Genomic DNA, 72,089 nt, shown 5'->3' with positions numbered 1-72,089 from the left:
CTGCCAGTCCCCAGCACAGAGTCTCTGAACTACTGCAATAACTGGTGCTTGGAGTCACCTGTCTCAATCTCTTTTCCCTTTAATCCATCCACAAAAGGGTTTTTCTTCAAAGGAAGGTCTAATTATGTCTCTATTTTACTTCCTAAGTCTCAGTGGCTCCCTATTGATTCCACAACCACATACAAAGTATTCTGTTTGGCATTCCTCACCCATCCTCCCACTTTTTCATTCTCCTTACACTTTATATTTGTTCTTTTGTCCAGTGACATTGACCTCCTGGCCCTCAGTTTCTCAGCTCCAGACATCTTCTCTGACTGTCCCACACTCCTCGAATACCCTCCCTCTGTTCTACCCATTGGCCTCTTTTAATTCCCAATAAAAATCTCATCTTTTATTTAAAGGCTTCCCTACCACTCTTAAATCTAGTCTCTTACTTCTGTTAATTATTTCTACAACATTTACAAATGTTGTTTGATTTTACTAATAATCACATCTTCATTTTTGCACTGGCAGCTGGGAACATTTGCAACTAGGTGCAGTGGAAGAAAAAATAGGAGGGATGATGTATACAAGTTTATTATTAACATCATACTAGGATCTTTGTTGCTCTTCTTCACCCTATCACTGCAAAGAGATCCCATGCATTCACTGAATATTTTTACTGTTTCCCTTTAAAATTCAAGTTTTCTTTTATAATGATATCTCTAAAATATAATGCCAGTCCTTTGGATTGAGTCCCAGCAAGCAAAGTCAGTGATTCAACTTAGAAGTTAGAAAAGCTTCATGCTGGAATACCTGCAGCCATTATTGGTGGCAAGTTTGATATTAATGAAACAAAAAGGAAGAAAGTATTGGTAAAAGTCTTCATAAAAGAAGTCTTCATGTATTGCCCCCCAAAATGCTAAGGTAACCTCTCAGGTAAACAATCTCTAGCATAAGATTATAGTTTTTGATGGTGATGAGAAGCTAATCTATTGTCAACAGATTCAATATCAACATCAGCATCTCTTACTTTTGCACTATTTTCTACTAATAAAGAAGATTAACAGCAGTTTGCTTTCTATCAATTGTTTTCTGTTAGGTTCTTACTAAGTGCCCGAGAGATTTGAGTTGACACAGCAGTTCTCCTCCCAGAGAGTGATGGGCAGCTTCTGGAGACAACAGCACATTACAGTTTTCATGTTATTTCACTCATTACATAGTAAACTCCTTCAAGGCAGGACTGTTGTTTTGCCTCCTTCTGTATCTCCAATGCTTAACACAGTCTGGCACATTGTACTGCTTAATAAATAAATCACAATAACTAATTGAATTATGTTCACAATGCCATTTGGTTCCTGAGGAAACTCATACTCATATACCTAACTCCTGTTGTGATCCTGGATATCTTAGAATCAGCTGGAATCAGGATGAGCAAAAGTCTTTATTCTTGATCTTTTGGGGTGGCCAGGGGATTAGATCTAGCAATCTCCACACCTCCTTTCTCTCTCTCCACTGCCAAAGAATGATCCTGCTTCTACTCTGATCTCTCCTCCCCTTCCTTGTCCTCACCCACAAATCAAGCCAGCACAGAGTTGAGTAGGGTCATCCTCCAAGCATGTTAATAGAGAATTGGCCAATTGGTAATTAGCCTTCAGTGCTAGATTACCTTACCTTAAGTGCATTTGCTCAGTTCTAGCCCTTTACAACTCCAAATCTAGAACTCTATGCACAGCATTATTTATGAAATGTTAAAATGCATAGCATTCTCTCTCATGACTGTGTTAGTAGATGATTTTAGCAGTGTAGCCCTGTTGAAAGGTTCAGCATTACGGATTTTTTTTTTCCCCAATAAACTTTCTACAAGAATTTTAGCCACAAAAAAGTACTTCCTCCAGTAATACTTATATTTAGCATATTAGAATGAGGAAATAATAGTCCCACTGCAAAAAGGCAATGTGATTATGACATATATGACATTTTTACATATATCAAACTAGGATGTAAAAAAGCTAGGCATCTAACATGTCTTCTGACTCCAAATAGGTGAAAATAGAATTAAAAAATGCCCTTAAAAATCCAGTAAATAACCAATGGCCCTTTTCTTTCTTGCTGCTAAATTCAAGAATAATAAGGATACATAAATTTTAAACTATTTTCATTCCCTCTTCACATGGGAGCTAATAGAAACAATAGCATCTAAGAGGAGATTATACATGCTCAGGAAGAGTTTTGTTCCCCAGTATTGCATGATAATTTTTCATGAAGATATGGTTCTGGAAGTCCTCAATTGCTCATCTCCAAATTCAACATTTCATCTAGGACTTCTTTAAGTTGCAAAAATTAGACATGTAAATTCTGTGGGTTGACTATGTATATAAAATAAGTAGGAAATAATTAATATAAATAAGACAGCATCAGAGACTGGATTTCCTGCACATAGAACAGCAAACAATAAAGAAAAAGACCAAAATCCCATGCCCATTTCTGAAGGACAGATGTTAAGAGAGGAAGGAAAGTGAAGAAAGCATCTATTTCCTCATATCTCATGTTATGAGTGAACCAGTCATTTTTCACGTTTACGCTCAAATGTAGGAAAACCCACACAAATCTTTTTGAGATTATTTTAAAGACATCCATCATTCTGGCTATGTGGCCAATGGAAAAACAAATAAACAAAATAATAACAACAATAAAAATACTGTTCTCAACAAAGTAGTTGGCCAATGTTGAACGCCCACCTGTGTTCCAGTCGTCTTTTGTCTCTGAAGAAGACCTCTTAGCTCCAGTCGTCTTTTCTCTCTGAAGAAGACCACTTATCATTTTCCATGGGGTGAGATTATTTTATATTTCCTAGGTATGTGCTAAATACTCATTATACATTACAGACATACATACACATATCTATATCTATATCAATATTTATACATATATATATATACATATATAAAATTATAATTACTACTTTGTGAACAGAATGAAAACTATTGGAATAATATTGTCATTTTTATCTTTGTTACCCTAGGACCTAGCATAGGTATTACACATGGTAGGTTTATAACAAACTTGTATTTTGGAAATTAGATTGTTGCATAAAGAAGATCCAACTCACTTCCGGTTGATCAATGATGGACAGAAATAACTACACCCAGAGAAGGAACACTGGGAAGCGAATGTAAATTGTTAGCACTACTGTCTATCTACCCAGGTTACTTATACCTTCGGAATCTAATACTTAATGTGCAACAAGACAATGGTATTTACACACATATATTGTATCTAGCTTATACTATAACACATGTAAAATGTATGGGATTGTCTGTCATCAAGGGGAGGGAGTAGAGGGAGGGAGGGGATAATTTGGAAAAATGAATACAAGGGATAATGTTATAAAAAATTACTCATGCATATATACTGTGAAAAAAAATTATAAAAAAAGAAAAAATATAGGAAATTTGATATTGGTTAAATGCATTGTCATGTGGAAACATTTCCATATGAGTCACAGTTGTGGGGGAAAAAACAGATAAAAAGAAAAAAAAATCACAAAAAAAGAATAAAATAAATGAGAAATATTACCTTTAAAAAAATAAAAGAAATTAGATTGTTGCATTGATCCAGGGAAAAGAAGGAAACAGATAGGGGAATCAGAGACTGGATGCAGAGGGTCAAAGAAGGTTTTATTCTTGGTCTTTGTGAAGATCCCTGTTTATCACAGAAGAGGACGGAAACTTTAGGTAGTTCATTTCTGGAGACGGCTCAGTTTGAGTGTGCTTCAGGGAATGAGACTGGTGCAGGGGCAGGCATCTTCTGATGCAGCCTGCTTAGCTCCCAGCCCACAGCTTTACAGAGAGTTTCATTGCCAGAAATGTCAATTTTGCATCTTAAGTTCCTCCAAAAGGCAGCCAGAGCTATTCTTGAAATAAGAAACAGCTGGAGGACATCGAGCTTAAAATGTAGTCAGAAAAAAGACTATGGAAACCATTAATTCTACATTCCACCTAGGCCAGTGTCAAATAAGATACGAAAATGTAAAATTATTCTTTCTCATTTTCTTAGACTTTTCTCCTGTACTACAATGGAGAAAAATATCAGAAAATTTGGCTTCTAAATTCTATGAAGTTTACTAGCTGGATGTCTGAAGGAAAGTAACATAACCTTTTCAAACATCCTTATCTGTGTTACAGTAAGAGTTCCCTTTTCAATTACTTTAATGTTGAAAAAGAAAGACAGTGATGTAGTGAATGATATGTTAGAGCTGAAATCCTGACAACTTAATTGGGAATCTTACTACTTATAAACTGAATGACTGTGGAAAAAAATCAGTTAACCTCTTTGAGCCTAATTTTTCTTAGCTATATTATAAATAATGGTATAATATACAATATAATATTATAAATAATAAGCACATTTGTATGTAAATATTTAAGTGTCTTAGTGGATAAATCACTGGATTTGGAGTCAAGAAGATCAACATTTTAATTTTTCCCCTGACTCTTACCAACTCTATGGCCCTAAATAAGTCACTTAATCTGTCTTAAATTCCATTTCCTTTTCTATAAAATGGATATGATAATGGAACCTACCTCACAAGGTTGTGATGAGAACAGAATAAGATTACCTGGATAAAGAAATTGTTTTGCAAAACCTAATGCGCTATATAAATTTTAGGAATAGATCCAATAGAGCAATAATGAACTGAACCAGCTACACGCACTAAAAGAACTCTGGGAGATGACTATGAACCACTACATTACATTCCCAATCCCTCTATTTTTTGTCCACCTGCATTTTGGATTTCCTTCACAGGTTAATTGTACACTATTTCAAAGTCCAATTCTTTTTGTACAGCAAAATAACTGTTTGGACATGTAAACATATATTGTATTTACTTTATACTTTAACATATGTAACATGTTTCAGTCAACCTTCCATCTAGGGAAGGGGAGGAAGGAGGGGAAAAATTAGAACAAAAGATTTGGCAATTGTCAATGATGTAAAATTACCCATGCATATATCTGCTAAATAAAAACTATTAAAAATTTTAGGAATAGAGATGGACCCATGATTCCATTCTGAAAGGAAACTGCTCCTACTAATATAGAACAGCACCTTTTATGTTCTAGTCTTAGAGAACTGAAAGGCCAGCCAAAGACACACTGTCAACATGTACTAGAGCGTTGATCACAGCTCTTCCTGACTCTGACAATAGCTCACTGTTCAATATTCTGTGCTACCTTCTACTTAAGTATATTATTATTATCCTATTAATAATATATTTATAATATAATAATATACTTTACTTCAAAAATCTAATGCATTATTAGTGCATATATCTTTTTTTCCCATTTTGCAAAGGAGCAGAGTCTCCCCAAAATGTAGCATCTTGCCTTTTGTCACACAGCTAGTGAGTTCCTTAAGTTTAAAAGAGCTTGAATCTAGAACTGAAACCTTAGAAGCTATGTACTGTAACCCTCTAATTTCACAGGGGATGGAGCTTCAAGAAATTTAGGAGAGATTCAAACACAGGTCTTCAACATGAAGTCCAGCATACACACGGATTCTAATGCACATCTTCACCAGTGCTAGACCATGCTGTTTCTCTGCAGTGGGGAAGAGGATGACAGATTTTTCCTATCTGCTTCTCAGGAATTTAGGGAAGAAAACTATTTGGTAAAACTATAAGCAGACCTTTAGTAACATGAGAGCATGAGTTACAGTTATTCTGGGTTGATCAAGATGATGCTTTTTTGTGTTGTTCTTGTCAATTGCAGCATGTAATGATTTACCTGGATTAGCCTGGCTGCTGAGCATCTACCGCCTATTAGTTTCATCTGAGACTTGTGCCGTTCAGGCAACATCCTAAAATAATGGGGATTAATTATAAGACCAACCACTTGTTCCCCTTGATGCAGTGCTAGTTGATTGGACGGCTTGTGAACCATTGACATCCCTTCCATGAGAAACTGGTCAGAGCAGAGGTTCACATAAAACTGTTTTAACTAATATGACAAATTCATATTCTTCTCTGCAGTTATCTGCCAAATAGCAGGAAAGTTCCAAAGTAGCTTTTTTCCTCATTAAACTCATGTCTGAATCAGGAGTGGGATGAAGAGATGGCAATGCAGCCCACAGGCTTCCTCTTCTGTCCCCGAGGCAGCCACACAAGCTGCCAGGGACTGACAGTAAGAAATTGTTCAGGATGTGGTCAACTTTGGGTCCGTGGGCATACCTGCACTATAAAAAGGTACATTGTTATTTAAATGACACTAACTGGCTCTGAAGCCAGAGGACTTGGGTTAAAATCCCATTTCAAATTCTTAATATCTATGTGACTTTAGGCATATCATGAAATGTCCCCCATGGTCAACTTTCTCAATTGAAAAGTGAAGATAATTAACTAGTTTCCACTGTTATATGAATGATTCTAAATACCAAAGGAGATATTTGGATTAATAAATTGGTTTCCTCTTCTGTAAAAAAAAAAAAAAAAAAAAAAAAAAAAAAAAAGGATGGGGGAAGAGTTGGCTAAATGAATTCTAAATAGTCTTCCCCTTCTAAATATATGACTAGAGGGGTGGCTAGGTGGTGCAAGGGATAGAGCACCAGACTTGAAGTCAGAAGGACCTGAGTTCAAATATGGCCTCAGACACTAGCTGTGTGACCCTGGGCAAGTCACTTAACCCCAACTGCCTCAGCAAAAAAAAAAAAAAAAAAAAAAAAAAAAAAAAAAAAAAGGCTATATGACTAGATATTTCAAGGGCATATATGAAAGTCCATCAGTCCTCAGAAAAGTCTCTTCTCCCTGGGTTTAGAAGATCAATATGAATTAATTTGATTAAAAATCCCATTCACCTTGTTCCCAACATTCTGATGATAAGACTTTCCCAGAATTTGCCAAAGTAGTCCCCACATATCAGATATGGAGTCTCTCCTTAATTCTTATCCCAAATCTGTCTTCCTAGTTTGCTGACATCTGCCAAAACTGGAATTCTACTGCAGGATTTTAGAGTGCTCATAGACTAGAAGAGCTACTCAGTCAAGTTTTTGTTAAGCACTTGCAATGTTCCTGTCACTGGGCTTAGCACCTGAACGTTAATTCTTGAAGAATGTCCTATACATTTTTGGAAGGTGGGGGTAAATTCTGGCCACCATTCTAAATGATCATTACCTCCTTTCTCGTCCATTTCTGGACCCAAGCAATTTACCCAGCTCAAATGGAACCAGAGAATAGAGGTCCTACCTTCACCTCCTCCCTGGATTCTGTTTCTGCCAAGATTATAGAATATCAAGATCATGGGTACAGAGTTGGAAAATAGTAGAGGCTATTTAGTCCAAGTACGTCTGTTATATAAATAAACAAACTGAAGTCCTAAATGGTGAAATGACTCACTCCTCCAAATAAATTATTTTGAGTTTATTCTGTATCTTTCCCTTTTGTGCTTATGCTTCATCTGAATCCTCTGCTCCAGAAGTTCTTCTGAGGGTAGAACAGAGAGTTCTTCCCCCAAACCTCCATTTAGAGAGGATAATCAGATCATCTACCTCTTTATTTCCTACCCAACTGTACTCCTGCATCGTTTCTATGCTTCTCCCACTTTTTAACTTCCTTTTGTGTATTGTCTTTCCCTATTAAATCACAAGTTTTCTAAAATTTTACTAGGTTATTTTTTAAAATTTTTCTTTGTATTTTCAAAGGTTTACAGTTTACTAATATTTTCTGACTAACCTGTATACATATATACATGCATGCACTCTCTCCTGATTGACTGTAAGCTCCTTGAAGACAAGGATAAGGTTGTTGTTTTTGTTGTTGTTGTTGTTGTTGTTGTTGTTGTTTTTGCTTTTGTTTTTTGTTTTTGTTTTTTGTTTTGTCTTTTTATCTATTGCGTCTAACACAGTGTAAGTATTTAAAGAATTCTTGTCAATTGATTATTCTTCAGTGAGAGACTTCATGTCAAAAGGCAACTTAGAAACCATAAATGTTATAAAATTATAACTGGAAAGATCTCTTGGAGCTCACCTGACTGAATTCCCTTATTTCATGAATAAAGAAACTGAGACCCAGCAAGTTTAAGTAAATTTGCCAAAATCATGCATGAGGAAGTGACAGAAGCAAGATTTAACCATGGTTTCTTTCATTGCAATCCACTGAGTTTTCAAGTATATTATATTGTCACTTATTTAGTGCAACCATTCATAATGTCTTTCATGAGCTGTTTTTTCTCTCCTTTGTCTTGAAAGTTGTCAGTGTTCAAAAAAATTTTGGAAAGGTGTTTGGTCTGATAAAAGAGAAATGAGGGAGAAAAGGTTGTTCTGAATTCCTTAAAGTTTGTGTGTATGTGTGTGTGTGTGTGTGTGTGTGTGTGTGTGTGTGTGTGAGAGAGAGAGAGAGAGAGAGAGAGAGAGAGAGACAGAGAGAGAGAGAGAGAGAGAGACAGAGACAGAGACAGAGACAGAGACAGACAGAGAGAGACAGAGAGAGAGAAAGAGAGAGAGAGAGAGAAAGAGAGAGAAGAGAGAGAGCGAGAGAATAAAATATTAGGAAATAATAATAATAATTTTTATAGAGTACTTACTGAGTATCAGGCAATGTCCTAAGCATATTTCAAATATAATCCCATTTTATCCTCACAATAATTCTGTGAGATACATACTATTATTATCTCGATTTCACAGAAAAACATTTACTGGTGTATACAAAGAGACAACATACCATAAAACATAGAGCCAACCTCAAAATCAGGAAATCCTGTGTTCAGTTCATCCTTCTGATATATTAGATATGTGAGTCTTAAAACGTCCCTATGCCTTTTAGAACTCAAAGAATCAATTGAATTACCAGATGCAAAGCAGGTGGCAAAATCTATCAGTAGAAAGAACTGGAAATTGGCAAACTGGCATTGTCTCTGCCAATGTAGTCACAGAACTGGTCCAAAACAAACCAAAAATAAGATAGAGGAATCTTGACTTCTTTTATTTCATTGATACATTCATTGGTCATTTACTCATAGATTTACTTGTTCTCAGTGAAATTAAAGTCTTGAGTGTGTTTGGTCATGTATATGTTCATTGTGCTCATGTGTGAATATATTCATGTACCTGCATAGATATGCATGTACACACATGTGTATAAACTTGTGAGTGTGTCTGTTTACAAGAAAGACTGGAGACTCTTCCAACATGATACTGCTTTAGGCATGAATTCAATACTCATAACTGGAGCTCTTGCCTTTGGAGATAAGCCCCCATTTAACACCATTCAGTTCCTTTACAAGTGAGATTCTCAGCTTTTCAGCTGGAAAAATTAAAACTTGAATAAATGAAGTGGAAGTGCTTATAATTAACAGAAATGGAAATGATTAACTCCTGGCCTACCATATCCATTGATTCTTTTCCAATACACAAAGGACAAATAAAGTGCCAGAAATTCCTGAAAATGAAGCCATCCATGAGTAGTTATTCCTAATGTAAAATGTCAGATTTTTAAAATGTTTTTCCTCCTGAGATCTCCATTTTTTCAAAAGCTTTTTTCGATTGAAACAGGGAGAAAATATCAATTCAATGCTAGTGGTCCTTAACGCCATAATAAGTACAAGCCAAAATCACTTTTTTATAAGAAGGATGTGTTCTGGGATCGCAGTCATTTTGCAGCCCCAGAGACATGGAATTACACTGGGGAAAAAAGACAATGGGTATTGAAAAATACAAAAGTTGAGTCAGATGACATTTCACTACTGTTAAATAATGAAGATAAGGACCATTAAAATTATAATAGAGTGTTGTAGATAGAGATCTTATCTGGGAGTCAAGAACAAATGTTTTACATTATTTAAAGTACTTTTTTATGTTCAGGGCACTGTGCTAAGTGCTCAGATACATATATATGAACATATATGCACATATATATGTATATGTGTATGCAAATCATATAGTCATATGTATATACATATATATACATATATATGTATATATATATGTTATATGTGTACACATACATACACCCAGTATATGAAGGATACTTCTTGCCTTCAGTGAACTTAAATTTTAATAGAGAAAAACAACGTGTAGTGAGGTTATATCTAAGAAGGGTGATTTTGTCCTAGAGAATCCCAGGAATAGGGAATGGAGATATAGAACAATAAAAGAAGACCTTGGTTCCATTGTCATTTGTTTCCCACATGTTAACTTCTCAGAACTCCTACATATAAGGCAAAAAAAAAAAAAAGATCATAAATAGAGCAAGCATGGATTTGCATTGGGAGAGACTATCTCCTTACTAAGGATTTTTTGTAGCAAAGATTTCACAAAAAGATTGAGACCCCCCAACACACACACACACACACACACACACACACACACACACACACACACACACATACACACACACACAAAATTCAAAAATAAGTTTGATGAATTCAAAGATCAAAAGATTTCAGAACTTGTATCTATCATGTTCTCTGAAATTTCCTCCCCTATATCTACTCCTTCACTTCTTACAAAAGCAATCAGGTCACTTCTTCACCTCTTTATTTATTACATGAGTGATAGATAATTTAATTTCTTGCCACCTTAGAAGCTTTTCTAAGGATGAGAATCTGATGGGTGTCTTTGGGTGTCTTACACGATGGTTCTGAGTCCTTCAAATGCTGTGTGGAACAACCTAAGTTGTTCTCGTTAATTCTGGGGTTTATCATTTGACAAGATAATTAAACCGTGGGCTGTTTTTGCCGATGACATCCCAAGTGTTACCTGTCTGACTGCCATTAAACAGAAATTCTATTTTTACTATTGTTCTTCAAACCAACTCACATATATGTTCCCAGATGGACAGCTCTTCATAGAAGTTCCACATTTATAGAGCAGGGTTTAGAGCTTGCTCAATGGTAATAGTGTGTGTGAGTTTTTATGGAGTGGTATTTTTGAGTGACTAAAAGAATACTGATTACTTCTGAGTATGATGGATACTAGGTGTTGGATAATAGAGATAGCAAGAACAGCAGCGGCAGTACCAAAAGCAGGAGAAACAGCAAAACAAAATTACCATTTGTATAACACAACCAACTTTGGAAAGTGCTTTGTACATGGAAATTCAATAATATCTCCCAACAGCATTGTCGGGTAGGTACTATTGTGATTTCCCATTTTACATAAGAGGAAACTGAGACTCAGAGAGGGTAAATGCTTTGCTTAGAGAGACACTTCTGAGAAATTCTCTTAGGAAAAATTTAAACTCATCATCGTTGCACTTGAGTGATGGAATCAGAGGACCTGCCTCATTTCTTGCCAGGTGAAGGGGGCTGTATATTGATACAAAAATGGGGGGAAATCATCCCAGTTTTGATTATAGGAAGATCTGAAAGAAGCAGGAGGATCTGATGGAGACGAAGAGTAAGGGAACAATAGGAGCATCATTATCCAGGACCTGTATGTTGCAAGGGAGTGTTTTTCATGACCAAATAGCAGGAACTGATGATAGAGGGTGAGAGGCAACCTCTCCTAGAGTTAAAGAATTCGATTTTGTTCATAGCCTTATAAGAAGAAACTATATTTCTCACATGAACTGAGGTGGGGGAGCAAATTTAATCAAACTGTACTCATTAAAATGCATCTATAAACATTCCATCATTTTTCTCAACTTGAAATAGTTTCAAGAAACCTAAGTAAATGGAACTGCCCAAAGATCTACCTTGCTTCTGCTCTTTTCCCATCAGATTCCAAAGTATGATCTGATATCAGTTACAGGTATTGACTCCCTGCTACTTCTGTTTCTGCAATCCTAAAATATGGGTTTAAGTGCCTACTCTGTGCCATTATTCTGGCATATAATTTATATAAATCAAGCAAGCAAAAGCTATATAAATCATCTCCTATAGACTAGCTGTTGTGATAGGCTTTAAGTATATAAAGAAAAGAAAGAAACAGCCTTTATTTTCAAAGAACTTATATTCAAGGACACAGCAAATACACATACATACATACATATATATATATATATATATATATATATATACACCTGTATGTATGTAGATGTGTATTTACATATTTATATATTTCTGTATATATATATATATGCAAAATATATGGAAATATGATAAAAGTTAACCTGGGGAAGAGTGCATCAAGAGAAGGAAGCATGAGTAAGTAGGAGGAAAAGTAAAAGTAAAATGCAACAGATGGCACTTCAGCTGAGTCTTGAATGAAGCCATGGGTGCGAGAGAGAGAGAAAGAAAGAGAAAGAGAGAGAGAGAGAGAGAGAGAGAGAGAGAGAGAGAGAGAGAGGCTTCTAGGCCTATGGGCCAGCCAATTCAGAAGCACATATAGAAGAATTTGTCTGAGGAACATGAAGACAAGAATGATTAAATTATAGAGTATGTAAAAGGAAATAATGTTTAAGACTAAAGTGGCAGAATAGTTTTAGATTGTGTATGTGCCAAAAGAGAGATTTTATTTTTAAATCTAGCTTTGAAGATGGATCCTTACCATTTAATTTATTTATTTTTGTAAAGAAATATGACACAGTCAGAACTTTGCTCTTGGAAAATCATGTTGACTAAATATTATGATTAGTTTCCATGTCCTGATTTATAGCCTCATAGGATTCTGGGCTTTGTAGTTCTTTGTAGTAAAAGGATCTCAGGGATCCTCCAATCCATCTACTTCACTTTGAAGGTAAAGAATAGGGAGCAGATAACTTGCTTCAAGCTACAGGAAGTAGCCAGTGTATAAAGACAACACTTATGGCTTACTTGATATAAAGAAATATCAAGTGAGAAAAATCCTTCTAGCAAAGCAAATCAATTCCTTCTCTACATTATATATTCTTAGTTGCTTAGAACAGTAATAAGTTAAGTGACTGGCTCAGGATCCCATAGCTACTATGTGTCAGTGCTAAGACCTGAATTCATATCTTTGCCATAATTAAATCCTCACTCTGAATCTCATTAACTGCTGTTGTTGTTCATCTTCATTCTCTAAGTAGACCAATGACATCATGAGGATGATGTCTACACTTGCAAGTGAATTGTATTTAAGTGAGGTAGAGTTAGAAGCAGTCAGAAGTCTCACTTCTTTCTTTATAGTCATCAGAATCTAGTGCCAAGCCATAGGTCACATAGACTGGTGATGGACCCACTTATTAGCTGTATGCTCTTGAGCAAGTCAACTGACCTTTCTATCCTTAATGAATCTCCTAAGAAATTATTGGAAATGTGATAAATATAGTGTATTTTCCTTGGTGGAGTTTGTAACACTTGGGACTTCGCTTTGATGAAATTGTAAATACTTCAGAATATATACTCCTATACACACCCAAAAATGTGTTTGTACATACATATACATACATACTCATGTGTTCTCTGTCTCTGTCTTTCTTTCAAAATAGATGGAGAGATGGGATTAATTGTCTTGTTATTAATCATTGATTTCATGTTTCTTGGAAGAAATCACCAAGTCTTATATGTTTTATTACTTATCCAAGTGGCACTCAATATATATCAGATTAAGCAAAGTCCTCTGGGAAAACAATGCACAGTGCAAATTGTCTCAAAATATCATCTGACATCTGCTCTATCCCAAATGTAATTCAATTAATTAAACAGTGAACATCAAAGGTTTCTTTGTGAATCTTCAAGAGCATCAGTTAAGACCTATACTTGACATAATATAATAAAACAATATTGCTAGCAATCAATCAGTCTCTACTAAAAAGACGATCACTGACATTTGTTTCAATATGACCAAACTCATCTGGATTGGTCATCTTCAAATCATGGAATCTGAGTGTGAAAACTGTAGAAGTTCCTGACTTACAGTAGCTACTTCATAAATGTTTGATGAATGATTGTTTGGGGCTAAAAGGGACATATAATGCAATTTAAGCTCAAATAAGAATCCCCACTGCCAACATCACCAACAAGGAATTATCGAGCTTTTCTTCAAAGCTCTCAAAGGAAATAAACCTCATTATCTCTCAAGGTAAGTCATTTCCCTTTTCAATAGTTCCTCTGTAACATGGGGAAAGGTTTTTTTTTTTTTTCTTCCCCTTCTTTGTTTTTGTTTTGTTTTATTCTTTATTCTGCACCTTTTCTCAAGCTTAAATTTACCTCTTTTCAATTTTTCCCATTACAATATTCAAAGACTAGAAGGCAGAAGACAGAAGCTTCTGCCAATGGCAGTCTGAAAGATCACTGGCTGGTGCGTCCCAGCCTTGCAAGATAGAGTAGCTTAGCTTCAAACAATGGGACATGGCCAGAAAGCAGCAGAGGCAGCTGGTGAAAATACAGGCAATGAGCCAAGCGTCTCTGTGGACAAGTTGGAGACAGAGCTGTGAGCCATGACTGGGGATGGCAGCTGTAGCTATAAATCAAAGAATCATCTTTTATATGGGCTGTGTGAAAAGGACAGTTGGTTATACATCAGTCTTTTCAACCAAACCCTTATAGACCAACAGATATCACTGTTGACAGTGTCATCTTTGAAAATGAAGCCTCATGATATACACCTGAACTTTCTATTGCTGCCAACATAACTCCCGCTCTTTGTTTGGGACATATCAGATCCAACTTTTTGAAAAATTAAAATTATGTCAGGGTTGAATCAAAAAGGACTTAAAATTTATGATGAGACAGGATTTCTTTAATCCATGATTATCCTTCTGCCCCAGGACCTCAGCAGAGCAAGAATAAAAGCCTGAGTTTTATTAGAGTCTTCAAAACTCTTGGGAACTGAATTTTAAATGGATCCTATATCCATTTATGTCTTCTTCTGGGATTTTCTTTTTTTCTTCTTCAATTATCTCAAAATTATACTACCAGTCATTTCAAATAAGCATACGTTAGGAGATAAGGCCTTTTATTAGCATGTAATGTATTATTTTAGTGTAATACCCATAAATAAGTTATTGTCAAACATGAAGTTCAATTCATGAGAAGGTAAAAAAAAAAATCAAATTGGTGGAATTAATTCCAATTTTGCAATGGAATTCCTCCTTTACTCTAGAGTTTTTGAAACATTTTGCTCATAGTCCATCTTTAAACTTAACCATATATATGTTATCATTAATATATATCAATATATTATATATATATATCAATATAATATATATCAATAATATAATATCAATAATGTTAACACATTAAATTAAAGCATTAATTCAGATTCTATTTAGTGTAGCCAATAGTGTCTGGGATTTAGAGTTAGGAAGACAGGTTGTAATTCTGCCTCAGATACTTACCAACTATTTATGTCACCAAAAATATTCCATGCCTCAGTTTCCATGTATATATAAATAACAGGGTTGGATTATTTGGATTCTACAGTCCTAAAGTTGGGATCTATCGGTTGCACATCTCCCTCTGTGTTTAACACAGTTCGTCAAATCTAGGAAGTGCTGAGCAACGGCTGACTAAATTAAACAGAATCAAACTTTTTGTTTTTATTTTCTGTCACCAAAATACATTTTTACCCTTATAAGGAAATATATACCCCTATAAATATATATAAATATATATAATATATATAAATATATATGTAAACAATCTAAATATATATATATATAATATAAATATAAATAGATATAGATATAGATATAGATATAGATGATATAGATATAGATATATACCCTATAAGGAAATTTTAATGCCATGATGTAATCATGATCTGGAATGTGTAAGTACAAAGACAAGAAATGAATAATGAGTAGAAGATTGTTCTTAGAATCAGAAAGACTTGACTTCAAGGCAATCAATCAATATACAAGCATTTACCAAAGTTTACATGGTATCAGGAATTGGACTGTTAGGATACATTAAAAAATCATTTCAGTCAGAAGATATTCTTTGTGACCCCCTCTTTTGACAAAAATAATGGAATGGTTTGGTATTTCTTTCCAGGTCATTTAAGTTACTTACTCAGCTCCAAAAAGCCAATGGCAAAGAAAAGCAGGATGTGAATCCAGGTCTCCAACTGTTAGTTAGAAGCATAAAAAAGTCATATAGTCCCTGCCCTCAAGTTACTCCAGAGTGATGAAAGAAGTGTCAAGCAGTTATTAATTCTTACTATTTGTCAGGCACTGTACCACATATATGCATATAAACATGGGTATCCATGTCTGTCCACATCTATCTTTATGACTATGTATATCTCTCCATATATGTATGTGCATAGCTTGTTTGTTTAAAAAAGAGGAATAAGGATAGTGGCTCAACTGCTGGTTTCTTTGGAATTGGAGCATGCTGGATGAGAAATCTCTTTCAATGCAGATTGACATATCCTCTGCAATTTTAAAGGCTTTACAAATTGCTTAGGTCTTTAAGGACATATTTTAGTATGTCCAGGATAACATAGCCAGGTCACATAGGTGCAAGTGTGTTGTAGAAAACTGACTTCACTGGAAAAATCAAATTTAGAAGGGGCACAGAATAAGTTAGCCATGATTAAAAAATATTTGGGTGAGGAAAACTACAAGTAGATTGGAAGACCAAAATCTCTTCCCAGAAATGCAGAGAATGGTGTGAGTCTCAGAGAAGGTGAAGACATCTTTCCCAGATATTTAGAATGCAAAAGAAAGCTCAAATAGCTCTTAGAAATTACTTGGGCCAGTTCTGTCACCTCATTTCTCCCTTCATCCTTCCCTCCCTCCTTTCCTTCCTTATTTCCTTCCTTCATTCTTTTCGTCCTTCGTTCCTTCCTTTCTCCCTTCTTGCCTTTGTGCTTTTCTCCTCTCTTTTATCTCTCCATCCTTTCCTTCTTCTCTTCCTTTCTACCTCTGTCCCTTCTTCCCTCCCTCACTCTCTCCCTTCTTTCTTTCCTCTTTCCTTCTCTTTCCTCCCTCCCTCTCTTCCTTCCTGTACTTATCCTTTCCTCTCTTCATTCCTTCCTGTCCTTCCTTCCTTCCTTCCTTCCTTCCCTTCCTTCTTCCTTCTTTCCTTTCTTTCATCCTTCTCCTTCCTTCCCTCCCTTACTTCCTTTCTTCGTTCCTCTCTTCCTTCCTTCCTTCCTCCCTCTCTTCCTTCCTTCCTTCCTTTTCATTCTCCCTTCCTTCCTTTCTTTCTTGTATATTCATATTAAAATAATCTTTTGGTCTTCTTTCCTTCTTTCCTTTCTCTTTTTCTCCTTCTTTTCCCTTCTTTCCCTTTTTCTTCCCCTCCCTTCTTGCTTCATTTCTGTCTTCCTGCCTTTCCTTATTTCTTTTATTTCTTCTCTCACTGTTTTTTTTAGTTAAAAGAAGAAGATGAGATGTAGAAGCCAGGCCAATGTTTTCTTTTTAAATAAAGGAGCTCCTGATGAGAAAATTGCCTCTACCACTTCATAAAAGAATCTATTCTGCATCTTATTTTTTTAGGGATTTGACTGGGACAGTGAGAAATTAAATATCTTTGTTGTTTTGTTCAATCATTTCAGTCATATCATATTCTTTTGTAACCTCCTCTTTTGGCAAAGATAATGGATTGATTTGGTATTTCTTTCCAAATCATTTAAGTTACTTACTCAGCTCCAAATAGCCAATGGCAAAGAAAAGCAGGATGTGAATCCAGGTCTCCAACTGTTAAAAGCATAAACATAATAGACAAATTTAGGGAAAAGAAGACGATACATTGATTATTCTGAGACTCAGAATGTGCTCTTTTCTCTTCATTTTAGGTGATCTGATAAGTAAAAATAGTATCTTTGGGCTGGCACAGTTTCACCATTCAGATGATATTTGACATGGGTGGTTTTGGGGGGAACTGCATTACTTTGAAAGCTGAGCCCCAAAAGAAAATACCAGAGTCTGTGCTTCAGGAACATGACATCCTAAACAATTCCGTCTTGTCAGATTTTTGTTGATGCTTAGTGAAATGCAGCTGACCGTTCTTCTCACTCTGTTTGCCATGTTTTTCTTTTCTTTTATTCTTTTTTCTTTTTTTCTTCTTTCTTTCTTTCTTTCTTTCTTTCTTTCTTTCTTTCTTTCTTTCTTTCTTCTTTCTTTCTTTCCTTTCTTTCTTTCTTTCTTTCTTTCTTTCTTCCTTCCTTCCTTCCTTCCTTCCTTTGCTTTCTTTCTTTCTTTCTTTCTTTCTTTCTTTCTTTCTTTCTTTCTTTCTTTCTTTCTTTCTTTCTTTCTTCTTTCTTTCTTTCTTTCTTCGTTCCTTTCTTCCTTTCTTTCCTTTCTTTCTTTCTTTTCTTTCTTTCTTTCTTTCTTTCTTTCTCTTCTTTCTTTCTTTCTTTCTTTCTTTCTTTCTTCTCTTCCTTTCCTTCCTTCCTTCCTTCCTTCCTTCCTTCCTTCCTTCCTTCCTTCCTTCCTTCCTTCCTTCCTTTCTTTCTTTCTTTCTTTCCTTTCTTTCTTTCTTTCTTTCTTTCTTTCCTTCTTTCTTACTTTCTTTTTTATTAATTTATAATTATAACCTTTTTTTTGACAGTACATATGCATAGGTAATTTTTTTTACAACATTATCCCTTGTACTCCTTTCTGTTCCAAATTTTTCCCCTCTTTCCCTCCACCCTCTCCCCTAGATGCCAGGCATTCCCATACATATTAAATATCTTATAGTATATTCTAGGTACAATACATATGTGTGCAGAACCGAATTTTGTTGTTATTGTTGTTGTTGTTGCAAAGGAAGAATTGTATTCTGAAGGTAAAAATAATCTTGGAAAAAAAACCAAAAAATAATAATAATAATGCTCACAGTTTACACTCATTTCCCAGTGTTCCTTTTCTGGGTATAGCTGATTCTGTCCATCATTGATCAATTGAATTGGATTAGCTCTTCTCTATGTTGAGATATCCACTTCCATCAGAATACATCCTCATACAGTATCATTGTTGAAGTGTAAAATGATCTCCTAGTACTGCTCGTTTCTCTCAGCATCAGTTGATGTAAGTTTCTCCAAGCCTCTCTATAGTCCTCCTGTTGTTCATTTCTTACAGAACAATAATATTCCATAACTTTCATATACCATAATTTACCCAACCATTCTCCAATTGATGGACATCCATTCATCTTCCAGCTTCTAGCCACTATGAAAAGGGCTGCCACAAACATTTTGACATATACAGGTCCCTTTCCCTTCTTTAGTATTTCCTTGGTGTATAAGCCCAGGAATAGCACTGCTGGGTCAAAGGGTATGTACATTTTGACTACTTTTTGGGCATAATTCCAGATTGCTCTCCAGAATGGTTGGATTCTTTCACAACTCCACCAACAATGCATCAGTGTCCCAGTTTTCCCACAGCCCCTCCAATATTCATCATTATTTGTTCCTGTCATCTTAGCCAATCTGACAGGTGTGTAGTGGTACCTCAGAGTTGTCTTAATTTGCATTTCTCTGATCAACAGTGATTTGGAACACTCTTTCATATGAGTGGAAATAGTTTTAATTTCATCATCTGAAAATTGTCTGTTTATATCCTTTGACCATTTATCAATTGGAGAATGTCTTGATTTCTTATAAATTAAAGTCAATTCTCTGTATATTTTGGAGATGAGGCCTTTATCAGAACCTTTAACTGTAAAAATGTTTTCCCAATTTGTTACTTCCCTTCTAATCTTGTTTGCCTTAGTTTTGTTTGTGCAGACACTTTTTAATTTGGTGTAATCAAAATTTTCTATTTTGTGATCAATAATGGTCTCTAGTTCTCCTATGGACACAAATTCCTTCCTCCTCCACAAGTCTGAGAGGTAAAGCATCCCATGTTCCTCCAATTTATTTATGATTTCATTCTTTATGCCTAAATCTTGGACCCATTTTGATCTTATCTTAGTATGTGGTGTTAAGTGTGGGTCCATGCCTAGTTTGTACCAATTTCCAGTTTTCCCAGCAGTTTTTGTCAAATAATGAATTCGTATCCCAAAAGTTGGGATCTTTGGGTTCGTCAAACACTAGATTGCTATTTTTATTCACTATGTTGCCCTGTGAACCTAACCTATGCCACTGATCAATTAGTCTATTTCTTAGCCAATACCAAATGGTTTTGGTGACTGCTGCTTTATAATATAGTTCTAGATCAGGTACAGCTAGACCACCTTCATTTAATTATTTTTTCATTACTTCCTTTGAAATTCTCGACCTTTTGTTGTTCCATATGAATTCTGTTGTTATTTTTCTAGGTCATTAAAATAGTTTCTTGGGAGTCTGATTGGTATAGCACTAAATAAATAGATTAGTTTGGGGAGTATTGTCATCTTAATTATATTCGCTCAGCCTATCCAAGAGCACTCGATGTCTTTCCAATTATTTAAATCTGACTTTATTTTTGTAGCAAGTGTTTCATAATTTTGCTCATATAATTCCTGACTTTCCTTTGGTAGATATATTCCCAATTTTTTTTTTTACTATAGTCCGTTATTTTGAATGGAATTTCTCTTTGTGTCTCTTGCTCTTGGATTGTATTGGTAATGTATGTTTGCCATGTTTTCAACAAATTGCGCAACAGTATTGCTCCAACAAATACATCTAGAATCATTGTTTCATCTAAATTAACAAAGGAATCATCTCTTCATCTGGATCATCAATCATCTCCAGTTCTTGATGCTTTCTTTCATCTTATGGCTATTTCATCCCTCAATGAATAGATGCAATGAGCTATTTATTCCAACATATCTTGGTTGATCAAAGACTCCAGGAGCAAGTAAGTGACACAGTGGATAGAATATCAGGTCTGGAGTTAGGAAGATCTGCATGGCCTCAATCAGTTACAATTGTATGACCCTGAACCAGACACTTAAGCCTGTTTGCCTCAATTTCTCACATGTAAAATGAGCTAGAGTAGGAAATAGCAAACTATTTCAGTATATTTGCCTAGAAAACACTAAAACGGGTCACAAATAGAGAAACAATACTGAAATAACTGGGCAAAAGCCTTCAGGCTAACACAAAACAGAGTGAGACCTGTGGAAATTGTACACACACCCACACCCAAATAGATAGATAGATAGATAGATAGATAGATAGATAGATATAGATAGATATAGATATAGATATAGATATAGATATAGATATAGACATAGATATAGATATAGATATAGATTATATAGATATATAGATATATAGATAAATATATAGATATATAACATACTACATCTATATGTGTATGTATAAATACATGAATATATATATATGTCTACATGTAGTATACATGTCTACACATTAAATATGTACACATACAAATTTCAGTGTGCATATACACCTTGTAGTTTACATCAGAAATAGAAAGCTACATGCATGAAAAAGCATCAAAGAATATCACAGTTATAAGGATTCTTTCTAGTAGAGTTTGCATTCCATTAATTGAATTCGATACACATGGGATACATGTGATATGATGTATATTCCTGTGCTAGTTATCAATGTCAGGAGTTTGTGATACTTAAAGACCTCTTAAAGAACTCAAAGTAGAAATAAGGACATCGAGGAATAAGTCAGAAACATGGAGGAACAAGAAGAATTAGCCTCAGAATTGATGCAGCCTATTTAATGGTTATTTAGCCTCATCTGGGAAAGTCAGGTGCAACATCATAAAAAAGTCAGCAACTATAATGATCATGTGTTTTTCTGGTTAGATCTAGAGTGTAATTAGAAAACAAAAGAGGAGATTATGTTGAATGAGGTTGCCAGTCCTTTTCTTTGATGAATCTATTTGCAATTCCTGAATGAAAGACTTTGTGCAAATATAAGTACAAAATAATGAATAAGGACAGGAAGTTCAGGACCTAGAAGGACAGTGGATATAGCTGTCAATAATTGTATGTTTGGAATAGAGTTATGACCAGGATGTTTGTCCCCCTTTGTCCCATTATTTCAGATGCACAGTAATCTACTAACAAAGCCAACTTCAAGAAATAGCTGATGATCCAATGTAATCCTATAGAGTGTATCTATTTCCAGAACTTTTGAGTTTTTTCCTGGATCTGGAAGGAGCGAAATCATCTAGAGGTCCTAAAGGGAATAAGATATGAAGCTATATTATATCTATTTCCACTACTTCTTTAATACTTGCAACCCCTCATCACCATTGTTAGATTGTAAACTCTGTTAGAAGGGACTGTTTTTGTTTTGATTTGTTATGCTCTCATTTTCCCTCAGCACCTATCCCAGTACCTGTCAAGGCTATCACTTATCAAATGTCTGTTTTTTGACTCAACTCTCCTCTCAGTCTTTTCAATTCCAAAATTATCATTCCCTTTTGAGCAGCTAGGTAACCTGAGATAAAAAGACTTGAATTCAAAATTTGTCTTCAGAAATTAGCTGTGTAATGCTATGCAAGTCACTTAACCCTGCTTACCACAGCTTTCTTATTTATAAAATGAGTTGGAAAAGAAATGACAGAAGAGTATCCAAGAAACTTCCAAATGAGGCCATGAAGAGTGAGATACAATTGAAAATAACTGAACCACAACAAATAAAATAGTATCTGTTATCTGTTCTCTTCCACTGGCTTCAAATTCCTCATTATCATATTCATCACAGTCTAGAAAAAATTAGTTTTATTAAAGACCTTGTTAAGCTAATGTGATCAATAGTTAAGGAACCCAGTAATGTGATTCGCATACACATGAAGCTCAGGAAACACCAAGAAGAAATATCCCCATGGGAATTTATTCCTATATTTTTAAACTTTACTCTTCTTGCACGCTATAACCCTTTACAGCATCTCTTGTGAGTATCTCCTCTCTACCCGTATAATCGCAAAGTTAGTCAAGGTACTTATCATCTCTCACCTGGAATATTGCTATAATAACACTATAAAACAAACAACTTGTAACCATTTAAGAACTCTGACTACTATATTTTAAGAATTTATCTTGTGATTTAAATCTCTCTTTGTTCCATTCCATTTTCCACTCTGGTATCTATGTGATTTCTCTAAAGTATAGATCATACCAAACACTATATTACACACACACACACACACACACACACACACACACACACATACACACACACACACATACACACACACACACACACACACACACACACACACACACACACACACACACAAAGAGAGCTTCCAGTTACCCTGAGGTTCAAAGGAGCACTATGTGACATGTCTGCAGACTCTGCCAGACTAAATCCATCTTATACCTTTGTGCCTAAGATCACCTTCCATCTATTCTGTGGATATCTAGGAGTTAGCTGGAAACATATGTGTCCTCCTCCATTAAAATGTGAGATTTTGGAAAGCTTTTATTCCTTTGAACCTCCAGTACTTAGAAAATGGCTCGTGCATCGTAAATAGTAGGAAATACCTGTTTTTGATTGACCATACCATTTTCCCCAGCATACCACAATTGAGGGAGAAAAAAACAAGTAATGAAAAAAAGAATATTGCCCACAGTCACCTTCAGAGAAAGGGAGGAGGGTAGCAGGAAGAAGCTAAAATTGGTGAGGAAAAAAATGAGACAAGCATAGTTAAGCATGTTTCTCATTAAACATCCTAACTGAAAATGCAGCTGTTGAAAGAGAGAGCTCATTCATCATATCTCCTGGGTGACAAAGGGAAGCAGTGTTTTTATTACTTCTGGTCTTCCCAGTTTTAAAGCAACAATCTCACAACATGAACATTTTATGGCCCTCACGGGGGATATGTTCTAGACTGGTGTGTTCTCCTTTCTTTGTGTGTCACCTTGTTTTTTGGAGGTTCGTGAACAAGGAAAATCACTCACCTGAACCACCAGTTGCATCCAGACATTTGGGAAAAGGGTGTGCCATCTTTTAAGAATTTTTGGATTAGAGATAGATTGATGTGTAGTGTGGGTGGGTGGGGGAAATCATCCTGGATGACCAAAGGAGAAACTGAGTAAGGTCTGAGCCAAAAAACATTTTATTAGAGGGATCTGGCTCCTCTTCAACTAAGCAGACCCCAGACCTTTCACTCAATATGATGTGTCACCTTTCTTTAGGGATTTATTTTTATAGAGTTGCAAGTATACGAAAAAATAAAACCAATATTTCATAGTTTATCATATAATGCATAAGTTAAAATATGAATATGCAAGATCAGCAGTGCGGGACTAGTTAATGAGATGATCACAAGATAGATGATCCACCCTTTGGATTGAGCAAGTAGAGATGGTCCATTCCACTGATCCTGAGATAGGTGAACCATCTCCTAGATTGGGTAAATGGAGATAACACATCTCCAAGAACTTTTTGAAGAAGGGAACTTAGGGGTTTTCCATCACACCAGCATGGCATGTGGGCAATGCAGGCTAAAGATATGTTATGTCAGCATTCTGTTGGTCCAATATAACTGTTCGTTAAGCAAATAGACCTCATATCTGATACACAAATAATTCCTACTGCCTTAAGTATTAGGTCTATAAAATGTTTATCAGAATCTATATTCTTATACAAACTATGGATTGACTAGATAAGTATTACTAAGTGAATAAGTACTAATAATCACTGTTCCCATGAACTCATAATGGACTGAGGAATACTGATTTGAATTTGAGTAGGAGTCCCCAATAAATTGACTTTCTCATCAGCAAGTCCATGTCTTTAATTGGTATTCTATTCCATCTTCAGGTTGTGATAGACAAGTGAATTCTGAACTCCTCTCAAGGCAAATTCCCACTAAGCAGCTGAATAGTTGTTTATACTGAATGGCATTAGGAGTCCATTTTATCAGGGTCATTGGATTAGCAAAATGTCAAAAAGGTTATTCTCAAAAAACAAAAACACGATCCCCTTAAACGCAGAAGAATAAAAAAAAAAAAAAAAGAAAGAAAGAAATAGGTTCCAAATGGATTCCAACTTTTTAAAAAGTAATTCATAGAATGAGAATACAAAAATATTGATATTCATGAAATAACATTGCAGATTAAAAAAAAAGTTTGAATTTGCCCTCATCCCATAGCTCATCACATGAGAAAGGTTTAGCTACCGCAGAAAACCTTTAAAAGTTTGTATTTCTGTATGACATAGTCCTTGTCTAGGCTCCCATAGTGGTGAATCGATATCACTTCCTTTACCTACCCATCTGGCTGGAAGCAGAAAAAAATTAGACTAGATATTTTGGTGGAAAGGGAACAGCATCCCAATCTCTTCCTTCTGATTATGACTTCCAACTCTCACTCATTAAGGCTTAATGCACTGTTGAGTCATATTGTCCTTAGAATCCACTAAAAACATCCACTAAAATATTCTTCATATGAATTTTAATATACAATTATCATTATCATCACCTTCTTTATCATTACCACACATCATCATCTTCTACTTATAGTTCTGCATTTTTATCATAATCACATTTCTATAGAGATTTAATGTTTGTACCAAAATTTCCCCGTAATAATTCTGTATCTATATGATAAAAATATGAGAATGCACATATTGAAGTGAAGAAAACAGGCTCAGAGACATGGTGAGTTGCCCATGAAAGCATACTTAATGAGAATCAGAGGAGGATTTCCAATTTGGTTCCTGTTTCATGTCCATTGCCTTCTTCATTAAACTATATCTTGCCCATGCTTGACTTGTACCAATGACTTCCAGTGTATTCCCATTTAACCTAGCCATCTACAATTTTGCTTACTTTCCATCCAAACAATGTTTGTTTCTTTGTTTTTTCTGAGCCCTGTCATACAGTATGATATAACTTCGATGGCAAAGATAGCGTAATCTGCAAATCCGACAAAACTGCTATGTTTTTATCTAAAATGCCAATAAAGAAATTGAACACCACAATCTAAAAGTATTTTTCAGAGGAAATTCAATATTGATAACCAATAAGGTTTATTTGATTCATTGACAATTACTCTTTGGATTTAGAAGTATATTCTAGCTACAGTATTCTCCCAAACTAGCTATATAATAACCTCTGTCAAAAAGGAAAAGGAAAATACTCTTTAATAACCTTCAAAATGAAATCAACTTGGCTCTATAATAAATGTTTTCTTTGAAGATACTTAGCTTCTCTTTAATTATATTTTCTAGAAATTGGCAGTAATCAAATGAAACTCATTTTTATTTTTAGAATATCCTGCTCTCTTGCCCATAACAATTACAGGGAAAATTGCTATTCTCTAGATATGAATTAAGATTTCCTTGAATATTATCCATTATATTACTATTAAGGTATAACCAGGTAGCTAGGTGGTTCAGAGAATAGAGTACTAGATCTGGATACAGGAAGTTTTGACTTCAAACATCAACTTGGTCTTTTACTAGCTTTTTTGTGACTGGGCAAGTCACATATTTTGTTAATTTGTTGGAGAATGAAAAGGCAAACTACTCCAGTACTTTTGCCAGGAAAGCCGCCAGAGTCGGGTGCAACTGAAATTACAGAATAGATAATGAAAGGTACAGACATGTGATATAATATTTCTATTTTTAATTTCCTTTAATAGATTAGATTTATATGGATTAGATTTCAGTCTCACACAATGCGTGATCTCACAGATTTGTATACTGCTTACATACATACATACATACACAAAGAGGCATACATGTGTGAAGGCAATATACACAGAATGATCACCACTTCATTAGGGCAGATATAGACATATACATAAATATATCTATACATATATGTATAGATATGTATACACATACATACATATAGATGTATATATGCATACATACATATATATGTAGAGATATATACATACATACATATAGATATAGGTACATACATATAGATAGATATAGATACATACATACATACATATATATATTCTATATATAGAATATATGTAGAATATATATATATATATCAGCACATCCACAGCTTCTATTTTGTGCAACTCTTACCCAAAAATTTCCATTATTTCTCAAAATGTGTTCCCTGTGGGTCCCACAAGAACTCTTCAGGGGTCTACAAGGTCAAAACTATTTTCACAATAATATTAATATTTTGTTTGCCCTTTTCACTCCCATTCTTTCACCAGTGGATAGTGGAATGTTTGACAGACTGTAAGGCTTTGAATTGAAGCTGTAGCTGCAAACTTGAAGACTGAATTAATGTCTCTGAAGAATTGACCTTAATATGAACAAATATTTACACCTTATTGAACTTTTTGTCCAGTATTAGCATCAACTAATTGAAAAAAAATGTTATTTTATGTGGATTGAGGTAATGAACACAAGTTATATTGAATTATTCCAAATGTTGAATACATTTTTTAGACTCTTATGTTTTATCCTGGCTCAATTTGGTTAACATTTGCATTAATATGGCAAAAAAATGGTATACAAAACTTCTGTGTTTTAGCCCCAATCAAGGCAATGTAATCCATCGTAATTATTAGTCAATGTCTTTTTTCATCATTGAGACCTCTTGGTTTAAAAAGAAAATCAGCTTCTATGAAGAATGTTCTTGATGAAACAATAAAATATTGATTTGTATTCAATATGAAGTTTATATTAATATGCCTTTTGAAAATTTTATAGAATGCAAATGTAGCCACAAAGTATTACTGATACTACAGTGGTGCTTGTTTCAAGGAAAAACATGTTTGCCATTGCTTGAATTGTTAGCTTAACTAGTCACTGTTCTTATGTAACACCATGTTGACTTGAAAAAACACCTGATAGCCAAAATAGAGTTAATCAGACTTAGATATTTGGCAGGCATTTTCTCAAAAAATAAACCAGGCAAGCCTGCCACTTCAAGAAAAACAACTGTCAGTAGTTGTTGCCAATGATAAAATTTTACTTCTCAAGTGAAAATTAAAATTTTGAAAACATATCTTCTACCATGAAGTAGACAGTTTCCCAACATATAAAAATGTTTCTTATGAAATTAATAATAATAAAATATTACTTTTAAAATATTGTATGATGAAAATTATGAAACTATATAACATTTGCATAACTTAACCAATATTTTCCAAAGTTTCAATTTGTGATATTACAAAATCATGTGTAGTTTTTAAAAATCCATTCAAAGTGCAAGAACAAACAATATAATATAATATAACAGAGAATTAAAAATTCATTCATTTGGTTTCAGAGTCCTCATTACAACTCACCTTTAAAATTATGACATGGAATGATTTGTTGTAACATCAAAGAATAACCACAATTATTTTTAAAAATCTCTTAGACCACTTCTCCCTTCTAACAAGATATTTAGATCAGCCTAGATTTTCTTTAACTAAAACAACATATCGAAAGAGATTGGATGCAGAAGATATAATAATGTAGTAATCTCTTAACTAAGTTAAACCTTAATGAGATTTGGGAAAATGTAAATCAGTGGAATTTTTCCAGTTTTGTTTTCAAAAATGTAATTATTTTTTCACTATTTGTTTTAGTATATAATGTGTGTATATAAATATGTATGTATACATTTACTTGTCTGTTTAAAATTCTAACACTGAAAATATCAATAGGTATAACCTATATAAACAAAGGCTATTTCAGATCTCCAATATTTTTTTAAGAATTTCAATATGTTCTTAAACCCCAAATGTTGAGAAAATTGGTGCTAGAAAGCTTTCTTCTAAACCCATGTGTTTATATGAATATTGACAGAACATACTATCTATCATGTACCCTTCTCCAGTACTCCAGCTAGATGATGGCTCACCCTAATACCTCATCCATTTGGCATCTGCCAAAGAAGCTTCTATTTCTTGTTCTTTGTGTAGTAAACAAAACAATAATATTTTTTGCTTCTGGAAACATGCTATCTATCATGTACCCTTTATATACATTGGGACAATCTTCTTTTTAATGGGGTCAGGCACATCTGTTTTTCTTCTTTATGTAGACTTTTCTATGCAAATTTCTACATTAGGGATTTGTAACTCTCTCATTAATCCCTATCCCTCTCAATCTAGCTGGTCCAAGATCCAAGAATAGGAAACACTGCAGTTATATTTCTCTCTCTATCCACTCAAATTATTTTTCCATCCACCCAACTTCCTTCAGATTATGTTCTGCTTCCCTCCACTTGTAACAATATCTTTCACACTTGACTTCCACATGAAAATGTCATAATCCATGTCTCTAATCCCCAAGAAAGTTTATCCAATCATATTAGAAATGCTTACCCTGGGATAGAGCTTTCTTTATAGCAGACTAAATTCAAACAAGTTTGCCTAATCCAGTTTTACTAGCTGTCTCCAGTACCCCAATCAGATGATGGTTCAACATAATACCTCATCCAATTGTCATCTGCCAAAGGGGCTTCCATTTCTTGTTCTTTGTGTAGTAAACAAAACAATATTTTTGCTTCTGGAAAGTGCATGGCGCTTGATTGGCCTATACATTAATTAATTATCCTAATGATATTTGGGACCAAAACCCTTGACTGATTACTACTCCCTCATATAAATCATCTTCTCTTTATTTAGTAGTAATAATCTGAAGTCATTTCCTCTCCATAAATCTCATGTATTATCTTCTTTCACATATTTTTTGGTAATTGATAGCTCCAGTTTCACCATGGTCTTTCATTCCAAGATGAAAGTCTTCTGTGTTTATGTGCCAGCCTTTGTTTCCAAAATTCCATATAGGGTATTCATTGCTGGAGTCTACACTGTTGTCAAAAGTGATTTCTAAAACACAAGTCGCACCATGTCTCTCCTTCACCCAATAAACTCCAGTTTACTCCACTAAACTCATAACTTCCTAATTAAGTAAAAAAAATAGATTTTCTGTTTATATGGGATAACTATCAAAAAGTGACTCCAGTCCACATTTTCAATCTTAATATGTCACTATCCTTCAATCACTTTTTTTTTTCATTTTATCTAATCTTCCATTCCTGTTCTTAACACAAAAGACTCCATCTTCTCAGTACATTTACACAGACTATGTGCCATATATTGTTCCTTAGCAACACCTCCCAGAATTCCTAGATTCAAAGCTAGTATTAAGAGCCATCATCTACATGAGGCTATTTCATATTGCCCTTACCACCCAAAAATTATTTTGCATTCGTTGTTTTCAGATTTGTATTGTTTATATGTATATATGTTGGATTCTACATGTAAGACTTTTCAATGTATAATTGTGACCTCCTCCATGTAAGAATGATCATTATTTGAGATCAAAGATAATTTTATCTTTGCTCTCCAATTTACAATAGGCAGCAAAGTATCTGAAGTATAGTCAATAATTAATAAGTGCTTATTGATTCACTAAGCATATTTTAGGATCTGTATAAAAGCTTTCTATTTTTCTTCTGGAAAAAAAAAGATTATCAAATAAAAACAAATACAAAAAAGAAACTGACCATATTTTAGCTGAATTGATTATATCATATCTTGGGAAAGAAATAACTGGCTTCTTGTGTGGGATACATTTCTAAATCAATTGTCTCTATATAGTCAGTTTATAAACTTGCAAGAACAAATAATAAAATCAATAGCATGATAGGACAAATAATAAAAATGAGAAGATGTGAAACCCCATTTTGCCAACAACATTCTGACATTTGAACTAGTTACTGATGCACACAAAATGGGAAATTCATAAAGGTACAGATATGTAACCAAATATAGCATATTATAAGTATATAAGACATTACAAATTCATGATAGAATTTCCCAAAGATGTTTGCCAAGGAATTTTGAGTTATATAACTCAATCCCCATAACAAGTAGGATGAAAGTTTTCACAGGTTTTCTAGTCAGCAAACTATTTATCTCTTTGTCAAGTGGAGAGATGCCAAAGGTAGTCTTGATTTATATCATTTTTTTTGAAATAAAAATAAAACGGGAGATTATGACACCATTCATAAAATAGAAAAAGCAGTGTTTGGAGAAAAGAACAGTAATTTTGAAGGGATATGCAACTACGAAAGAAAAATCCCCAAGCAATTTAATATTCACATAGGAAAGAGAACCAGTTTGCTAATTGGCATCTTGACTCTTCCTCAGGAGATAAAGTCAAAAACATTTTTGTAAACACTTATATATTGCTAAACTTTTACAATGATTCTTTGAATATCTCATTATCTCATTAGCACTTAGTAAGAACCTAACAATTCTTGCTTTAAGAAAATGACAAATAATAGAGCTATGAACATTTCTGAAAAAATCTTATAGTAAGACAAAAAGGCATTAAGTATTTAGAAAATGATTACCATGTTCAAGTTATTATGTTAAATGTAGAAGAGGAAACAAATAAAAGCAACAACTATTTTTGATTTTTAATACAATCGGGTAGATTCACAAAGTTCAGCATGTATATTATAGCAATAGAATTAATCACTACCATGTCATAGTTATATATTTATATATGTGTGGATGTATTTGCAATTCCACCAAAAATGAAAACCATCACATACATACATACATAGATATAGATATAGATATAGATAGATATATAGATATATACATATGTGTATGTGCTTATATGTATGCATGTGTATGTATATATATATGTGTGTGTGCTCAATAATATATGTATATATGCATATATATGTATGTATACACACATATATCTATACATATACATATATAGATCATACATATGCTCAACATCATTGTGTTTCATTCATTTATTTTATTGCCAATTTGAGAACTGGAAGGTGGTACTTAAAACATGTTTTGCATAGTTTTACATATTTACATGTTCATTTTTACATTTTTATTTTTTGTGGTTGTTGAATATTTTTTTCAAGTTTTTTTTTTCAAATATCATTATCAACTTGTGTTTTGTCTTTTGAAAGCTGTCATATATATTTGATCATTTATCATTTTGGATCACTAATTTCTCTTTCTTCATTTTTAGCAATCTTTCATTTTTTTAGAAATCATACTCATAATCTCATATGTTCCATAACAAATGCGTTAAAATATGCATTTTTGGAGAAAGAGGAGGTATGCAAGTGAATGAGATAACAGTTCCATTTGAGGATTTTCTATTCACGATTTTTCCCAATCTGTCATTTTTCTCATTAAATTCATAAAAGAGATTTGCTGATCTGATGCACTGAGATACCCACCATGAAGCTGGTTCAATGTCCTCTTGCACAAAATGTTCTATTGGCGAAAATTCCCTCTCATGCTTTTACTGGAAGTCCAATGGAGAAAAAAAATTGCCAAAGAGAAAGAACAATAAAGAGAGTAGGTATGTTCACATCCATGATAAGCCATAATAGAGGCAGCTTCTCAAGTTCATGTTTCTAATATGTAGTCACCAATCATTTCAATAGAATATTAATCATTAGGACAAATTTGGAGTCCTTTATGTCATACCTGTAAGTATGACATAAAGGACTCCAAATTTGTCCTAATGATTAATGTTATTCTGGTCAAAAGATGCCCAAGAAAAATAATCAGTGAGTTGTCTATAATAACATACATATGCATATATGTAGATATTACTTAATCGGGGAAAAAGTCAGTTCTGCTCTAATATTCAGGAATCTTCTTTTATATATATATATATGTGTGTGTGTGTGTGTGTGTGTGTGTGTGTGTGTGTGTGTGTGTGTGTATGTGTTCTTTTTTACATTAAAAAAAATTAGATCTAAATTCTTTATGTTCAAGATATCTAAGGCGTGGACCCAAAGTTAAGTTCCCTAGACACTGCGCAATAATGTTTCTCATTTTGTTTATGGGGGAACTTTTAAATATACTTATTTAAATCTTTTGCTAATAAATGATAATGTGGAAAATTATGTAGGTGAAATGATAGCTTGACTGTCTTAAAATGATTTATATTGTTGTTATATTTTCTTATCTAATTATAGAGATTATTATTCTGAGGTAGATGTATTTTCCTGATAAATTATTGTGCTATTCATAAATAATGATAATTTAACACTTTTTGACATTAGTCTCCCACAAATGAATTCCTATTTTTGCAATTTGCAAAAAAATCTAATCAAAATAATAAAAGTTGCCCTTGTCTTGGGGAAAAATGAATCTAATATTTTCTGTTAACTACTGGCTATTTGCTTAAGGTACGTTTTTATCATGTTGAGGGAAAATTAATCTTTATCAATGTATTTATTTTTATTCTAATGACACAGTATTTTTTTTTGTATTTTTATATGTTTCCTCACCTTTGGATTTATGCACATAATTATATGGATAATCTTTCTGACAATGAAACAGTCTTCAATGCCAGGTATAAATGGTATTTGGGTAATGGTGAATAATTTTTTGAACTTTTGCTCTATAAGTTAAGGGAGGGAGGGAAGGAGAAATTAAGGGAGAAAGGAGGGAGAGAAGAAGGGAGGGAGGAAGGAAGGGAGAGAGGGAGGAAGGAATGGAAGGAAGAAGGAAGGAAAGGAGAGAAGAAGGGAGGGAAGAAAGAAGGAAGGAAGGGAGGGAGGAAGGAAGAGAAGGAAGAGAAGGAAGGGAAGGAAGAAGAAAGGAAGGAAGGAAGGAAGGAAGGAAGGAAGGAAGGAAGGAAGGAAGGAAGGAAGGAAGAAAGAAAGAAAGAAAGAAAGAAAGAAAGAAAGAAAGAAAGAAAGAAAGAAAGAAAGAAAGAAAGAAAGAAAGAAAGAAAGAAAGAAAGAAAGAAAGAAAGAAAGAAAGAAAGAAAGAAAGAAAGAAAGAAAGAAAGAAAGAAAGAAAGAAAGAAAGAAAGAAAGAAAGAAAGAAAGAAAGAAAGAAAGAAAGAAGGAAAAAAGGAAGGAAGGAAGAAATAAAAAAGGAAGGAAGGAAGAAAGAAAAAAGGAAGGAAGGAAGGAAGGAAAGAAGGAAGGAAGGAAGAAAAAAGATAACAATTTACTCTCAATGACTTCATGCCTCTCTTTAATAAGTTATCAGTAACTGCTTAGTTCTCACTTTGTGCATTTGAAAGCACGGAATCTTTTTGGATTTTGGGCAGACCTTTACACAAGTACGATGTTGTCTCTCCAAAATACACACATTTGTCTAATGAGAGGACAAGGTCAGAAAAGAGAGCGTGTGATGAACACTTGAGGTCATGATATCCACAATAAAAAAGCAAATCATACTTTCAGTGTGGCTGAATTGCTGATGTCTAGTGGAATTTTGTAGGTGGATAGCTTCTTCTAGGTGTATAATTTCTCTTAGATTCTAATATATACATTTTGATTTCCTTGATAAGACATGATGTCTTTGAAAACAGGTTCTATTTATATTTTTACATGGTATATTTTCTATGTCATTTATCTCAGTCTGTCTTTCTATCTATCATTTATCTATGTGTATGTAACCTAGCAGAATGTGGATGAAACACAATAAACATTTAGTAAAAGTTTATTGAGTGAATAATTAAGTGATAGACCTATACATTTAGTAATATGTGCAGTTTTTTGTTCAGACTGTTCTTCTGTAACTATTGTTCAGCCATGTTCTGTTTTTTCCATAGGTCTTTGCACATAACTAAAGAGTTCAGATAAAGTGGGTATATGGTTTCAGGTAGTTCTGAAGTTTCTCTCTGGCTCCAATTTCCAGTTTCAACTGCAATAATAAGCTGGAGGACTCTTTCTTCCTTATTAGGATGGAAATAGGTTCTCTCATTGCTCTTTATTTTAAATTTCAAAAATCCTGCTAATTAAAAACAAATCAGAAACCCGGACGTGACTTTCTTCAACAATGAGATGATTCAAATCATTTCCAATTGTTTAGTGATGAAGAGAGTCATCTACACCTAGAGATAAAACTTTGGGAACTGAGTATGGTTTACAACATAGCATTTTTGCTCTTTTTATTGTTGTTTGTTTGCATTATACTTTGCTTCTTTTTTTTTTATTTTACTGGTTTGATTTGATTCTTCTTGTGTCGCACAATAATTGCATAAATATGTATACATATATTTGATTTATTTTGTATTTCCACTATTTTTAACATATATCGTATTAGTTGCCATCTATGGGAGGGCATGGGAGGGAGGGGGTTAAATTGGAACACAAAATTTTGCAAGGGCTAATGTTGAAGAATTGTCCATGCAAATGTTCTGAAAAATTAAAAAAAAAAAAAAAAGCTTTAATAAATAAAATAAAATAAAGAAATCAGAAACCCCCACATACACCAATCAGTGAACTACAAGTGGGGCTGTGATGGTGAAACATCCTTTTTGACTTTCCGAGCTTCTCTCCTTCTTAATGAGCAGTCTGTTTTTCATATAGACAGTGACATTTTATCTGCACTTTGTCTTCATTTTCTCCTACTAAGAATGTCTATATGAAAATTCAAAGCTTATCTTTTTTTTTTTCCTTCATTTTTTAATGTCTACGTCTATCTATTTAATTAGCCTTTTAATGTCAGCTTATTTGGGACAAAGTGATATCAATCCTAACTGTTTCTGGTTTGGACACTCCTTTATTTGTGAATAAAGGATTGAAAATGGAAGCATCAGTGGCCAGGTTATTATGCAGAGAGAAAAAAAGGGGTCAGAGAACAGGACCTGTCTCTTTCTAGATTTCTGTTCAGATGTAACTAGGAGCTCAGAAGCTATGAGAAAAATTTAATTAATTGTGAGAGTTCCTAAACATCCCAGAGCTAGGTAAAGTCCACATGAATCCAAGGTTTTGCCTTTGTAAATCAAAAGTAGGTTGTTGAGCTGGTAGGGAAGAACTATTGTACTGAATCAGGCAACTATTTACTTCTTTTCACTTTTGCCTCATGACTGTCCTATTTAAAGGTTGAGAGAAGAGGACACTGACTAGAGAGTAATACCTAGTGGAAAGTGGGGTGGAGTAGCTTGACAAAACAGGAAACACTCACATACTAAGGGTGGAAGTCAGAGTAAAGGGAATGAGATTTTCCCCCTATAGAAAGTAGTTCAGCAAATGCATTCTTCTAGCTTATCCAAACAAAACTGGCTCAAATGTAGCTATTGCTAAATAAACTAGGTTAATAGATTGTTGTGAAGAGAATCAAATATCCATGTCATAGTAATAAAGTTGATGAGAATAATTAGCTTACAGTTGATGTGAAATTTGAGTTGACTACGTCTAGACCTGGGACAACCTTCTTGTCTGTCCTCATGCAGTGACATCTTTGTGGTTATTTTTAGTCATTTTAGTTTAATTCTTCCTGACCCCATTTGAGATTTTTCTTAGCAAATATACTGCACTAGTTTGCCATTTCCTTCTCACACCCATTTTACAAATGAGGAAACCGAAGCAAGCAAAGTTAAGTGACTTTACCCAGACTCATATGGCTGGTAAGTGTCTAAGACCAGTTCTGAATTCATGAAATTGAGTCTTTCTGACTTCCCTGTCCTACCTAGATTGATAAAAAGCACTCTGAAATCACAGAATACCAAAAAAAAAAATCAGATTCAGAATGAACCTTAGAAAAGATCAATTAAAGTTTATAAGGAATATTTGCCCAAAGTTTTAGGATTAAGAAAAAACTTTTTTTTCTTTTTTTTTTTTTTTATCATGTTGTACAAGTCTTTTCTTTTTCTTTTTTTTTTCTTTTTTTTTAATTTTTATTTTATTTTATAATTATAACATTTTTTTGACAGTACATATGCATGGGTAATTTTTTACAACATTATCCCTTGCACTTACTTCTATTCAGATTTTTTCCCTTCCTCCCCCAACCCCCTCCCCCAGATGGCAGGCAGTCTTATACATGTTAAATATATTACAGTATATTCTAGATACAATATATGTGTGTAGAACCGAATTTCTTGTTGCACAGGAAGAATTGGATTGAGAAGGTAAAAATAACAGTTTACACTCATTTCCCAGTGTTCCTTTTCTGGATGTAGCTGGTTCTGTCCATCATTAATCAATTGGAATTGGATTAGCTCTTCTCTATGTTGAAGAAATCCACTTCCATCAGCATACATCCTCGTACAGTATCATTGTTGAAGTGTATAATGATCTTCTGGTTCTGCTCGTTTCACTCAGCATCAGTTGATGTAAGTCTCTCCAAGCCTCTCTGTATTTCTCCTGTTGGTCATAAGAAAAAACTTTTAAAAAGAAAAAAAAATAGACTATCTAAGATAAGGGTAGGAGTTTAGCACTTAGGGTTTAGAAATGAAAGGGATTTTTAACCTCTGTAATTCTATATATCTGTGATTTCATCAACATGGAAATTCCTTCAAAGATGGCGATGGTAGTCCAACCAACATGACTCTGAGTGATGACTTCCTTCAACTATTTCATGAAAGACTTGCTTTAAAAAGATGACTTCAACTAGAGTTCTGAACATTGTGTGTGTGTATGTGTGTGTGTGTGTGTGTGTCTGTGTGTGTGTGTGTGTGTGCGTGCGCGCGCTGAGAGACCTGGACTCTCTAACTCTCCATAAATCAATATAACAGTTTAATGTTACGTATCAGGCACTGTACCAAGCATTGGGGATACCAATATAAGAACAAGGGAATGGCATTCTACTAAAGGAAGTAAACATATTAAATAAAGCTCAAGTCCAATAATTGAAGAAGTAGGTAGTCAAATCTACAGTCAGAAACAGAGCCAAGAGAGTAATGAATGAAGTAGGGCCCTGGAAGTTTCCTCAAAATGGAAGTTCTGGGAGGATATCACCAATGGGACAAGTAAGTTATAGACATACAATAATTCCCCACCCCGGGGGAGATATTGCTCATATCACAGAACAAAGACACCATAAGCCTTAGAACATATAAGCTTAGGGTCCTCATAAAATAATTTCAGAACCAGGAAGAACCTTAAAACAGAGAATAGCCGACCTTCACATCATTAATCATGCCTTCCGCTCATCATCTGTTTGGTCCAACTTCTTATTTTGGTCTCTCAAATCAAATGACAAACTCTGTGATACTTTTATTTTGTTTGATGCTTCAATGTTAATGATTATTGACTTCTTGTATTCTTCCTGGATTTCTCCATTGTTGAATATTTGACCTTATTTCTTTGATAATGGTAGGAACATAATTCAAAAACATAAAAAATCATGAGAAAAAAATTTTAAACGATCATTTTTTTCTTTAGTTTGGAGAGTGTCAGGTCAGGAAATTCTTTGTTAGATGATAGATAGATAGACAGGCAGACAGATAAATACATAGATAAAGCATTCATTGAGCTCTTCTTTGGGTCAAGGCATAAGTATTTGAGTAATAAACAAAAACAAGATAATCTTTACCCTGAAAAACTTCACATTCTAATGGAAGAAAAGACACTTCATGGAGGTATATGGAATATAGGGGGATATTTATGAAGAGAGCTAGGAAATAGTAAATAAGCCTAGTTCTAGAGAATGTTCAGGGAATATTCACTTCTAATTGCCTGATGCTCCAGCAGCAAAGTTTACATTTGATAGTCTGATATCCCAGGGACAGAGTAAAAGTTGTGCTGGGAGGGGAAAAGGGATGAAAGCTCGAGTGTTATGTAATATTTGGGGGGCGTTGACCATATCTCTGGTCCCAGTGGAGAGTTTTTAATAAATGCTTGTTGACTTGACCCCTGACTCCACAGTCAGTATGTGTCAGAAGGTAGATTTGAGGCTAATCTTTCATGACTCTAAGACCAACTCTCTTACCCATTCTACCACATTTCCACTAAACTGGATATTTTTCTTTCAAGGATAGGTATTTCTTTTAAAGATCATAGGTTCACAAACAATTGGCTCATAAACCTTGAGTTTGGAAGATCTAAGGGATTCACTTTATAGATAAAGAGATCACAAAATGTCAAGAAAGCTAAAAAGAGACTAGTCCAGAGGGGCTATTTGCTTAATTCAGTTCAGTAGTGTACTGACCCAGTAGCAGAGAGAATGTCCTACAAAAAAAAGAGAGTATTTTCCCCATTGCCTAGAGCACATTCAGAAGTGATTTGTTTGGTGGAAAGAATGGTTATTTCAGTCACTTCAGATTTTAGCCCACTGTTCCTAAACACTAATATGGCAGAGAGGAGAATATGTTTAAGGTTTGGGTGGTTGTGTTCACATTTCTGATCTTCTGATATTTTGTTCAATATTTTTGTTCTTTGTAAAAGCTAATTACGTTAATTGCTTGTCAAGTTAAGTCATCGGCCATTTATTATTTGTCATCAAATCATTTTCCAGATATGTCTAACTTGTTATGACTCCAGTTAGGGTTTTCTTGGCAAAGATACTGAAGTGATTTGTCATTTTTACAGATGGGGAAATTGAGGCAATGTTCAATGCCATGTCTAGGATCACACAGCTAGTAAATGCCTGAGGGCAGTTTTGAACTCAGGAAGATGACATTTCCTGATTTTAGGCCTGATACTCTTTCCCAGCAGCATCTTACTTGAACCTGAAAGTTCAAGCCATGATAACCTTGGAGCTACGTTTCTTTAAGTGGTATATTGCCACCAGTCAGTCTGGCAGAGAAACTCGAGAAGTCGAAATGATTGGGACTCATTTGAATTGGAATTAGAATTGGAATTGAAACTTTGCTCTGTAGGATCTGAGGAAGCTATAAGCCTGATCCTTTCCCTCCCTACAGCAGAAGAAGGGGTGAAGGTGGAAGTAAATGGAATGGGGCAGGGAGAGATTATAACTCCCATGTGTTGGGGAAGTAAAATTGCATATACTAATTGTACTTTTGAAGCATATATTCCTTTATAAAAGTTAATCTAACTGTGCTCAAAAAAGATGGCTTCCTTTAGACTTCCGAATATTCTTTAAATGGGTTGTCTATAAGCCAATGAATGACTCAGTCCACAAGCCTTTATAAATGTCATTAAATGGAATTGGTGTGCTCAGAACCCATATTCTCTACAAAAGCAACAGTATTGTTATGGGCTAGAACCACCTGCAGAGAGACTAGACTCAGGCCTCTTAAAGGTTTCAGAGAACCTTAGGGGAAGGGTGAAACATAACATATCTGGCCTTCAGGTGATGGAAATCAGGGTAATCAGTGTCACGCCAAGAAAGAAAAAGACAAAAACATTCATTTGCTTCAAGAAATTTGCATCTTAATGAGGGTGACACAGCATGCAAGAAATGGTGTTGAAATGATATACATGGGATAAATTGGAAATAGAGAACTGTTATTCAGTAGTACTGGAAATAGGTTCTGGTACATGAGATTTTAGTTGGGACTTGAAGAAGCCAGAGATGCCAGGAGATGGAAATGAGGAAGGAAGGAACCCCAGGCGTGGGAGACAGGCAGTGAAAAAGCACAGAGCTAGGATATCATCACTGACGAACATCGAGGAGGTCGGTCATTTGCTTGGGCATTTGAGAATATGTAGGGACCACTAAAGAGTAAGAAAACTAGAAAGGTAGAAAGAAACCAGGTTGGGAGGGCTAGCTGATTTTATTTTATATTTATTACTTAAATGTAGCCCCTACAATAAATTGACAAGTGACACTGTTAAGTCTGCATTTTAATGTCACTGACAACTGAATGGAAAGAGACAAACCAGGAGACTTTCATAATAGACCAGTAAGTGGATGAGAAGCTGCACCAAGATGATATCGGTCCCCAAGGAAAAAGGGGACTGCATATAAGAGATGTTGGAAAGTAACGGCAGGACTTGAATACAAGTTAGATATTGTGTTATATCACGAGTTTGAGTGAGGAATCATAGATGATGCTTGGAGTATCAGCCTGGACCATTGGGAAGTTTGGAATCCTCTTGAAAATAATCAGAAAGTTCCAAAGAAGGGAAAATCGGGGAGAATGATATCAAGTTCATTTTGTACAGTGTTTAAGATATCTAAGAGGCATCCAGTTCAAAATATCCAATAGTTGCTAAAGTGTGATTAAAACTGAGGAAAGAGGTGAAGTTCTGTTAAATAGATCTGAGAATCATCAGTAAAGAGCTTTGAAATGAATTGAATCCAGGAGAGAAGTGGACACCAAGAAATGATTTTGAGATACTATCATGTGTTTAAATGATTCTAGGGAGGTACTAAATGTCACTGGGAAAATGGACAATAAGAACTGGTGATGGGTACTTTGGAGGGTGCAGAATGGAATGGATGCCTTATCTGATAGCATTAGAAGAGTCAGCCCAACCCCTAAAACTTATCCTTGGACCTCTGAATAAATGATGAAGTCATCCTCTGGGAGCCTGACTGGGTTGGAACTTGTGGGAACAAGCACTCCAGTGTCTGGAAGGGCTAAATCCACAATCCCAAACACTGAACACTGTTCCTATTGGATGGTTATAAAAACTTGCTGAATTGAATTGAGTCCTGTTCAAACTCCTCATTTAATACATGAAGGAACTAAGGTCAAGAAGGGCACAATGGCTTGTTTTAGGTGATGGCATAATGGTCTCCAAGACATTCTTTTCTATAGTTGAAAAATGCACTAAAAAAAGAAAGAAAGAAAGGAAGGAAAGAAAGAAAGAAAGAAAGAAAGAAAGAAAGAAAGAAAGAAAGAAAGAAAGAAAGAAAGAAAGAAAGAAAGAAAGAAAGAAAGAAAGAAAGAAAGAGAGAGAGAGAGAGAGAGAGAGGAAGGAAGGAAGGAAGGAAGGAAGGAAGAAAGAAAGAAAGAAAGAAAGAAAGAAAGAAAGAAAGAAAGAAAGAAAGAAAGAAAGAAAGAAAGAAAGAAAGAAAGAAAGAAAGAAAGAAAGAAAGAAAGAAAGAAAGAAAGAAAGAAAGAAAGAAAGAAAGAAAGAAAGAAAGAAAGAAAGAAAGAGAGAGAGAGAGAGAGAGAAAGGAAGGAAGGAAGGAAGGAAGGAAGGAAGGAAGGAAGGAAGGAAGGAAGGAAGAAAGAAAGAAAGAAAGAAAGAAAGAAAGAAAGAAGAAAGAAAGAAAGAAAGAAAGAAAGAAAGAAAGAAAGAAAGAAAGAAAGAAAGAAAGAAAGAAAGAGAGAGAGAGAGAGAGAGAGAGAGAGAGAGAAAGAAAGAAAGAAAGAAAACTTGTTTGGGAAAGGAGTAAGAGACCTAAATAAAGTTTAGAATTTATTGTTTAATCCCATTTTCAAAATGATTTTGAAAACCTCTTTTCTTTTGAGAAAAAGGGGGCATTTTGTTGCTGTTTAAGAGTAAGCAAATGTTTTGTTCTCCCTGTCTCATCTTTGCTTTGTACATCAGAGCTCATGTGAACATTTGAGAGTAACGGGGTATGATTTTTTTTTTTTTTTGCCTTCAAGCTTCGACTGTTCTGATCATATCCAGCAGTGAGTCTCAAAGAGGACTTATATAATTCAAAAATTTTGTGTGGATAAAATGTCAAAGGCATTCCACTCTTAAGCTCTCAATACACCTGTGTCAACCATGTTGGCTCTGTTGGAGGAAGAGTAAATGATTTTTTTATAGATGATGTTCTTTTATTCCTTAACAAAAGAGATAAAGGAGAATAGCTTGCTTTCTCCCATTTTTTGTCTTCCGCCAGCACCCTTGAATGTTGGATAGCACCTGACCAAGTATTATTGGGGGGTGAAAGGTGACAGAAGGACAGAAAGGTCTCAAACTGTCTTCCTGAAAAATCTGCTTACCTGGCAATTGGTTCAAATAGTAGCCTTTTGTATGTTCTATTATGTCCAAGTAAAAAGTGCGGGCATCCCTTGTCACGAATCCCTGTTGACATAAAATGGTGCCTTCTTTTTCATTTACCACATTGATTTATGAAAGTCTAATTTTAGCAAATTAACTATCACCAAAGGAAGGCCAAAGAAAACTTCCATTTGTTTGATGAGTGGCCTTTAGGTCTTGGAGCATAAACTGATTTTGACAAAACAAATCAACAAACAACCAACAACAAAACCAGCACACCTATAAATGGTTTTCAGGTGGTTTCAATGTATACACATTGGTATTGGTATCCTGTTAGGTTCTCTAGCTCAGAGTTCACACCTTTAGTTCATACCTTTAAAAGGAGTTTACACCTTTCAATTTCTGAAAAGGAGTACCCACAAGCTCATTCTCTGGGAGGATATAAGGAGACACCAAGGCTCCCGGGTAATTGAGTTTGGACAGCAGTCTGGAAGGAGAGAGTCTAGATTGGGAGAAGAACAAGACTTCCCGGAGAACTTCAGGGAAGCTAAAGGAGATTCAGAGCCTGGAAATTGGAAATTTTGAAATTCTACCTTCACTCTGGCTGGAGGCTCCAGAAGCCTCCCAAGAAATCTGTGAACAGAGAAAAAGATTTACAGGAAAGAAACCTCCTCCCAGAGAAGGATTACAATTGAGAGACAACAGGACATTACAGTATCCAAAGAAAGAGGTTTGGAATCTGGATAGTGACATTCATTAGCTGCTTCTCCTGGGATGAATTATTTAACTTATCTATCAAAGAAAACCCTAGTTTATTTATATAAAGTAAAAAGATCAGCCATAAAGTCTCTTCTAGTTCTTTTTCCCTTTTTAAATTTTTTATTTAGTATTTTATTTTCCCCAGTTATATGTAAAAAGTAATTTTTAACATTTGTTTTTAAAACTTTGAGTTCCAATTTCTCTCTCAATCCTTCCCCACACCATTCCACAATGAGAAGGCAAGCAATACCATTTAGGCTATGCATTTGTAGTCAATCCAAACATATACATGTATATATGCAGACACACACAGATATAGATATATATATATATAAATGTATATATACTTATACATATATAAATGTGTATAAATCTTTCACAACATAATATTCATATTGTGAAAGAAAACAGACCAAAAAAAAAACTCAAGAAAAATAAAATAAAAGTCTGATTCAATACATCTTGAAATATAATGAGTTCTTTCTCTGGATATGATTAGCATTTTTTCCAACATAACTCCCTCAGAGTTGTCTTGGATCATTGTATTGCTGAGAATAACTAGGTCATTCATAGTTGATCATATTTATGGCATTGTTGTTTACTTTGTACCTAGAACCTTTCACTTTCTATCAGCTCATGGAAGTCTTTTCCGGGTTTTTTGAGAGCATCCTACTGATCATTTCTTATAGTACAATTAATGATATACTATGATTTGTTCAGCCATTCCCCCAATAAAGAGCATCCCCTCAATTTCTAATTATTTCCCTGCAGAGATGAACTGCTGTAACTATTTGTGTATATACAGATCATTTTCCTTTTTTTTTTTTTTCTCAATATCTTTTTGGGATACAGACTTACTTATGTTATTGCTAGGTTAAAGTGTGATGATGTCCTGAATGGTGGGTATGGCTGGCACAGAGAAATTGGGACTTTGATGACATTGTCCCCTGGGGCAGGCTGAGAGAAGGCTCTGAGAGAGATCAATTTTAGCTCATTGGCTTATCCTCTGGGGAGGTTATCCAGTCAGAAATCCAAGTTTTGTCAACCTGAGGTCTACCATCTTGCTGTGTCCTGTCAGAAATCTCAGTCATGTCCCTAAGATTAAATTTTCCTTATAGATCTACTTAGGCTCCATGCCATACTTACTGCCCACCTTTAGGCTAGTTTGCCAAGGCACTGTGACTCATAGTCTCTTTTTCTTTACCCTTTCCCCATGCAATGTGATGTTTCTCCTAACCTTCCTATGCTTCCAACCCCTCCTCTCCTTACAGTTTTTAGGGTGCTAAGTCCCTTTCAGGATTTAGTCCATCAGTTAAGGGCATGCCCCAACCTCATGCCATGTTTCCTTTTTCTGGATCGATGGCCAGTTCCATTAGGAAACTTGCCTTTTCCATCATTAATTATCAAGAATCCCCCAATTCTACTTCATATTTACCATTCCTGGTATCTATTTTTCTTTTACAGAACAAGGTTTTTAATTTGTTGAAGCTAATGTGCCACTTCATTCTCCCCTCAATTCCAATTCTTCCCACATATAAATGTTGTCCTGGACACAGCTATGTGTCACAGTGGATAGAACACCTCGCCTGGAATCAGGAAGACTCCTCTTCCTGAGTTAAAATCTGACCTTTGACACTTTCTAGCTAGTGATCTTGGGCAAGGCCTTTAACCCTGTGTGCCTCAGTTTTCTCATTTATAAAATGAGCTGGACCAGGAACTGAGAAATCACTCCACTATCTCTTATTGTTTCTCTTCATTTTGTCTCTTCTCCTAAAATAAACCTACCTTTTGCCAAAGGGAATGGCCAATATAAATTCTTCACATGACTGAACCCTAACATTCGGTGTCTGCCATCATCTGGTCTCTACATCAGGCCCATCGAGAATCCACATATTTTATAACACAAATTACCCTACAAAATGGTTAAACCCATTTAAAACTCCACCAACAGTACATTAATGTCTCATTTTTCCCCATCCCCTCCAAGATGTGTTATTTTCCTTTTCTATTCTATTAGCCAATCTGGTAGTACCTTTAAATTGTTTTAAAGTCCATTTCTCGAATCAATAATGAGTAAGAGCATTATTTTTTTCACTCGTCTATAAATAATTCTAATTACTTCATCTGAAAACTGTTCACATCTTTTGATCATTTATCAGTTGGGAAATGGTTCTATTTTTTTAAATAATTTTAACTCAGTACTTTACAAGTTTGAGAAATGAAGCCTCTATCAGAGAAAGTACCTTCATTTTGTTTTCACTTTTACTGTTGCTGATTGTATTCCCTCCATCCCACTCCTTTCATATGGTGTTATTTTCTCTCTCCTTTCACCTTGTCCTTTCTCAGAAGACATTTTGCTCATATTAAGTCCCTCATGAGTTCCCTTTTTATACTTCCCTTGAATCTTGTATTTGAAAATAAAATTTTCTATTCAGCTTTGAGCTTTTCATCAAAAATGCTCTATTTTATTGAATAGCCATTTTTCTCCCTGAAAGATTACAGATAAGGCTCTCCATCCAGGGTGGAGGGTGGTTGTTCCAAGTTTTCAAGGGTTTTGTATAGCTATTTTCAGAGATAATTCTAGAGAAGGGTATATTTTCAATTGTTTCAAGGTAGTATTATCTTTTTTTCATTTTTTAAATTAATTTTGTAATTATAACTTATTTTGACAGTACATATGCATGGGTAATTTTTTACAACATAATCCCTTGCACTCACTTCTGTTCCAAATTTTCCCCTCCTTCCCCCACCCCTTCCCCTAGATGGCAGGCAGTCCCATACATGTTAAATGTGTTATAGTATATCTTAGATACGATATATGTGTGCAGAACCAAATTTCTTGTTGCACAGGGAGAATTGGATTCAGAAGGTAAAAATAACCTGGGAAGAAAAACAAAAATGCAAACAGTTTGCACTCATTTCCCAGTGTTCCTTCTCTGGGTGTATCCAAGGTAGTATTATCTAAGGAAAAATGTGTTTAACTACTCTCCTGGTTTGTATTCTGGTACTAAAATATTCTTTTTTGCCAAGGAACTGTGAGGAACATCCCAGCTCCATTATGCCCAAAAGCTCTGGTGCATTAGTGCTCCTCCATAATCTGGGACTACCACCTAGGACTTAGACCCAGATCCAAAGATGAACAAAATAACAGAGTCCTGGCTTTGTGCTAGCAAAGAGATCCCTGTAATCTCTCTCTGACCATTTGTTCAATCCCTTTACCATCTGCAAGCTGAGAACTCTGGAAATGGCTGCTGCTGTTAATGACTCAATGGCTCCCAATGTCTGCTTGTTTTCTGGACTGTGCTCTGATGTCCCCCAGATATAGCAGATCTTTCTTGCCAACCTTCTTGGGTGTCTTGGACTGGAAATTTGTTTTACTCTGTCTTCTTGTGTGTTCTGCAGCTCGGGAATTTGTTTGGAGTCATTATTTTTAAAAAATTGCATGGATTTGGGGACAGTTCAATTAATTGTCTGTAACCCCCTTTCTTCTCAATCTCTCTATGTCGGTCTTTATTTTTATTTCTCTCTATTTCTGTTTCTGTCAATTTCTTTTTCTATCTCTGTTGCTCTTCTCTGTCTCTGAGTTTGTCTCTGTCTTTGTCTCACTCTCTGTCTTCTCTTTTTCTCTCTAACCCATCCCCTCTCTCTCTTTACTCCCTCTTCTCTTTCTCTGTGTGTGTACATATAGATTAAAAAAACCCAAACATATACATGAATATATGCAGACATACATACATATATAAGTATATACTTATACATATATACATTTGTATATATGTATAAGATATATGTGTATATATATATATATGTATTACATATATATAAATATATATGTACGTAAACTTGTCCTAATCTATTTAAATAGCACTCGTCTCTCAAGTGACAGTTCTTTAAATGAGTGTGGGAATACACTAAAAGGGATCGTTTGCAGGTGCTTTTCCATTAATAACCCAGATGTGTGAATTTCCCTTGTGTAATGTCTGGCTTTTTTTAGGCTAAAAATTAATGACATGTAAAGATATTTCAATTTGCCTCAAACTTATGATAAATGAAACTTTAGAATATAAGAGTATAAATAAAAGAAGTAGATTTCTTTAAGAACACAAAAAAATCTACTTGGTCTCTTTCCAAGAAATCCTCAAAGAAAATTAAATGACCGCAATGATTAATATTCATCCAGCTGCTCTATGCACATGATCTCTTTTGTTTCTCCCAACACTCCAGTGATGATGGCCCTATCATTATCACCTCCAATTTGCAGGTGGAGAACTGGAACTCAGAGAGCTTATCTGCCTTGTCCATGGTCACACACACTCTAAGTGTCAACAATGATATTTGGAATTTAAGTTTTCTTAGCACCTAAATCAACATTCTGTTTAATAGACTGCAATGTGTGTGTGTGTGTGTGTATGTGTTGTTGCTATTTGTTTTTGTGAAAGAACCAATAAAGTTGAGACTTAGGATGTGTTCATATGGAACCACACCATAGAGAAGGCTCAAGGTTGAATGGCTAAGACCAAGGAAAGTTGATTAGATAGAGTAAATATTAACTGCCTCCTATTTGTCAGTCACTATAGGATATTAAATTATCTCCTACTGTCCACCCAACAATGGTTTGAGATGAGTATTTCTGTTAAAAAGATATAGGTAAGTGTCTGAGGCTAGACTTGAACTCGGATCTTCCTCATTCTACCCACTAAGCTCCTGATATCTGGATAGATGACAGATAGTTCTAGATCTGTAGACACTGGAACCCATAGGTAAATTTGCCCTAAGAGAACCAATAACAACAATAATTACAACATTTATAGACAACCTTAAAGTTTTCAAAATACTTTACACATTTTATTTTATTTTATTTTATTTTATTTTATTTTATTTTATTTTATTTTATTTATTTTATTTTATTTTATTTTATTTTATTTTATTTTATTTTATTTTATTTTATTTTATTTTTATTTTTATTTTCCCCCCTGAGACTGGGGTTAAGTGACTTGCCCAAGGTCACACAGCTAGGAAGTGTTTAGTGTCTGAGACCAGATTTGAACTCAGGTCCTCCTGAATTCAAGGCTGGTGCTCTATCCACTGTGCACCTAGCTGCCCCCACAACTTATTTTAACAACTCTGTGATTTAGGTGACATTATCACTATGTTCCAGATGAGGAAACCAAGGTAGATATAGATTTAGCTAGAATCATACAATTAATAAGAGTCCACAGCCAGGTAAAAATCTAGTTGTTGTTGTTGTTGTTGTTGTTGTTGTTGTTGTTGTTTTCTGCCAACAGTCATTTAGATATTTATAACATTGTTCTCAGGCCATATAAAATTATCAAATTCAAAATTCAAATAATGGGTGCTTGTTATACCTAGCTTTCAGCTCATTTCCTGCAGTTGCTTTGGCGCTCCCCACTTATGTTTTAAAGTACAAATTTGAATCTATTCACTTACCAGGAGAGTAAGGAGAAAAACATGTTGGAATACAGACTTTAACACAGACCTTCCTGACTCCATGAATAATATTTTATTCACTATTTTATCTATCCATCTTTTGTTTTTTACCATCTTTTCTAAGATGAAAAAGTCATCATTTCTTATCAGTTTGGGGCACTACATCTTCACTACAGTTAATAAAGTTTATTCGGATTATAAAGTTTCATGCTTTGTTTACCTGTCTTGGCTCCAAATACCAATATTATCCCAGTTGGACTTCATATATCTACATTTTTCCTTCTTGCAGCATTTTTGCAGTGTATCAGTGTTTGAAAAGCACATTACATGTATGATCTCACTTAATCCACACAAGGGCACTTTGAGGTAGGTGATAATATTATTATCTGTATTTTACAGAGAAAAAAAAAGAACTGGAGGCTAAAAGAGATCATGGGACTTAATCCAAGCCTTAGAATTAGTATCTGAGGCAGGATTTAAAATCACATCATCCTACCTTCAAGGCCAAGACTCACCCCCATGCCAGGCTCCTTGAAACAGCTAACAGAATAGTCCATGTTTATGAGCAGCAGAGAAAAAAAAGCAATATAGAATAACTTATAGACAGGCTTAAATTAAAGGATTTTTAAGAGCTATGAAATGATGTACTCTTGTCAAAATCTGTTTTTAAAACTAGATTGATTAAAAAGCACTCTCTAGTTATGAACTTTGATTATCATAAATATGAAAAGTCCTTTGGGCTCAAAGGTGCCGTGTCAACAGATGATGGAATTATAATGTCAGACATCTACCTGTCATACAGAGTTGGGAGAAAATGATCTAGAAGACAATTCAGAATTGATGTGGCTATGCTTGATTTAGCATCCTTGTCAAAGCACTGTTGCTCTCAAATCTATACAGACTGAGAGCCAACATTTAGCTGTGTTGTATAAATTGGGCTTGGACTTAGGAGATCACTCACTCCTTACATTTTTAGCCCCATTATTTGTTCATTTCTGGCCATAGAAAAGATACATTCCCCTCTCTGAGCCTCAGTTGACTCATCTGTAAAATAGGGATGATACTATCATGATGACTTCCCCCTGCATCACAATCTATTTATAGGCAAAAGAACATAAAACATTATCAATATTGCGATCATTATGGCAAATGATAAAATTGTTATTGAATCAGCAAACTTATTTGTTTGTTTTTAGATTTTACTATTTTCTCTACTAAAGATGTTGTGGTTGGGGAATAGTTGGTTAGCCATCCTTGAAACTAGGAAAATCTGGCTTCAGGATTCACCTGGGACATGTAATAACAAGTCCCTTAACCTGTTATGATATTGTTGTAGTTGTTCAGTCGTTTCAGTCATGTCTGATCCTATTTGGGATTTTCTTAACAAAAGATATTATAATGGTTTTCCATTTCCTTCTCCGGCTCATTTTACAGATGAAAAAAACTAGATAGATAGATAGATAGATAGATAGATAGATAGATAGATAGATAGATAGATAGATAGATAGATAGGGTAACGTGACTTGGCCAGCATCACATAGCTGGGAAATGTCTCAGACTGGATTTGAACTTCGGTTCTCTTGTTTCCAGACCCAGAATTCTATTCACTGTATTACTTAGCTGCCTCTGATAAAATATGCATAGCTTGAGGTCAGGAAAATTTCAATTTTGTTACTACATCCCCAGCACTCATTCATTTTTTAACACATAGGTTAATATATGTTTATTTGATTGATTGATTGTTATAAAACCAAAGTTTGGGGGAAATGGGTGATGTTGATTATGGTAGTACCTTAAGTACCAAAGACACTATTTGGCATATTGGAGACAAAAATAAGTATTATCTTAAGGAATGGGATCCTTAGAGATTCTGAGATCTGATTTAAAAAAATACTCAGAGCCCCTTGGGGTTGTACCACAATTCTCCAAAGCCATCCTTTGGAGAGAAGCAAAATCTGTCACTAAATCTGTTGTGTGGAAAAAAGCAAAAGTAAAAATACATGCCATGAAATGCTATTTACTCATCAGCCTGGGAAAATAAAGGCCCAGAATTAAACACTGTGACTAGGTCTAAATATCCAAAGGTTTGGGACGGTGAGTATGTCAGCCTCATGAGCCTCATAAGAATGTGAAAATGATGCTGGTTTGTGAAAGGCCAAGTGAAAGAAGAATGAAAAATGCTAAAAATAAATAAATAAAAATAAAAAATAAAGCCATGCATAGACTATTACTGCCCGAACTATACCAAATTCAATACTCTAGTCCTCACACTAAACAGGTGGTTTACATTGTCTCTACAGCTAAGTGTGAGGAATCTTAGCACCTTTGAGTATTCTGGCAACATGGTGAAGGGATTTGGGGATTTCCCATTACTTGCCTAAAGAAAGAAAAAAAGGCTTTATTTGCTGCAAGATTTTATTCATTATATATGAGGCAAAAAAGTGACCTTCCAATTGTGTCAATCACAGTGAGACCTGTTAAAAACCTTAGTTTAAAAAAGCTAAGCTTGCCAGGGCCAGTCATCCTGATCTGTCTAAGTCTAGATGGCTCCAGAGGAAAAAATAAGACTGGGACCTTTCACAACATCATCTGCCTGAATCATGGCCTTTTGGGAACAAAGGACAAACAACAGGAGACATAATAGACAAAGGGCAAGACCTAGAAGCAGAAGACCTTCCTTTCAATCCTGTCTTGGACACATATTAAGTGGGTAACCCTAGGCAAGTCACTATAAGCTCTTTCAGCCTTGATTTCCTCCTTTTTAAAAAATGATAAAATGCTAGCATTTGCATCATATTTATTTAAAATCAAATGCAATACTATGTAAAATATTCAGAAAACCGTTGAGTGTTCTCTTTATTATTATAACTGCTTCTAGAATGATTTGTAGAAATCATTCTAATCAGTGACATATTTAATATACAGGTCAACGCAAGATCAGGAAAACTTGAATTCAAATTCTTCCCCTGACTCATGTGATGACATTAAACCTCTTCCTACCTCAGTCTCCTAATCTGTAAAATGGGGAAAATAATATTACTTTTTCTCCATGATATTTTGAGGATTGAGTGAGATAATATATTTAAAACACTTTGCAAATTAATAATGATAAATAAATAAATTTAAATATTCCAAATAAAATTAATCAACTAACTAAATCGATAATTAGTCATTGATAACAATACTATTTGTATTAATACCTTCAGATTTATTCCCAATTTGTCCTTCGTAATTAAACTCTGGGCAGGGTATTGATGTATGATGACCACATTAGCACCCTGGATACCTCAGAATCAGCTGGAGTCAGGATAAGCAAAAGTCTTTATTCTTGGTCTTTAGCGGTAGAAGTCAAGGGGATGGATGAAGGATCTTCACAACGTCAACTTTTCATCTCCCACCCAGAAGTGACTTTGGCTAGTTTCACTCCATCCCCTAGTCTCTCCCACAATTCTCTGTATACACCAAACGATTGGACCAGCACAGGATAGTGGGAAGGGCCATTTTCCAAGCATATTCTTATAGCCTCTATATAGCCTCAAGTACTCAATTGTCTGACTTCAGTGCATTAACTCAAGAGTTACAGACCTTTACATTGATGTAATCATATGACAAGCAAAGTAGACACATTTAGAGAAAAGGGTTCAGCTAGAGAAGCTGGATACCATCTGGTAGCTTCCAAATTTACATATTTGTGCTACCTAAATACTAGGCTTTGTGGTTTCTATGATGCAATTCTGTTTTATCATTATACTTTAAATGATAATGTCCTTGTCAAAAGTCCTCTCCAACCCTATTTATCTTCAAAAAAAGGAAAAAGAAATCACAAAGACTAGAATAAAAATAAAATAGAATGTGGCTTGGTGATTCAGAAGCAATCTAAAAAGGAGCTTAGAATCCAAATTTGGACAGTATTCTTCCAGTCTTACGGACTATTCTTTAGAAATCAAATAGCAACTTAAGACAACTCTGAGGTACCACCTCACACCTCTCAGACTGGCTAAGTGAACAGGAAAATATAATGACAAATGTTGGAGGGGATGTGAGCAAATTGGGACACTGATACATTGTTGATGGAATTGTGAATGGATTCAAACATTCTGGAGAACCATATGGAATTATGCCAAAGGGCTATCAAAGCGTGCATACCCTCTGATCTTTTTTTGATTTTTTTTTTCCTGAAGCTGGGGTTAAGTGACTTACCCAGGGTCACACAGCTAGGAAGTGTTACATGTCTGAGATCAGATTTGAACTTGGTCCTCCTGAATTCAAGGCTAGTGCTCTATCCACTGTACCACCTAGCTGCCCTCCATACCCTTTGATCTAACAGTGTCTCTACTGAACCTGTATCCCAAAGAGATTATTAAAAAGGGAAACGCAAAACATTTGTGGCAGCCCTTTTTATAGTGGCAAGAAACTGGAAACTGAGTGGATGGCCATCAGCTAGAGAATGGCTGAATAAATTATGGTTAATGAATGTTATGGAATATTATTGAAATGATCTGGAGGATGATTTTAAAGAAGCCTGGAGAGACTTACATGAACTGATACTAAGTGAAGTGAATAGAACCAAGAGAGAAAATTGTATACAAAAAGAAGGAGGCCATACAATAATCAGTTCTGATGAATGGGGCTCTTTTCAACAATGAGGTGATTCAGGTCAGTTCCAATGGACTTGTGGTGGAGAGAGCCATCTACACCCAGAGAGAGGATTGTGGGAACTGAGTGTGGATCACACCATAGCATTTTCACCATTTTGTTGTTTATTTGTTTGCTGCTGCTTTTTTTTTTTTTTTTCTCGTTTTTCCCTTTTTGATCTGATTTTTCTTGCACAGCATTATAATTGTGGAAATATGTTTAGATGTATTGTGCAGGTTTAACATATACTGGATTACTTGCTGATTAGGCGAGGGAGAGGCAGAATGGAGGGAGAAAAATTTGGAACATGAGGCTTTTCAAAAATGAATGTTGAAAATTATATTTGCATATATTTTGAAAATAAAAAGCTATTATTTTAGAAATCTACTTAAAATCAAATGGAAATTCACTTTTTCCAGACTCCCTTTTAAATTTGTATTCATGTAAGATAGTACAATCTTTATAAACAACAACTGTCTGAAAATAATAATCAACCTCAGGAGAAGGAAAGGAAAGACAAAGGAAGGTAAATTAAGATATATTTCTTCCTCCTCTGCTAATCTTTTCTTAATTGTGTTTTTTATTGATGTTACACTGCAGACAGAAATGCCATCGTTTGCTTATCCTGGCTGAAGCTAAAAACAAAGAGTAAAAAGATCATTTCTTTCTTGTTCCCTTTTACAGACAATGTTTCAATCAGAGGATCTGAGCTTGTTTCCTCTTTCATTATATCATTTGAGCATACACGGTTTCTTTGCAAAGGCTCTGCAGTGGTACTTCTTGGCAGATTTCAGGGCCGTCTCTGACTTTTTGTTCAAATAAATAGAATGAATAATTGTCAACATGCAATTTTCTGTTAATAGGATGTTGTTTTGTTGTTGTTGTTGTTGTTGTTGTTGTTGTTGCCAGGCTTATAAAAACAACCTCTTGATAAGGCTAAAGAAGCCATTCAATAATAATTATAATTCCTAATTTTATAAAATACACATTTTCCCTCTCAAATAGCCAATTAACTGGGGGCTTACAATCTATGACAAAATTAGAAATCAATCAAGTTCATATATATTCTAGAACCATATAAACGCATCTTCATTTGGTGAAGGAAATCTAACCACTTAACTGGGAAACAAAACTCTAAGTCAGAATCTCAGCTTTACCATCTATATGAACTTGAATAAATTAACTAAACTCCCTGGGTCTCAATTTCCTTATCTGTAAAATTAAGACCTAGCACTAGATGGACTCTGAGGATCATAATAGATGGAAGTTTATGATCCTATGGCCAGAATTTAAAACCTGGTTCTGCATTTCCCAACTATATGACCTTGAACAAAGTATTTGCCCTTCCTGGAAATCAGGTCCCTCATTTTTAAATTAAAGAAATGCAATCCAGAGAATTCCTCTAGTCCATTTTAGCTCTTTATCTATGATCCTATATTACCATGCAGGGTGGTAGAAGTACAATATTCCTTCTCTAAGCACTGGAGTACACTGATGAAGTAAATATTGATGATAGGTTCAATTGTTAGGCCAATTTAATAAAATAAAATTTTAAATGGGATGAATGTAAATATAAATTCTCAAATTCCAAAAATATCCCAAATAGAGGATATATGAGAAAATGTCTCATCTTGGGGGGAGATGTCCTGTCAAAGTGAGTGCTTCAAAATATTTCAAGATTATGATATGGCATCCCAAAGAGCCAAGAGGAATTTGGATATCATGTAATCCACACCAATAATATGGCCTTTGTGCCAGCCACTGAACTAAATGATCTGGACACAATTAATGGAACAAAAAAAAAGATAGTCCCTGTCTTCAAGGAACTACAATCCAAGAGAGATAGACAACATGCAAAAGGATGCATGAAAATGTGGAGAATAAAGGAGGAAGATGAGTGAATAACTAGTACAGTAGCAGCTTGTGTCATGGAACTGAAACCAGGAGTAGTAGCAGATGTACGGTGTAATGAACCAGAAAACCTCTGTCTGATTTCTAAAAAAAAGGGGGCAGCTAAGTGGCGCAGTGGATAGAGTACCAGGCCTGAAGGCAGGAGGATCTGAGTTCAAATTTTATCTCAGACACTTAATACTTCCTAGCTGTGTGACCCTGGGCAAGTCACTTAACCCCAATTGCCTCAGGAAAAAAAATAAATAAAAAATTTAAAAAAACTGATTTCTATAAAAGAAGGACATATCTCCAACCAGAACAGAAAGATGAGAATGTCTTGAGAGTGTTTGCAATGGGATGAGTATCTGGAATATTGTGTTCCATTGCATACACTTCATTTTAGAAATTACATTGCCTTGTACATGCAAAATGCTTAAAAGATACTTGGATTATTAAATGATTAATAAACTGATTCCAAAGGAGTTATTTTACTATCTATAATTATTATAAAAGTTAGATTGTAATGAATGACTAAATGAAGGGAGCATAGTTTTTAGATGGATGAAAGGCATCCTTAATGGGGAATACAAAATCAACAATTATTTGAGAAGCAGCAGAAAGTAGCATTTTATATAAAGGGTTCAGGGACAATATGCTTCTTAAGAAGCATTTCCGAAAATGGTGGAAGATATAGGAAATAAATAGAGCTTTGTGATGTCTTTCGTGGTGTCATTTTTGTGATGTTGTGACATTCATATAACTGAAGATATTCTCTATAATTCTTAGCATCCCGTCAGGAATGTCAGGGCTCCAAGATCAAAACTTCATATTATCTACAAAAGTTATAGCAAGTTAGGGAAAATTGAGATAGAAATTAAAAAAAAATATTCTCCTATATTTAATTTAATAATAATCAAAGATTTAAAGCTACAAAAGATGAGGAAATCAAAATCTCATGAAGTTAAATGACTTTTTTAAGGTCACACAGTGACCTTGAAATTGAATAATTGGTTCATTATTACAAAGCCAGTATTTTATTACAGAAAGTTATCTATAAGTTGGAAAGATTCTTGTGAGTCAGAACAGCAGGTTTTTTAATCAATCTATTTGTACATCTCCATATCGATCCAATTACCTTGCTAAGAATTGATTGAACTATTGGGGAAATAATCCCCTCTGAAATATCGTCATGCCATGTTAACATCAGCAAAAAGTGGAAGTAAAAACTTTCAATGCATCACACACATTAGTCACTCAACGAAACTGGAGTCAGCATTAACTAAAAAGAAAAAAAAAAGTTACTGCTCTGAACTTTTCTGATTCATGATGACATGCCGCAATTCTTCCACTAAAATAGTGAGATCAACATTTATGTGTTTTCAGAAGAGTAGGAATGCCTAATCCTTGGCGTGTGATATATGGTATTCTTTACGTGGCAAGACCTGATTCTCAAGGATGAATAATCAAGTACTTGTGAATCAGAAAAGGTCAGGTATTGAAGACCTTGGCTAAAGATGACAGTCAATTAATAACAGGCAAACTTACTCCATTCATAGATTAAAAGCAAATGCTTTTTAGTGTGTACAGAGAAAGGAATAGGACTTGACATCTCTTGCCTCCTTTTTCCCATCCACAGTAAACAAAGTAAAACAAATATAGTAAGAAAGCATTTTAAATATCATCTACACCAGTTACCTTTGGTTGACAAATGAGGAAACTGAGGTCTAATTATTTTAAGAACATCCAGACATTTGGTAACAGAGTTAATATTTGGAAGATCTCAAATTTGGGAGAAATATCAGAGGATATTTCATTGGTTCATAATTAAACACCATGTCCAAAATCTCCACCATGTAATTATCCATCCTTTTTTCTGACTTCCTTCACCGTATTCAATGTATAGCTTATTTTATTTATCTGTAGTTAATTGCATGCCAACATGAGAGCAAAGACTACTATTATCTTCCTTTGTATCCCCAGTGCTCAGCAGTGTCTGACACGTACTATTACATAATAAATGTTTAGTGACTGATTGACTGATTAAAGATCCAGTCTTGGAGTTCTAATTATCAGCTTGAAATATAAACCTGGATATTTTATATGCATTTCAAACTCAACATGTCAAAATTAGAATGAATTATTTCCTATCCCAAACTTGTCCTCTTTCCAATTTCTCCATTTCTCTTAATGACACAAACAGTTTCCCAGAAATGAAGAATAAAAACATTAGTCTTTGATTCTCTTAACCATGGCATCTTTCCCTAATGTCTTGCCAAATTCTGATTTGGCTTCAGTCATCTCTCATTTTTGTATCCTTCTATGGCCACCAGAGGGTAATGGGGGAAATGGGGGGGGGAATGGGGATCAAAACCTTAGAGCTGTAAAAATTAAAAGAAAAACAAATATTTCAGTGGACACTCTTCTTTGTTACTGACAAAAAAGACAAAAGGTGCATTGAACCTTATGATTTTATTCAAAGAACCCCTGACTGATAAAATTATTTTACTCTAGGTTGACTTTTCTTTGCATTTTTGTCATATGAACTAATTGGAAGAATGATACATTGAAAAATTTGACCAAGGTCACATAGCAGATATGAGAGACAACACTTGGACTCAAGACTTCCCAACTCCAAGGACTATGGTTTGTCTAGTATATATGAGTACCTCTCAACAGTTAAAATATGTCCAAAATCACCATGTTTCTTCTTGTAATTAACATAAATATGCATTTTGCTTGATGCATCTTTTAAAAATAAAATAAAAATTAAAAATTAAAAAAGGAGTGAGAGAGAGAGAAAGAGAGAGAAGGAGAGAGAGAGAGAGAGAGAGAGAGAGAGAGAGAGAGAGAGAAAGGCAGAGAGAGAGAGAGAGAGAGAGACAGAGAGAGACAGAGAGAGAGAGAGAGAGAGAGAGAGAGAGAGAATGCACATCATTATATTTTCATGACTGTTTCTCTGGTATATTTTGTCCTTCAAATGGAAGTATAAGTGATTAAGATCTGAAAACCTTGTTTTCATCAACATTGTCACGTTCATGGTTATTTTATTCTAATCAATATGATACACACGTTCTCTCACTAAATTTCTATATGTCATCAATTGCTAAAAGCCATTTTTCCCAATTCTATCCAGAACATTTCTTCAGTTTTCCCCTTTTTTCAGCTTACAGGGGAATGACTCTTCCTCAACAGGTCATCATTACTCACCTGAAGTAAATTAAGAGTACCTTGTTTGCACTCACTTTTCCTAGGTAACCCCCCCACCTGCCACAAAGCTATCAAGATATCTTTCCTAAATTAAACTTCTTCCTTTGTCACTTCTTTGCTCAAGAAGCTTTACTGCCTGTCTCCTTGTTAGATTTAGGACAAGAATTTTAGTTTGGAATCCATAGATTTCCAGGATTCTTTCCTTTTTTTCCCTTTCTTCTCTCCTTCCTTTAATCCCTTTTCCTTCCTTCCTTCATTAATTCTTCCTTTCTTCCTTCCTTTTTACTTTTGGAAGAGAAAATTAATGTCTTAACCTTATCCCAGTATAATAGCTTTTTTTTTTTTTAAAAAAAAGTCATTAAATATGAATTTGATGATTTTAAATGATAAAAGTTACCAAAATGATTCATTTCAAAACAAGTTTTCCCTCCATTTCTTATGCTCAAGGCATCTTAAACTTCCAGAATGAGTCTTTCAGACTAGTAACCTGAAGGATAATAACCAGCAGGAGCATTTACTTCTCCTCTTGGTTCAGTCCTTCCTTGCTCATTCAGTGGAAAGTGGTTGGCCAGCTTCTATTAAAGTTGTCACATTATTTATGTATTTCAAACACAAAAAATCAACTTTAAAAATGATTCATCCAACATATTTTCTCCCTCGTTTTCTATGTGTATAATAGAATTAACCAGAATGCAGAAGAGAATCAGACAACAAAGAATATTAGTGCTTAAAGAAGTTGCATTTCGAAGCAAATTGCTAAACTTATCCAAGTGTGGCTAATGGAAAATGGCCATTTTAATTTTAATATTCATACCATTATATATATATATATATACTATGCATATAATATATATTATGTAACATAAAATATTACATACTTATAAAATAGAAAATATATTTAATAATATCAAGTGAATAGATATTCCCTGGAATGCTGCTATTTTTCATGACTCAAATCTATCTTTCCAGTCTTATTGCACATATGTCCCTCTCACTCACTTTTTGGTAAAACCAAATTGGCACTCTTAGGTTCTTCACTCATGATGTGTCCTCTTAAACTCTATAATTTGGAACTGACTGTAATCTTGATGACATCCTTCCCCATTGATGAAACCGAAATGTCTTCTCCAGGGATTTGTAGACAGATATCTAGAGTTCTCCATCCATCCTTGACTTTGACTTTGAATCTGGGGGACTTCTGAGAAGTAACCAAGAGATCCACAAGAGGGAAGCTCATGTGCTTAGAGGACAGGACCTTCTGAGGTTCCATAGAAGATCAAATGAGCACAGAATAAATTTCAGTTATGACTAGAAGACAATAAATAAAATGACATCAGAACTTGAGCATGAAACCATATTTGTGCTATTAAGAAGACACAAGTGAGGGAAATAATCAGTTTGAAGGAACAAAAGACATTTGAGAAGATAATCTGGATCCTTTCTGCAGCCATTTCTCCATTCCTTCCAAAACAGAAAAAAGACCTACTTTCACCTTCTGGTCTGATGCTGCCTTTTTATTTTCTTCCTTACCAATACATAGAAGAAAAAATGTAAGAGAAAAAAATGTTTATTATATCTCTTCATGGCTGATCAATGGTTGGTCCTATTGCTTTCCTGATGAATCAGTTTTATTCACTGTTATTAGGTGATACATACATACACCATCCATCCAAATGTGTTTGATTATATAATTGTAAAGTGACAGAGGGGAAGCTATTTTATATGGATATAATAGACATTTATTTCCTCATTGAAAATTAGGGATAAGGACTAAAGCCAATGAAAGAATGAGGAGACTAATGCTTTCATATGTTTTCATGTATAGGAATACTGATCATGCTGTGAAAAGAAACAAATGGAAAATCAGAGAAACAGAGAGAAGGGCAGACACAAATCCAGAAACAGAAAGAGGGAAAGAGAATGAGAAAGCATGAGTAAAATGGAAGCAGAAGGAAAGAGAAAAGAATGGAGAGAAGAAAAAAGAGAGATGGAGAAAAAGACAGAGTTTGGAAAGAGGGAGAGAAAGATTGAGAGATGGATCAAGGCAGACTACAAAACCAAGACAAGGGGAAAAGAGAAGACAGAGGCAGAGACAAAGAAATAACAGTGAAAGGAAAAAAGAAAAAAGATCATTCCAAGATTCAGGCAGTAAGCAGGAGATTTGGAGCTGGCCACTGTATTAACTTTGGCATTGATTTTCCCTGCCAACCATCTCTGGGGCTATGAGGAGCTAAATCTCTGGAGCTGCTGTAGCTATCCCTAATATTGGACTATTTCTCACACCAAACACAGGCCCTATCATACACTTGCAGAGGTAAGAGGCTTAAACAACAAGCATCTCCACTTCTTTAGAGGAGCATATGTCTATGGCTCATTGTATATATTTATTTTCTACTCTGGTTAGTTGAATTGTACAGCTTTTGATTTTTTTTTCTTTTCTATCCTTTGTCAGAAGAGACATAGGACAGAAACCAGGCAGGATGTATTTGGAAATGAAGACGATTCAAAAACAAAAGATATCAAAAAAGGAAAATACATGGACATCCATATTCATTCTTCTAAGCATTGGAAAGCTTGTAAAGTCCAAGGGAGAAGATTATTCTTGAAATCAGGGAATGAGGAAAGAGGAACAGGAAGGATGGGCAAAATTTTGACAGTCAAACAAGGAGAAGATGGATAATTCTAGTCATAAGAAACTGTATGAATTTAGGCACTGTTTTTGGAAAGCACAACATGTGTCTGGGGGAAAAAAAAAAGAAGTCAAATTTAGCCAAAACAGGGTGTGAGGAAAAGATTAATATGAGACAAAACTGACAATTTAGGCTAGTATAAATTAACAGGTCCCTTGAATTTCGGGCTAAAAGGATTGAACTTTAATAGGAATCCATCTGAGAGTCACTACAGCGTATTTTCAATGGGATCAAATGGGGGGTTGTTGAAATGACAAGATCTATTGGATAAAGATTCAGATGTCAGATATGTGAGAATGGGTAATGAGGTGGAGAGGTTAAAAGTAAGAAGGTGTATTAAGCGTCTTTTACAATTTTCTGGACAGGGAACAACCGGCTCTTGTCCTTGGATGGGTGCAAGAAGAAAGAGGATGCTCCTGATAATTATTTTCTACAATCCACAGCTGCAGTGTTACAGAGAGAATGTGACAGAATTGCTGAGAGGAGGGAGTGTTCGTTAATGAGGGTAGGTAGGCAAGAGTACTGTGTCAATCATTTCAGAGAAAATGATTGAAAATTACAGGTGATCTTGGAAACAGCTTTAAAAAGTAGAGGCATTTTGCCAAATTCACTCTGCTCAAGTCCAATGAGATCAAGCTATGTAGAGGTAAATCATTTTCTTCATCTTGATTACACGTGAAATGAATAGTTATTTATTTTAATAACGATAGATAAAAGGGCCTGGCTAGAAAAGCAGATACCATCCATGTTTGGTTCATATCTTGTCCAACAAACAAACAAAAACTCCTCAATGTTCCAATCAACTGATCCATAGTTGTCATATTGTGGATATAATATGCCCCACACTGCCCTAGTCTGTTAGGATTACCAGGTGAGAACTCAGGTTGTCTGGACAGTGACAAGGTGAGAATTCAGGTTGACTTGACAGTTCTCTGGCTCAGACCTTTGGTTTGAGCCTTTAAAGGGAGTTTACACCTTAGGAATTCTAGGAAGAGCAAGCTCATTGGTTGAAGTAATGTTTCCCAGAAGCCCTTGCGTTATCCCACGCCCATGCTCTGGGAGGATAAAAGAAGGGTAGCCTTGGGTCTGAGAGAATGGACTCTGGGATAGAGTTTTGACGCCAGGCAGGCTGAAAGGAGACCAGTCTGATTTGAGAAAGGACAAGAGTTGGAGGAGATTCAGAGCTCCCAAGAAACCTGTGCACAGAGGAAAAGATTTTACAGATCTCCTCCCAGAGAAGGATTATAATTGAGCAGACGACCAGAAGCTCACAATTCAAGAACATTACACTAGTCTCCTAGGCCTCTCCCCAGAGCCTATTTTGGGAAATCCATCTCCGTCTCTTTGTACTCTTGATCTCTGTCAAAGTCCAAGTCAGATTCAGCAATCACATCCAACTTGAGGCCTTTCTTGATTCCTTGAGGTAATAGCATTCTTTGCCTCTGAAATGATCTTTTATTGCTTTGTTTTTCAATCATTTGTTCTTGCTTTTAAATCACTTTTCAGTCTGTTCCATTCTTTTTCATCTCATTGAAGGTGTTCTTGGCAAAGTTGCTAGAATGATTTCCCATTTCCTCTTCCAATGTCCAATGTATGGTCTATATTTATTTTTTTTTTATGTAGACATCAAATCTCCCAACAGTAAACTATAAGTCCCTTAACACCGGGGCCTCTTTTAGTTTAGTTTCCATATCACCATCACCTATCAAGAAACTCTGAACATAATAGGTGTTTAATAAATACCCATTGAGTAAAGGAACAATATAGAATAGAAAAGTAAAATCAAGCTTATCTTGGCCAGAAGATGCTTGGGTGAGCCACGCCTGGAAGACCAACTAAAGTGCAGAACCTTTGGTAAGTTTTTGCATATAGCTAATTATAAGCTAAAGTTGGCAAGAGAAGTGTCAAGTAACAAAGATGAAAATCATGCAGTTATGAGATCATGTCCTCCCCAGAGCAGCAATCTAGAAACTGGGGCTCACCAGGAGTCCGATATTCAGATTATTACTGGCCTTTCCAATAAGTGCTGAAGAGATTACAGTTGACACTGCAAGCTATAGACTTCTCTTATCTTCCCACCTCTTACCCACAAGAGAGATCAGGGAGATCTGCTCTATCAACTCATCCCTCCCAATCTATGTCCCATCCTACAGGGACTCTCTACAATTAAAAATCCATTACCATCAATGGAAATCAATAACATTTGGGTTTTCTCATACCCTCTTCATGGTATGGTTGATTACCTTTCAAGCGTTTCTCAGAGAACAGATCCTGCCTACTGTGTATTCTCTCCTTTCTTCCACTACCAACACTCTTTTCTTTTAAAAAAAAATATAATTAGATTTTATTTTGTACTATAACATCAGTTCAGATAAATCTTCCCAGGACTCTCTGAAATCATCCTTCGGATCATTTCTTATAGAACAATAATATTCCATAACATTCACATGCCATAACTTATGCAGCCATTCCCCAACTGATAGGTACCCATTCAGTTTCGTTTCTTGCCACTACAAAAAGGGCTGCCACAAACATTTTTGCACATGTGGCTCCCTTTTCCTCCTTTAAGATTTCTTTGAGATATAAGCCCAGTAGAAAAACTGCTGGATCACAATTTGATAACTTTTGGGGCATAGTTCCAAACTGCTCTCCAGAATGGTTGGAGCAGTTCACAACTCTATCAGCAATATATCAGTGTCCCAGTTTTCCCATATCCCCTCCAACATTGATCATTATCTTCTCCTGAAATCTTAGCCGAGCTGAGAGGTGTATAGTGGTACCTCAGAGTTGTCTTAATTTGCATTTCTCTGATCAATATTAAACTAGAGCACCTTTTCATATGGCTAGAAATGGTTTTAATTTCTTCATCTAAAAATTGTCCAATAGTCTTTTCTTTGTGCTACTGCTGCTCTGCTTTGGATTTCAAGGGCTTAAACACGCCCTCAAATTGATGCTGCCATCCTTAAAGGTAGTTTGTTAATAGTGTGTTTAAGAAAGGTCCACTTTCTCCAGCCCTCCACCCACATCGTTTTATCCTACATCAAGATCTTTGTCTAGTGGGCTTAGTCAAGGCTTTTATTTTTGCTTCTACCCTGTGCTGGCCCAATTGTTTGGTGTATACAGAGAATTGTAGGAGTGACTAGGGGTGGAGTAAGACTAGCCAGAGTCACTTCTGGATGGGCGATGAAGTGAGGTTGTGGAGATTCTGCGTCCATTCCCTTCACTTCTACTGCTAAAGACAAAGAATGAAGACCAAGGACTTTTGCTTATCCTGACTTCAGGTGATTCTAAAGTATCCAGGGTGCGAACGGTCATCACACAAAATCAGCTCAAACATCAGAGATCCATACTTTGTTGCATCTGAGCTCTGGAGGCTGCACTGAATGTACAATTATTTGCAAAAAATAATTTCATGCACCAAAACTCCCTCCATTTTGGTTTTGACTTGTAGCCTTTTCATGTTGAAGAATTTACCATCAATGTAGTAGCTTATTTTGATGCCATGTTTGTGTTCACTGAAGCCTTTGAGAACATGGATGAGAACATCATGCTAAAAAACATGGGAGCAAGAACGCAACTCCATTGGTGACGGGGAGAGCTTGGGATTGTTGTCCATTGTGCAGAACCCAAGCAAGCATGTCATCACAAAATTGATAGGCTATACAAATGAGCTTCCACTGGGCAACCAAATTTTGACATGATTTTCCATGAGACCTCATGAATCACAGTATCAAAATCCTTAGTCAGATCTACAAATGTTGTATACAGACTTCTGTTCTGCTCTTGACATTCTTCCTGGAGTTGTCAGGGAATAAACACCCTCCTATTTCTCAGCCTTTGGAAACCACACTGGCGCTCAGGTAGATGACCTTTTGTGGAACCATTAATTTGAGCAAAAGGAGAAGTTTTTAATGCTATGGATAAGTTCATTTACCTTGGCAGAATATTTCCCAGGAATTTCCACAATGATAATGATGTTGATACTTTCATTGCCAGAGCTAGTTCAGTGTTTGAGAGACCCTGAAGAAAAGTGCCGGAGAAAAGAGAAATTTGACTGACTACCAAACTGAAGGTCAATAGAGCCATTGAGCTGACCTCATTGCCATAAGTCTGTGAAAGTTGAATAGTCTACTAGAGCAGTGCAGGGAACCGGAATCATTTTCATGTGAATGGTCTTAGAAAGATTCTGAAGATCACCTGGCAGGATAAGATACGTCTCTCGGGTACTGAGAACTACCCTTCTACCCTTCAGTCTAACATCTCTCTCTCCTTCCCTCCTTCTCTCCTCTCTCTCTCTCTCTCTCTCTCTCTCTCTCTCTCTCTCTCTCTCTCTCTCTCTTTCTTTGTCCACACACACACACACACACACACACACACACACACACACACACGTGGAAATATATCTCCTTTTCTTTTACAGGAAGTAAATTTCTGAGCCCACATGAAAGAATTTTTTTCCAAATCCTCAGAGTTTTCTCCACTGCCATGAAAATACTATTATAAATGAAATCCTAAACAAAGCCAATGAATGGCTGCCTTAAGAAGAAAGGGGCAGCAAAAAGTTATCTGTGCATACCCTTTGACCCAGCAGTGCTACTACTGGGATTATATCCCAAAGAAATACTAAAGAGCGGAAAGAAACATATATGTGCCAAAATGTTTGTGGCAGCTCTTTTTGTTGTAGCTAGAAACTGGAAGATGAATGGATGTCCATCAGTTGGAGAATGGTTGGGTAAATTGTGGTATATGAAGGTTATGGAATATTATTGCTCGGTAAGAAATGACCAGCAGGAGGAATATAGAGAGGCCTGGAGAGACTTAAATCAACTGATGCTGAGTGAAATGAGCAGAACCAGAAGATCACTGTACACTTCAACAACAATACTGTATGAGGATGTATTCTGATGGAAGTGGAAATCTTCAACATAAAGAAGATCCAACTCACTTCCAGTTGATCAATGATGGACAGAGGTAGCTGCACCCAGAGAAGAAACACTGGGAGGGGAATGAAAATTGTTAGCACTAATATCTGTCTGCCCAGGTTGCATGTACCTTCGGATTCTAATGTTTATTGTGCAACAAGAAAATGATATTCACACACATGTATTGTACCTAGACTATATTGTAACACATGTAAAATGTATGGTATTGCCTGTCGTCGGGGGGAGGGAATAGAGGGAGGGGGGGTAAATTGGAAAAATGAATACAAGGGATAATATTATAAAATATATATATATATATAATAAAAAAAAAAAAAAGAAAGGGGCAGGAGCTAAAAAGATAGGAAGTCATTCTGCTGCTCTCTGCACTGCTGAGAACACACCATAATGATTGGGTTTGTTTCTGCAGAAGACATTTTAAGAAAGATTTTGTCATAGCCAAAGAAGAGCAATTAGGCTGACAAAAGATCTTAAGTTCAGGGTGTTTGGAGACCATATGAAATAAATGAGGATGTTTAATATGAAAAAAGAGAATATTTGAGTGGAGGTGGATCATGATACTTTTCCCAAGAGTTCTGCAAGAAGTGCTTTCAAATCTCCAATGTGCATTGCCTACTGTACATCTTTTATGTCTCTTTATCTGGCCACTAGACCCATATGGCTCTTGAGGAGAAAGTGTGGCTGCTGACTTCAAAAAGCTCTTCTTCACTTAGATCCATCACATGTCCCAGCATCACCTCCCTGATGTCATGCTTCTCTTAGAAGATGAAATATAAACAAAATCTATTATAACTTGCTATTGTCCACGTGGCATTGAGGGGATGGGGTGAAAGATCAGTCTAATTAGTTTTATCACTACTCCTTAAAATGCACTACCAGCCTTCCTAATCTGCATAGTCAAAATCCAGCCCAAGGGACTTTTACTAAAGAAAAACAGGACAGGGGAGTAGAATATTTGCAGTTAGACAGAAGAAACAGGCCCTAGTCCTAGTTTTAACCCTTTATATCTATGTGAACCCAGGAAAATTACTTAGATTTTTTGACCTTCTGTTTCCACACTTATGAGATGTCTAATTTTGTTTCAATCAACAAGCATTTATGAGCAGACTGTTATGAGTCAGATAATACACTAAGCCCTGAGAATAAACGGACAAAACTATAGGACTGTTCCTGCCCAAGAAGTGGACTTGTTACTCCAGCTCATTGTTGTGAAATGCATCAGGGTGATCCCAATTTCCTATTGACCATGCCAGAAAAATGCTCATCTCTAAAAGATCCTGTGAATGTATAATGGACAGTGAATACTTATATGTGTATTGTCAAAGGAAAAATCATCCTCACTACGTGGCATACTGCAATTGTTCATCCAGCTTCTGGGTGATGACCTACAATGAAGGAGAAGAGAGAGAGATTTGAAAAAAAAATAGTTATTCATTATTCCCAGAGCACAAAATATTCAACTTTGCTATCACTCCATTTACTGGGCTATCAGGATGGGAGCTATGATTTCATGTGGATAGGGAATTGAAAGAGGAGGAAAATATCCCTACCAATTCAGATTGGCACCCTCTTTGTGATTAGACTTAATCAGGTTCCTGCAGTCAGTATGTCGCAGAGGTGGCAGTAGACCCCAGTTTTTAACTTGTTCCAAGACAAGTTACTTTATCTCTCTCCCTTTTCCTCTCTGTCTCTGTCTCTCTTTCTCTCTGTCTCTTTCTCTCTCTCTCTCTCTCTCTGTCTCTTTCTCTCTCTCTCTCTGTCTCTTTCTCTCTCTCTCTGTCTCTTTCTCTCTCTGTCTCTGTCTCTGTCTCTCTCTCTCTGTCTCTCTCTCTCTCTCACTCTCTCTCTGACTCTCTTTCTCTCTCTCTCTTCATTCTCTTTTTTCTCTCTCTCATTTTCTCTATTTTTATCTCTCTGTGTCTTTCTCTCTTTCTCTGTCTTTCTTTTTTCTCTCTCTCATTTTCTCTATTTTTATCTCTCTCTTTCTCTCTCTCTTTCTCTTTCTTTCTCTCTTTTTTTCTTTCTCTCTTTTTTCTTTCTCTTTCTCTCTACACACACACACACACACACACACACACACACACACACATACACACAAACACACACTAACACAAACACACACACAGGTGGAAATATATTTCCTATTCTTTTACATGAAGTAAATTTCTGCATAAAAATTTCCACATACTACACTACATCCAATCTACAATTATTAGCAACACATAATGTAATATGATGTGAAGTGATATGATTTGGTATACTAATATAATGCCATAATAGTATAACATAATTCAGTATACAATATCATGAGATAAAGTGCCATATAATACAATGATGGCCCAGGATGTGGTATAGTATGGTGTGATGTGATTGATGTGCTATAATATGTTATATGATAGGATACCATCTGTGATATGACATGACATGAGATGAAATGACAAATACAATGTGGTATGTGACATTATCAATCAATCTATTATATTATTACAATATTGTACAATTATGTTTAAATATAATTGCTGTCTTATATAATGCTATGTTGTATCATTTAATTTTACTTCTGTCTCAAATGTACATTTTCTTCCTTTTAATTTCCATCTATTGTCACTAGATCTAATCTTTTGGGCTGATGAGAATAGAGCTAACCCCTTTCCCAATATCTGGCAAGTCTCCATATCCTTAAAATGATATACAGGCCTTGTAAAGCCATAGATTCTTTTACTTTTATCATTCTCTATAATAATAGTAATGATAACAGTGTTAATAGCATACATTTTTACAATACAAAAGGCCTAAAACAAGAGGAAGCTAGATCTGGGCTTGAGGAGATTTGAGAAATTCACAAAATTAGACTGTGAAGAAAAATGTCTCATTTCTCATATAATTATTGAGGGAGGTGAACGCCAAGGGAAGTAGCTGATCTTTTACGTGCATAAACCCTTATGTGTTTTCTTCCCTAAGCATTCCTTTCACAGACTTTCCAACATAATGAATGACCCAACACAGGTTTCTGTCCCATTCCTGGTATGCAATTCATCACCCTGTGGAACCTGAGAGCCTCAGAGTCTCTGGCCCCCCAATGAGACTACATGGCCTTTCCTGTTCAGGAAACATTGACGTCCCAGGGAGCATACAGGTCTGCAAAAAGTAAGGGAATCTGTTATTTGGAAAGCAGCCAAACCAGAGACACTGAGCCAAAACTGAATCCATTTAGGCAAGCATTCCAGAACAGCAGCTCAGAAGGCATTACATAATGAAGGATGTTCCCTAGAAGAGTCCTTTTTTATTGTTTTGTCTCTGTGTCTCTGCTCTTTGTCTCTGTCTCTGTCTCTGTGTCTCTGTCTCTGTCTCTTTCTGTCTCTCTTGTTTCTGTGTGGCTCTATCTCTGTGTCTCTCTGGGCTTCTGTATCTTTCTCCCTTTTTTTTCTCTCTGTCTCTTTGTCTCTGTCTCTTTCTGTCTCTCTTGTTTCTGTGTGGCTCTTTCTATCTTTGTGTCTCTCTGGGCTTCTGTATTTTTCTTTCTCCCTTTTTTTTCTCTCTGTCTCTTTGTCTCTGTCTCTCTTTTTTCTGTGTGGTTCTTTCTATCTTTGTGTCTCTCTGGGCTTCTGTATCTTTCTTTCTCCCTTTTTTTTTCCTCTCTGTCTCTTTGTCTCTGTCTCTTTCTGTCTCTCTTGTTTCTGTGTGGCTCTTTCTATCTTTGTGTCTCTCTGGGCTTCTGTATTTTTCTTTCTCCCTTTTTTTTTCTCTCTGTCTCTTTGTCTCTGTCTCTCTTTTTTCTGTGTGGTTCTTTCTATCTTTGTGTCTCTGTGGGCTTCTGTATCTTTCTTTCTCCTTTTTTTCCCTCTCTGTCTCTTTGTCTCTGTCTCTCTTGTTTCTGTGTGGTTCTTTCTATCTTTGTGTCTCTCTGGGCTTCTGTATCTTTCTTTCTCCCTTTTTTTTCCTCTCTGTCTCTTTGTCTCTGTCTCTTTCTGTCTCTCTTGTTTCTGTGTGGCTCTTTCTATCTTTGTGTCTCTCTGGGCTTCTGTATCTTTCTTTCTCCCTTTTTTTTCCTCTCTGTCTCTTTGTCTCTGTCTCTTTCTGTCTCTCTTGTTTCTGTGTGGCTCTTTCTATCTTTGTGTCTCTGGGCTTCTGTATCTTTCTTTCTCCCTTTTTTTTCCTCTCTGTCTCTTTGTCTCTGTCTCTTTCTGTCTCTCTTGTTTCTGTGTGGCTCTTTCTATCTTTGTGTCTCTTTGGGATTCTGTATTTTTCTTTCTCCCTTTTTTTTTCTCTCTGTCTCTTTGTCTCTGTCTCTCTTTTTTTCTGTGTGGTTCTTTCTATCTTTGTGTCTCTCTGGGCTTCTGTATCTTTCTTTCTCCCTTTTATTTTTCTCTCTGTCTCTTTGTCTCTGTCTCTTTCTGTCTCTCTTGTTTCTGTGTGGTTCTTTCTATCTTTGTGTCTCCCTGGGCTTCTGTATCTTTCTCCCCCTTTTTTTTTTTCTCTCTGTCTCTTTGTCTCTGTCTCTTTCTGTCTCTCTTGTTTCTGTGTGGCTTGTTCTATCTTTGTGCCTCTCTGTTTCTGTGTCTGTTTCTCTGTCTCTATCTCTCTGTCTCTTTTTGTCTCTGTGTCTCTCATTGTCTCTGTCTCTATCTTTCTATATCTCTCTGTCTCTCTCTAGCTATTTTATATCTATCTATCTATCTATCTATCTATCTATCTATCTATAAAATACTATGCTTATTCTTGGAGAAGATTCAATCCAATATAGCTAACTTTTATGAAGCACTATTGAGTCCATGGCCCTCTGCAAAGTAATGATGGCAGTACAAAGGCAGAACATATCACCTTTTATCTTAATGATTTTATTGTAAGATAAATAAATTCAAAGACAGAAGGCATCATTTTCCAATTTATCATCGAATTTCCTATATTAATAAATCCCAGGCCAAGTCCTTGTTTCTATCCTTATCCATACAGACACTGAGTTCAGGAAAGGTCTCACAACTGCTTTTCCAAATGACCTAAGAGTAAAAAACCACAAGCCATCCATTCCTTCTCATTCTCTTGAATGTTTATCTATTAAAGCTCCTTCCCCACCTAGTGTATTCCAAAACTGCCAGCACAACAACAATTTGGAGAGATTCCATTTCTAAGATGGAACACATAATATTAAGTATAGAGGATTATAAATTTTCCTACTTGCATGTTTTACTTTGAAGCATATAAAAACCACTTATGTAATCCCTTAGCTTGCCTGTTAAAAAGTTAAAGAGCAAAGCACACTCCTCTCCTTGTAAGAAACAAAACTATCAGTAATTAATCCTCCCCAAATCACTATATTTTAAGGTAATAGTTCTTTCTTCTAATTTGTTCTTAGGATATTCTTGGAAACTGACATTGTAATGGCCAATAAGCAGGAGATAACAGCTGCCTGCAAGGCTGCCAAATTTGTGCCCAAATGGATCTGTTCTAAAGACCAATCAAACATCCAGAAAGATTGTTCATGATCTTATCCACCTGTGTCCTTGTGAATCGAGGCCACAGAGACTTTTAGATGTGGGATTTTATATAATAAACATTAAAAGTGAGGCTTCTCTTTATGAATGAAAAAAGCTTTAAGTCAGGTGCCGACCAAAATCAAGCTAGCCTCTAAATATGTCTCCTGCCCTCCACAGAAGTGTCATTGTTGTGGAGACTGTGGCAATGAATCTTCATTGTAGGTCAGTGGAAAATTTTGGAAGCAATTATAGCCTATGACCTTTCTCCTCCATATGGACCAAACTATCGATATTCTTGAATAAAACATATTTGGATACATAAGCTGAACAAAAGTTCTCCTTTCACTTGTTAGTAGCATTGTAATTATACTTCCTCATCCCCTTTTGTTTAGAGAGAATTGTCTGAGAAATGTTGGGTAGTAAATAGCAACGTTTTATCACTTATCACCAGAAGGTAGCTTGCAAAACATAGGACATCTTTAATTTCTCTAACACTATCTCATCATTACATAGATAGATATATAGAAAAGTAAGTATTGATTTACTTACATACACACATTATGATTATGTTTATGTTTATCTATTGATTGAGGCACCTATACATACATACATATACATATAAATGTATATATATATATGTGTGTGTGTGTATATATATGTGTATATATATATGTGTGTATATATATATATGTGTGTGTGTATATATATATATATATATATATATATATATATATATATATATATATATATACATACATACATATATGGTATGGCTATTTATATTTACCTGGATCATACATAATATGTTTTAATCAATTCATTAATCTTCCAGTTCTAGATCTATAAATAC

This window comes from Sminthopsis crassicaudata, chromosome 2, assembly GCF_048593235.1.
Source record: "Sminthopsis crassicaudata isolate SCR6 chromosome 2, ASM4859323v1, whole genome shotgun sequence".
Lineage (NCBI taxonomy): Eukaryota > Metazoa > Chordata > Mammalia > Dasyuromorphia > Dasyuridae > Sminthopsis > Sminthopsis crassicaudata.
Note: the sequence above shows the minus strand (reverse complement) of the source record.